Consider the following 72089-nt stretch of genomic DNA (forward strand, 5'->3'; position numbering starts at 1 on the left):
GCCTGCTTTACAAGGATGCTAAAGATGAGTTGCAGAAACTGTCTTAGTGGGCTCTGATTGCTTATGCCTTATCAGAGTCCATTTTCCTTCCTTTGGGAACTGAACCTTGATCTTCCTCTGAGGAACTAAGGATGTTCCAATATTCAAATTTCTAAGGTAATGCCATACATTTTCCCAAGGAGCGTAGGAAATGCAACCTAACCATGTGCCAAAGAAAAATAAGACTGAATATTTGTGAACATCCCTAAAAACCTCCACATTATAAGGAAAGGATTAAACAAAATACTCTATTGTTTTAATCAGGAACATGTATAATCTGTAATCCACAAACAGTCTAAATTTCTATTTTTTTAATGCCTATCTAGAAATATCAATTTGTAGCCACTTAGTCTGTGTTGTATTTAGAATACAATTTCTAAAACACTTAGAGTGGTGTCCTATGTAAAAGAGAAATGGCAGAAAGATTTCCCCTTATTTATTAAATATTATTAAGGTATATGGTCTTAAAAGTTGGTTTTGGGGTATTTGATTAATTTTTATTAGTCAGAAGAATACTTACAGAGATTTTTTCATCTACCATTATACCTATATTCATACCTACTTTATTTCAGAACTTTTTGAAGCAAATAATTAAAGAGGAGTTTAGAGGTTAGGAAAGGCAAGATAATGAAGAAATCTTAGCATTGTGCATGATATCACACAGTTGTTTCATTCCTAGAATATAGCCTGGGCTCAAAAATCTAGTCAAGTAGAAGAAAGTTCCCAATTTGGAAAATGGTAGTAAGATATATCTTAACACCTTCTTTGATTTCCTACAGCTCAAGAAATAGATGAATGTCCAGGACCTTGAGTCTTAAGTGGACCTGTGACCTCTGAATGGAAGATTCTGTCTGCAGGTGCTTTAGCCTATAAGAAATTCCTTAAAGTGAAAAGCTCAGAAAGACTACATGGTCAAAGAGATTTACCTGTATTCTATTGCACCCAATACGATTTATTACGTGGTTTGTAAATGTTGATATGCAGATGCCAAGTATTTCTCTGGGGCGTAATTTCCTGAGGTCATGAGCTAAATTAAAGCAATGATAATGATGTATTCTTTTCATCAGTTCTACTTACAGATTCCTTAGAATTGCATCTGGCACACGAAGCAGGAGGAAAAAAAAGTGCATTCCCTGAGGCACACAGCAAACTGTGGTCAATGACTTCTTCCCAAATGGTCCCTTGGTCTCCCAGGCTGATGCAATGCCTTAATTATTCAGAATGTTTGGTGCCAAAACTGTCTCCACACTAACAGGCACTGTTACTTATCAACTCCCCAGTGATAACTTCTAGCAGCAATGCTTTCTTAGCAAGAACTTTGGAGCTGAATCCTGCTATTGAGCTACTGAAAATGATTCCTACTAGCGGTTTCCAGTTATCCAACATAGTAAAATTTCTCTGAAGACTTTACGTCAGCTGCCGTGTGTGATGTTTCTATATCCAGTGACCTGACCAGTCAAGAATTGTGATTCAGGCCACCCACCGGCCTTTCTTCCCATCTCTGAGTTCATGCCAACTCTTCGCCTTCACACATAGCATCTTCCTGAGATCACTCTTCTCCCCTTTCTGTCATCCAGAGCGTGGGCAGAGCTCAACCTCACACTCAAGACTAGTGATTCCCTTTGAAATTTTCATTGTATACGTGTGTGTGTATATATATATATATATATATGGCTTCAGGGAATGTTTTAAATTTGTAGACAATTGTTTATCAAACTTGAGTTCCTTGTAGAAATTTCTAATATAAATGCTCTAAAGTTCAGCTTCAGTCTTGGTATTCAGTCAACATCATTTATCACCTTAGACTTCCGCGTTTGAAAGATCAAAGAGTTGAATGCCTACTTCAGTGTCATTTCAGACATCCCTGACCTTCAGAGATACGACTGCATAGGTTACAATGGTATCCAATCTACATAATGATAAAACCCATTAAAAAAAAAAGCCATTGCCGTCAAGTTGATTCCGACTCATAGCAACCCTATAGGACAGAGTAGAACTGCCCCATAGAGTTTCCAAGGAGCACCTGGCGGATTTGAACTGCCGACCTCTTGGTTAGCAGCCGTAGCGCTTAACCACTGTGCCACCACGGTTTCCACATAATGATAACATCACAAATTAGTCATGGCCTTCTGATTTATTGTCACTATATGAATATTCATTTTCAAATATTGGTGATGATTCTAGATGTAACTAGAATATCCCCTTAAATGTTTTATTTTATTTCACTTTGGTTTTATTTCTAATATCAAACATTAACCAGATTGATATTCCCATAATATCCGTAATTATAATACTAACGTTTTCTCCAAAATCAGAATATAAACGTGGAAGTCATAAGTACGGCTGACAGAAAATCAATTCAGGGGCCAGCAAAATGAAATTGCAAATACTTTCCTTCCTTCATTTTTCCTTTTTAACTGGCACCTCATTGCTAACAAATGAAATCCTTTTATTTTTTTTTTCTATTTCTTCTTGTTTCTGATCAGTTAATACATTACCTGATAGGGCTAACATTGCTCTGTAACATTTAACTGTGCATATATATGGGTACACGAACACGAACATGCACAAAACACCCTTAAGGTATGTGAAATATATTATTTAATAATATTTTTACTTTTTGTCTGATTTCTGTTATGGATTGAATTGTACCCCCCAAAATATGCATTAGGACCCTAACCCCTGTACCTGCAGATGTAACCTAATAAAATAAAATCACAGTACATGTAATGTAATGTAATCACTTTCCTTAATGTAATCACCATTCAAAATAGAAACCAGTATGATGTAATCAAATAACCATCTGAGGTCATACCAGTGTAGGGTGGATCCGAAACCTAATCACTTCCGAGTTATATAAAGAGCGGCACAGACACAGAGATACATACCGACACAGGGGGAAGACAGAAGCTATTGGACAACGGAGGCAGTTGAATCTACAAGCCCAGGAACTAAAAGGATTGCTAGCTACTGGAGGTTGAAATTGAGATATAAGGACCTTGCCTTAGAGCCATAACCTGAGTTCAGACTTCTAGCCTCCTAAACTGTAAGAAAATAAATTCTTGTTCTTTAAAGCCACCCACTTGTACTATTTCTGTTAGAACTGCTGTAAGAAACTGAGACAATTTGGATGCTTGTAGAGGATGATGACCATTGGAAGGGGTCTGGATGAACTCTTCCCTTGAGAAATCGAAGAAAGTTTTCCAGGATAAAGTACAAAGAAGGAAGAGGAGGGGGAAAAAAAAGTTAGGAAGCAGATACTGAGTCAAGTTGAAAATGCACAGTATTTGGAGGGAAGAAAAATAAGCTCTTCATGGAGCCATTTGGGGATGGTGGATCCTTTAGATACCGTTCTGGTAACCGCTAAAACGATATCCGAAATTGTCTCCTTGGATTACTTCCCATCAGGGCATGCTACAATAGAAACTGACCGAGGGTTTCCAGCCACTGTAATGAGACTGAAGAACTAGCAATGGCCAAGATTTCTATTCTTGCTCTCTGGCATCAGAAGGAAGGTGCTAGCACACTGGACTGCTGTCATGTCAGTGGTATGTGATTAAGTGAACCCATCATGGGTGATATTTAGAATCAGTTTTGTGGGGTACACCATGTACAGAACCACACTTCCAGGCACATGAAGATAAGTGCTTCTCCCACTAGGTCATGGGAATCCTCAATGAAATGTGTTCCCAGTTTAGAGTGGACTTGGTGGAATTTGAAGTCACCATTAGTCTGTTCTTGGTCATTTTGATATTGGCTTTGGAAACTCTAAGCTCAGAGTCTATTGGTTTGAGGAATGGAAGCAAATGCCACTGAATATATATTTGGCCACTTCTACTTGTGCCTCAGCTGTCGAAGGTAACAAAACCAACTGGCTGTCTTAATATAAACTTAATTTATGATTTTAATTAACTTATTTCCATGTACCATTTACTAAAAACATATATTTAAATGTCCACTCAATGGTATATTCCCAACTCCTCCTTCTACATGTTCTGGAAGTTACGTGCCCTGGCCCCATAAACTAGCCCCAGGCCAGGCTGAGTTTATTTTAATTTTAAAAGCCTCAAAGGCTATGAGAAATATCAGAAATTTATCAATAAACATCCTTATCTTTAGGGAAAAAAAAAAACAGTTGATTATAAGGAATAAATCTATACTGTAATAGTTCTGCTTTGAATATATGTCTATCAGCTTGGGTGCCTGTCCTGGCCTCTGAGATTAGAAATCATCCTTCAAAGAGCAGAGGCTAAGGAGCCAGCCCCATGGTCCTGGAACTGTCACATGCCCTAGGTGAACACTGAAACTGTTTAAGAAGAGTGATTTAACGTTCTGTCCCATAAAAACTGATTGGAACCACATTTACAATTATAGGTACAATAAAGTGCAGGAAGCCTGTTAATCATAGGAAGAGTGTGAAACAAATATTTGAGATAAAATCAGGAATAGATGATGCTCTGGAGACCTGCTCCTGAAGCAGAAGCAACAGCCTTGGCATCTGCCTTGCTACCAGGTTCAAATGGTTTGTAATTTATTTGAAAAGGGCGACATTAATAGACCATGAACAGAACTTGGAGCTGAAGCATACTTCCAGATCTTTTAGATAAAAATAAAGTGACAGAGACTCTAAACCTGAAAGGAAAAGCCAAGAACTTGTTACAATAGGAGTTGATAATACATTTTAAAACAAGATGATTGGAAATTTGGCACTTCTATGGATGAAAATGAAGCCAGTGCTGTAGTAAGTGTGCAGGAACAAAGTCCTCGTGGTCTGTTTATGCAATCAGCCAGTGAAAACTCTATGGATCACCTCTGTCTGGCCCAAAACTGATCAGGGGAATGGCACGTGACCTGGCAGTATTTTGTTCTGTTATGCATGGGGTCACCATGAGTGAAGCGTCAACTCGATAGCAGCTAAAAAAACAACAGTAATAAACAGAGAAAAATCAATACTCAGAACCATTTCCTAAACAGGTACAGGAACAAACTACCCACCCTAATCCCTGCTCAGATTAGGACAACCCGGTTTATGGTAATCTCTAACCAACCTAATCTTTATACTCTCTTCCCACAAGGTGGCGATCAAGTCAAATATTAGGCCAAAATGCTGCTGCTTCAAAATGTAATCTAGAACTAGAGGATTTTGCAGATTTCCCTGTTTCTTCAGAAAATGTTAATGGATTGTGAGAATTTTTAACCAAGCTGTGATACAACTTGTGAGTGTCATTTTAAACTCATGACCGTGAAGGCCTAATGGGCCCTTGATGCTACCAATATATCATACTACATGCCATCAGTCCATTTATTCTCCCTCTGGCCTAAAAGATTATTTCACACCTTTTCCTCTCTTCAAACCCCCAGTACATCCTTCCTTTTCTTCAGTCTCAACCAATGATTATATTTTCTATTTCACAGAGGAAACTTAAAACAGAGAATTTCTACAAACTCACACCATTCTCTTTGCCCACTGTCCAGCATCTGTAACCACATACTTTTCCTCCCTGCCTGTTACCACAGAACTCTGCTCTTCTGTAAACTATCCTTGCTACTATCTGAAGTCAAAACCTCCACTCGTGCACATTTCTCCTTGTCTACTCAACAGTAATTGTCCGATAGTTCTCCCTACCACCTCCTTAGCAGCTGTCGTTCTCTACTCCATCATACCATCACCATAAAGCCATCTCGTTATTTCCCCCATCTTAAAAGTTCCATTCTCTTAACCTTGCTTCTCTGCCAACAACTTTTCCATTTATTTCTTCTTCTTAGTGAAATGCATTGAACTGGTTTTCTTATTTTCTGTTACAAATTCCTTTCTATTCAGTCCATCTTAAACCAACTCCAGGAAGACCTTCCCCACGGCTCCACCTTAACAAAGCTTTCTTGTCAATATTGCCAAGGACCTCCACTTTGCTAAATCCCATGTTCAGGTCTTGACCATCATTTTACTAGATCTATCAGCAATATTGGAAATAGCAGATTACTTTTACTTCCTTGATATACTTTATTCACTCGGTTTCCGATATCACACATTTTCTTGGTTTTCCTTCTGCTTCACATGTCACTCCTCATTCTGCTTTGTGAATTCTGACTTTTTTACTTCACTATTTAAGGCTGTAGAGTACACAAGGGCTCAGTCATTGATCCTAAATTTTTCCTCTGTCAATACATACTGCTTCAGTAAATGCATCCAATCCCATAGTCTTAAAGGTTATTCAAATGCTGAACACTCAAAAATTTATATCTGTATTCCAGACCATGCTCCCTACCTCCACACTTACATACATCTAACTGTGTGTTCAAATCTCCCCTTAGATATCTAAGAATATTATGTTCCCTAATTGAACTACTGGAAGCAGCAGTCAAGACACCAAAACACGCATTGCCTTAGCCAAATCAGCTGCAGGAGATCTCTATAAAGTGTTACAAAGCAAAGATGTCACCTTGAGGACTAAGGTGCCCCTGATGTGAATGCTGGACTATGAATAACGAAGACTGAAGAATTGATGCCTTTGAATTGTGGTGTTGGTGAAGAATATTGAACATACCATGGATTGCCAAAAGAATGAACAAATCTGTCTTGGAAGAAGTACAACTAGAATGTTCTTTAGAAGCAAGGATGGCAAGATTACATCTCACATACTATCAACATGTTATCGGGATGAATCGGTCCCTGGAGAAGGACATCATTTTTGGTAAAGCAGAGGGTCAGGAAAAAAGAGGAAGACCCTCAACCGGATGGATTGACACAATGGCTGCAACAATTGGCTCAAAAATAGCAATAATTGTGACCATGGCACAGGACTGGGCAGTGTTTCATTCTGTTGTGCATAGGGTTGCTATGAGTTGGAACTGACTCGACAGCACCTAACAACAACAGCAACTGAACTACAAAATGACAAAAGTTCCAATTATTACTGACAATTAGAAGTTGTAGCAGATAAAGATTAAGAGCTTAGGGGCCTCTTTTAATCTTCGGATGACATATCCTGCCTAGCAACTTGGAATATTGACAAGGGCAAGTCAAGTACTTATAATATATCACGTTTAATCCAGGGCATAAAAGAGAATTAAAAGAACATCTAAAGAACAATATCAAAGCTAATAAATAGGAATCTGAGTGAAAGACACCAAGAGCTCGGTAAAGAGGTGCTAAAACAATTACGAGTGAGACACAAGAAAATAAACCGGCAACAGCAAATCTGGAAAGGACAAGACTCTAGGAGACAATGTAAGTCAGTCTGACAGCCTCAGGAGGAAAATCTTGATAGCTTGGGAATGCTTTTAAGGAACCACGTTTCCCTTTCTACTTACATTGTGGGACTACTCATGGGTAACAACTGCGTCAGATAACTTCTTGTGCTTTATAAAGAAATTATTCCAAAGGGGAGGGGAAAAAAAAAGAAAGACAGTATATGCCTCCCTTACTTGACAGTATGGGTTAAGCTTCATATTTAATTAAGAAATGCCATTTTGGCGTCATTTAAATGAGGGGATTAACTAAATTTTGTTGAACATTAACTATGAACCAGACAGTTTGGAAGAAATTTTACAAACGTTAGCTAGTAATTCTTACATCATGATGTAATTACTAACCCCATCTTAAAAAAAAAAAAAAAAACCAAACCAAACCAGTTGCTGTCGAGTCCATTCCAGCCCACGTGTGTCCGAGTAGAACGGTGCTCCACAGCAGCTCCGAATCGCTATGACCTTTCAGAAGTAGACTCTCAGGCCTTTCTTCTGAGGCTGCTCTGAGTGGACTCAAACCACCAATCTTTCAGCCAAACACTTAATTGTTTGCTCCACCCAGGCCGTTTAACTTCATTTGGCTTATGAGCAAAATGAGCCCATTTGAGGTTAACTGGATTGCCAAGTCTTTTGGGCAGTGTCTGGACTCTTTCCACAATGCTATTTTGATCCTTTACATGATTCTAAAATGACAAAATGCAGGGATGACCATGGACCATATTATAAAAGTAACCTTTGGTTCTTCCTGTATCATATCTGGGAATTTTTCTTTCCATTAAACTCTCAGTTGACTCTAATCTTTGCAGGTAACCCATCTTCACTTATTTCCTCTTGTCAAAGGGAAAAAAACATTTAATGATTTTATTCCCACCAAAGTAAATATATTACTTATTTTTAGAAAAGAAGTGCAATTGATAGGATAGCAATCAACTCAAAAGAATAAATAGTGAATGGTAAAATTTGAGATGATATGGCACACAGGTCAATAGAAAACTTTAAGACTCAAGTCACGCCAAGTGGTTGGCTAAGTATATCCTCTGTCCGGTATGAGCTGGAATCAACTCAAAGGCAACGGGTTATGGTATGAGAATAGCTTCCTTGAATAAATACCAGTTCTTCACAGTAACTTGTCCCATATTAGCTGCTCTGGAATATTAATCACGTTATTAAGAAAAAGGACTGTTTGATCAAATAGGTTGAAGACCAAAGAAGAATTGACAACATTGAATTACGGTATTGGCGAAGAATACTGAATATACCACGGACTTCCAAAAGAATGAAAAAATCTGTCTTGGAAGAAGTACAGCCAGAATGTTTCTTAGAAGCAAGGATGAAGACTCTTCGTCTCACTTTCTTTGGACATGTTATCAGGAGGGATCAGTCCCTGGAGAAGGACATCATTCTTGGTAAAGTAGAGTGTCAGCAAAAAAGAGGAAGAGCCTCAACAAAATGGACTGACGCAGTGGCTACAACAATGGGCTCAAGCATAGCAATGATTGTGAGGGTGGTGCAGGCACAGGCAGTGTTTCACTTTGTTGTACATGGTGTCACGGTGAGTTGGAACCAACTCAACGGCACCTATCAACAAAAACAGCATGTGCATTTACTTTTTTTTAACAAACGTCTATTATCTTTCAAGTTCTACATACTGTACCACTCCTGTTGTTGTTAGTTGTCGTCAAGTCAGTTTCAACTCATGTTGACCCAGTATATACAGAGTAAAACTGTTCCATACAGTTTTCAAGGCTGTGACCTTTCAGAAGCAGATCACTGGATCTGTCTTCTGAGGAGCCTCTTGGACGGGTTCAAACAGTCAACCTTTTGACTAGTAGTCTAGCACTTAACCATTTGTACATCCCAGGGATTCATTCTGAAAATCAGAAATACAGAAAGGTCAATTTTTTTTACTAGTTATACTCTAAAAAAAAAAGGTGCAAATAAATAAAAAGCAAATAAAAGCTAAATGAAAGATATAATTTCACATTATGACAAATGTGATAAAGGAAATAAAACAGAATAGCATCATGGAGCTTGAAAATGAATAAGGAAGACCAAAGAGGAAATGATGCCTTTAAATTATCATGTTGGTGAAGAATATTAAAAACACCATGGGCTTCCAGAAGAACAAACAAATCTGTCTTGGAAGAAGTGTAGCCAGAATGCTCCTTAGAAGTGAGATCGTGAGACTTTGTCTTATGTACTTAGGACATGTTATCAGGAGGGACCAGTCACCGGAGAAGAACACCATACTTGGTAAAGCAGAGGGTCAGCAAAAAAGAGAAAGACTTTCAGTAAGTCAGACTGACACAGTGGCTGCAACAGTGGGCTCAAATATAGAAACCACTTTGAGAATGATACAGGACCGACCAGTGTTTCTTTCTGTTCACTGTGAGGCAGAACCGAGTCAACAGTGCCTAACAATAACAGTGCAATAGAGAGTAGATGCAAATTTGAATAGCCACTGATGTAACAACTGAGTTAGAATTTGTAAGAATTGACTATAGACACTCATATTACTCTCTCCCCATCTTTCCCCACCAAGAGAAGTTGATTCTAACCTATATTTAAATGGCTCTCACGACCATAGGGTAACTTCAGACCCCATGTCTGATGAGTTAATATCAGACAATTAGTAAAAATGATTTGAGAGCAAAAATAAGCCTGTGGATAATCTGAGGATTAGATTCTGAAAATTGAAAAAAATCATCCTAACTCTGATTACCTGAGAGGGTGTTGAAGATAAAAAAAAGTTAATGCAAATAAAATCATTTTATAGAGTGGAGAAAGAATGAAAATTATAACCCATTTCTCCAAAAATGGTAAAACAGTATTAATTGAAAATGCCATTTCTTAATAAATTTGAAAATAAATAAATAAATAAATCTGGATACAAATTGACCATAAAAGTGACCTCCCAGGGACAGATATCACTTCTGTGTGGGAGATGGAACCCAGAGGTGGGATATGACTCCGTTTCCTTCCTGTTGCTATATTCTGACTATTTAAAGCTATGGCTGTTCTGTAATTGAGGTACACATCATAGTGCATGAACAAATGACTAAATGGTTAATACTGTGATCTAGGTTTCTGCATGTTGGCCTGGCCTTAGTGATATTCTTCCCCTGAGCACACCCTATTATTAAAGTGGGTGAATGGGAATTCACTGCATTAGGGATTAGCCTCTCTGTCGGTGGAGAACGAGCCCCAGAAGGCTACAACTGAGTGATGTAAGTCTGTGCCTTGTCACAGTTGTTCAGATAGGCCCTTTAGCCTCTTATAACCCAAAGGAAAACATTGTATCCATGATGTACCTTCTGAGAAACTGAACAAAGACAATTTCTACTTTGATCTCAACATAAAATCCACTGGAATTCAAAAAGGGGCCTGAATGATTCAGTAAATTCTCTGCTTGGCTACCTCTTCAGCAAACCTTAATTGGAGAGGATATAAATAAGTCCCTTGGTAAAACAGAATGTATACTTCTTCATTAGGCTCTTAGATACCTACAACTTCTGCTTTAAATCTCTCTTCAAAAGCAATAGAAATCCTAGTTTGACAGATTTGACCAGCGTTTAATGACTGGATGATGTTTTTCCGCTTATATCTTGGGCAGCTTACTTCCACAGTATGAAAATATACTCTGGAATCATTTCACCTGGTTCTTAGGCTCTCTGGAGAAGTTGCTTTATGTGAATGAATCTCAGGTGGGATAAGATCTTGGGTTAGACTTGAAATGATTAGAGTCTTTATTTGTATAACTTTCCACTTTTGACCAATTGTAAAAACTAAATTCTAAGGGTCAACTTTATCTTTTGATTGAGTACTTAATACTTAGGTTTTAATTGTTGCATAGAATTATGGCATAGAAATCACTTTCAAATTATGACAAATTTTAATTGAATTAATTAATTACATATTAATATGTATATATCTTTTGCTTTTAAAGTATGTCAGTAATTCACACTCAAAATCTGTGTGCTTTTTCTGTTAGCAATGTTTATTCTCTGGAATTTGAGTCATGAACTTCAGTTCATACTTAAGGTCTAGCTAGAGTGAGATCAAATTATTTTGCTTGATCTACTTTTTACTCTGAGAAGAAAAATTAAGTGTGTCAATTGGCCTCCATCTTAGAAATGAAAATTTGTAAATAAAATAATATGTGTAGGTTTCCAAAAAAGGAGTAAAGTATCTGGAAATAGTTACTAGGAGATTGTCTGATTTTTTTTTTCCAATTTCTTTTCAATCTTTTTCTCTTGCTGTGTTCTCTCTCTCCCCCTCTCTCTCCTATTTAGCTCTAGCTCTCCCCTGTGAGTGTGTATGTGTGTTTCCTACTCTTTCCATTTATTTTCTTCTTCTATCTCTTTTTTTCTTAGTTCTCAAGGCCATTTCTCTCTTTCCTTCCCTACATATTATTCTTTCTCATCTTAGATTAAGGGTAAAAAAAAAAAAAGTATTAATGTATTCTTTTTCTTAAAAAATTGTGATATTTAGAGAGTAATACTTAAATTTTAGATTGAAGATCTTCATTTAGGAATAAGCTGAATTTTTATATTTCTTTATCAGTAAAACAGAACAACTACTAAATTTTATTATAAGTAGATCTACCCATCGGCACAACAGTGGGAGTGGTGATGGCGATGAAGAAGATGGCAGTGGAGGCAGTAGTAACGATGGCGGTGGTGGCAGTGCTGGTGATGGTACTGGTGTTGGTGATAATGGCAGTAGTTGTGGCAGTGTTGGTGACGACAGTGATGATCACAGTGGTGGTGGTGGTAGCAGGAACAGCTGTGGTAATGCTGGTGGTTTGGTGATAGCGAGGATAGAGGTAATTTAGGAGCATCCTATGGAAACACTGATAAGTTATTATAGATTGCAATATTAAAAATTAAAACATTATTGTCACTTCCATTCTACAAAATTCTACTGCAGTCAATTGCAAACCCACTAATTTGCCATTGGGTTTATGAAAAGAGAAAAAAAAAAAACTGGGGTGATATATGTACTAAAGAGGCTACTTTAAAGTCCTTTAGGGATAAGAGAAAAATCTAGTTTGATACTCAGAAAGCTTTAGAGATACAAGTCCACCGACTACATAAAACTGACAATCCAACTGCAATCCCTAGAACCATCTAGGTACGTAGGTTTTCAATGGAAATGTTATATAGCCCAGATAGAAATCAGAAAGAACTATCAGCTCCAGACTCCGGCTTCCTGGATTCAAAAACAGACTATATTACTCACTAACTTCATGACCTCAAGGAAGTGAACAAGTCAATATGCTTAATAAATGCTAATTATTATTACGGTTGTTATTTGGGATGAGTAGATCGATTATTGACAAATCTACTTAGACAAAGAATAATTGTTCTTTATCTATGAAATGAGTTTAAATGTTTACTTACTAAAAATTCTTCTGAATTATATTCTGATATACAATGATGCCTCTATAATAACAAAAATAATACAACTGAAAAGTAAGAAATTGACGTAAGGAAGAAAGACAAAAATAAGAGAAAAAAAGGATAGAAAGAAATATATTATTGTTATGGATGACCATTTTGTAAGGAGAATTTACCAATACCTATTCCAAGTGGATCCCTGATGGCACAGTGGATAAGAGCAATGGCTGCTAATCAAAAGGTTAGTAGTTCAAATCCACCAGCTGCCCCTTGGAAGCACTTTGGGGCCATTCTACTCTGTCCTATAGGGTTTCTGAGCCGGAATCAACTCGACGCCAGTGGGTTTGTTTTGGTTGTCCAAGTGTAAGATCTTCATTTCCTGTGATTCTGCAATTCTATTACAAAAACTTATTCTACAGAACTACTTAAATCTATTGCTATATATCTTGATCTGCATCTATATTGTTATAACCTGGCTCACTTGCTGTCTAGTTGATTCCGACTAACAGCAACACTAAAGGACATAGTAGAACTGCCCCACAGGGCTTCCAAGGAGCATCTGATGGATTCGAACTGCCTACCTTTATGGTTAGCAGCCATAGGTCTTAACCACTATGCCACCAGGTTTTCCCTGATATAGTCAGAGATACACACATCAACACAAAACATTCACCATAGCATTGTACTAGCAGAAAATTGGGAATATGATAAATCTCCATATACTGACATGGAATGTTGTCAATAATAAGTCGTTGATTAAAAATTTAATGTACAGTATATTTGCATACATGATGCAATCTATGTATAAATTTATATTATTAAAATGCATTTATAAATACACAAATGCAATATTTCTACATAAAAATGCAGATCTGGAAGGATAAATGACTTTTAGCTAATTACACAGCTAAAAAGTGTTCCAGAAGTCAAAATTAGAACCTGCTCTATGTTAACTCTAAGACCTTAGCTCTCTGTTCTGCCCTGAACCATGTCTCTTATCCCCAGCTCTGGGCCTTTGCTCATGCTTTCCTCTCTGCAGGGAATAGCCTTTGTCTAGCTTTAAAACTTCAATACTTTGTTTTTCTTTCATTTCTTCCATTCTCAATGATTTATTTGTCATTATTTTAAATTTACTAGGCCTGCCCCTTATTTAAGGAAAAGAGCCACATCTGATGCTTCTTTTTATTGCTCAACTTTGCAGCATCTCCTGAGTTTTTAAAATATTTGATGTCTGCTTAAATAATTATGGGATAAGAGGGAACTGGACTGACAAAGAAAAAGAAAAATGTTAACTAAGATTGCCCCTTTCTTATTTGACCAGTCCTTTAAAAAATGTTCCTCACTGAGCCATTGTGGAAAGAGAAAAGGAATATCACAAAAGCAACTGATGGTTGTAAGTCAGCGCTGAGCTGGAAGTTTGGGGTATGGTTTGGTCCTTGGTTATGGCTGAAGCAAGTCTAGAAATACAAATGTTTACAGACTATACCCGATAACTGTCATCACTGAGTCTGATTGACAGAGGAATAGTAGCCAGTCTCTGATATCAACTCCACTCTCAAGCCTGGAGAAAGGGCTGACACCAGTATTCTCTATTCAGTTCACACTTCCTTGCAGTTTCCTTTTGTTCTATGAAATATCATGAATTGTATTGGTGCTCACTGCATCCTTAGTAATTTATTAGGAACTTTGAGAAATGTGAAGTCCCAGGTGATACAAACAGTTAACGACCTCGGCTGCAAACCCAAAGGTTATAGGTTTGAATCTACCCAGAGGCACCTTGAAAGAAAGGCCTGGCAATCTACTTCTGAAAAATCAACCATAGAAAACCCTACTGCTCACAGTTCTACTCTGACATACGTGGGGTCACCATGAGTCGGAATCTACTCCATGGCATCTGGTCTAGACTGTTTGGCAAGTAACTGTCATTATGCTGAGAACATTATGAATTTCCCCTGAAAATTATTCCGTAAGAGATATGTGAGAAATAAAATTGCCCAACTTCCACTAGAATCCAGAGGTATCTTTTAAAAATATAAGCCTGATTTATAATTTAGGGTATTTACAATGAAGAAATTATAATAGTCTTGCTTTATACTCTCCCTTGGTTTCCCATTGCCCTTAGAAATTCCTTGCCTTGTCCTAGAATTCTCTGGTTTACCCGGTTACTGCCTCTAACTCTCCATACACATCTTGAGCCAAATAATTGAAGACAAATAGTCACTAATTATAAATGCTGTGCTCCTTTTTTAGATTTTCCGACTCTCAGCCAGAGCTCATATCGGTACCTGGTAAATGGGAAACCAAAACAACGTGACTGAATTCATTCTTTTGGGTCTTAGGAAAAACCCAGAGCTGCGGAAAATATTTTCTACTGTATTTGTAATCACATGTATGTGACCACCGTGTTGGGAAACCTACTCATTGTGGTAACTATGACTGCAAGTAAGAGTCTGAGTTCACCTTTGTATTTTTTCCTTATTTACTTGTCCCTAACGGATGCCATCTTTTCTTCCGTCATCACCCCCAAGATGATTGTGGATTCCTTCTCTTAGAGTACTACCATCTCCCTTGAAGGCTGCGTGACCCAGCTCTTTGCAGTACATTTCTTTGGTGGGGTGTCGATCATCCTTCTCATTGTGATGGCCTATGACCGCAATGTGGCCATCTGTAAGCCCCTGCACTACATGACTACCACGAGTCCTCGGGTGTGCTGCCTGCTGCTGGGAGGGGTCTGGGTGGGAGGATTTTTGCATGCAATTACACAGCTCCTCTTCATGTACCAAATACCTTTCTGTGGTCCCAATGTCATTGATCACTTTATGTGTGATTTGTTTCAACTGCTGACACTGGCCTGCATGGACAGCCGCATCCTGGGTTCTTGGTCATCCTCAATAGTGGGGTGATGTATGTGACCATCTTTCTTATCCTCATTGTCTCCTACATGATCATCCTCTGCTCCTTGAAGTCTTGTAGCTCTGAAGGGCAACACAAAGCCCTGTGTACCTGTGGCTCCCACCTCACAGTGATCGTCTTGTTCTTTGTGCCATGCATTTTCTTCTAGTAAAGCCTGTGGCCACTTATCCCATAGACAAGGCAATGGCTGTGTCGAATATCATCACACCCATGTTAAATCCCTTAATCTACACCCTGAGGAATGCAGAGGTGAAAAATGTCATGAAGAAACTTTGGATTCAACGAGAGACTTTAGTTGGCAAGTAACTGTCATCATGCCGATAGCATTATGAGTTTCCCAATAAAGAGCGTCATTTTCTCCAAGATGTGTGAGAAATAAAACTGCCCATGTTCCAGAATAATCCAGAGATATCTTTTAAAAATATAAGTCTGATTTATTATTTAGGGTATTTACAATATAGAGATTATGATACTCTTTTCTTTTATACACTTCCTCAGCTTCCTGCTGCCTTTGGAAATTCCTTTCCTTGTTCTAGAATTTCCTGGTTAATTTGATGACTGCCTCTATCTTCCCAAGCACATTAAGAGCTCCCCATCTCCTCTCCTCAGCCATGTTGGGTTTTTTCACCTGTAGCTAGGCCTATCTAAGCCCTTTCTCACCACAGTGACTTTGCATTTGCTGGGCTCTCTACCTGGAAACAAGCAGTCATATTCTGTCTTACATTGGTATCACTTTCTCTGAGAAGCCTTCCCCAACGACTCTATTAAAAGAATCTTTCACTCCTGCCATTATTTTCTAACTCAACATCTGCTTAATTTCCTTACAGCTATGATCAAAAGTGTAACTACTTTTGTATAGTTATCATTTGACTTCTGTGACTTTCCATCTTCCTCTCTAGATTGAAAGCCTCTGAGGGAAGGATTTTTGTTTTATTGATGCCTGGAACAAAGTTATTTTCAATACCTGTCTGTTGAATGATTATAGAAGATAAACACCTTTCCTTTTCAAAAGAACCAAATTCTGATGATTAGGGAGGCAGTTAATAAGCAATTAAAAATAAACAAAAAAACCCAAAGTGTGATCAGTACAACAGAGTTAATGGGAATGGAGTGCTTTGATTATTTCTGGAAGAGTACATCATAGTGGGTAATCAGAGAAGGATTCTATGAGTAAGTGACATTTCCAGTTGATTTTGAATTTTGTTGAGGTTTCCTTATAAAAAGTGATTAAATGTATTAATTAATAAGATTAATAATAATGACAAGCACCAATAATTGTCAAAAGGAATCATTAGGGGCGGGGGCCAAGATGGCGGACTAGGTGGACGCTACCGCGGATCCCTCTTGCAACAAAGACTCGGAAAAACAAGGGAATCGATCACATACATAACAATCTACGAACTCTGAACAACAAGCACAGACTTAGAGACGGAAAACGAACAAATACGGGCAGACAGCGACTGTTTTCAGAACTAGGAGCCAGCGCACCAGGCAGGTGACCTTTGGAGCTCGATCGGGGGCAGAGCCCAGGGGGGCAGACGGCACAGAAAGGGGGCCCACCCCTTCCCCCCCGAACCCATCCCGGGAGGAAGCCTAGCAGGTTGGCGCGGGCGGCGTAGGGGCGCAGCCGGAGGGAGAAGCACCCGGGAGGCAGTGACTGATCTGGGAGGGGGGACAACAGCGTCCCAGCTGGGGTGCCGTCCCGCCGGGAGTTAGGCGAGAAGCCGACGGGGCGCGAGCGGGTGGGTGGTCAACTATATTTCCCTAAAGTGACCCCAGGGCGGGGCCCACACGTTCGTGCGGGAGGACGCACACCCAGTCCTCGCGTGTGGCACGGCACACCAGAGGGAGAAATCCCCGGAAGTGTCTGGTCTCAAAACAGGGAAAGCAGCATCCCAGACGGGCAGCCATTCCGCTGGGATCTGGGCACGCGCGCGCGCGCGCGGGCAGGGCATGAGCGCGGGGTCCATTTTTATTACCCTGAATTGACCCAGGGGGCGGGACCACCTGGTCGTGCGAGTGACACCCTCTCAGTTTGCGCGAGAGGTGTGGCACACCGGAAGGAGAAGTCCCCGGGAGGAACTGATTGGTCCCGAAGCGCAGAAAGTAGCGTCCCAGACAGGGTGCCGTCTTGCCGGGGCTTGGGCGCGCGCACGAGCGGGGCGTGAGCGCGGAGTCCATTTTTATTGCCCTGAATTGACCCAGGGGGCGGGCCCACCGGGCCGTGTGGAGGAACTGATTGGTCCCGAAGCGCAGAAAGTAGCGTCCCAGACGGGGTGCCGTCCTGCCGGGGCTTGGGCGAGCGCACGAGCGGGGCGTGAGCACGGAGTCCATTTTTATTGCCCTGAATTGACCCAGGGGGCGGGCCCACCTGGCCGTGCAGGTGACCCCAAACCAGTTCGCGCGAGAGGTGTGGCGCTCTGGAAGGAGAAGTCCCGGGGAGGAAGTGACTGGTTCCCGAACAGGGAAAGCAGCGTCTTAACCCGGAAGTCATCCCGCTGGGATTTGGGCGCGCGCACAGGCGGGGCGTGACCGTGGGACCTAATTATAATCGCCTGAATAGACCCTGGGGGCGGGCCCACCCGTTCGTGCGGGAAACGCCCACCCAGTGCCCACGAGCGGTGCCGCGCACCGGAGGAAGTCCCCAGGAGGAATTGACTGGTTTCCGAGCAAGGAAAGCAGTGTCCTAGCCAGGGACTCGTCCAGCCCGGATTTTGGCGAACGGGGGCGGAGCGTGAACGTGGTGTTCAGCTCTATATTCTGTGGTGCTACACTCCTAGCTCTCAGATCCCTCCCCCACCCTCCCCAGGCGACCCCATTAACATCCGAATACCCGGAGCCAGAGACAGAATTCAGATAGGGATCTGACTGCATTTTTTTTTAGCTGACTACTTGCAAAATCTAGTTTCCCAGTGATGGCTCGGAGACAGCAGTCCATATCAAACCACATAAAGAAACAGACCATGACAGCTTCTCCAACCCCCCAAACAAAAGAATCAAAATCTTTCCCAAATGAAGATACAATCCTGGAATTATCAGATACAGAATATAAAAAACTAATTTACAGAATGCTTAAAGATATCACAAATGAAATTAGGATAAATGCAGAAAAAGCCAAGGAACACACTGATAAAACTGTTGAAGAACTCAAAAAGATTATTCAAGAACATAGTGGAAAAATCAACAAGTTGCAAGAATCCATAGAGAGACAGCATGTAGAAATCCAAAAGATTAACAATAAAATTACAGAATTAGACAACGCAATAGAAAGTCAGAGGAGCAGACTCGAGCAATTAGAATGTAGACTGGGAGTTCTGGAGGACCAGGGAAACAACACCAACATAGCTGAAAAAAAATCAGATAAAAGAATTAAAAAAAATGAAGAAACCCTAAGAATCATGTGGGACTCTATCAAGAAGGATAACTTGCGAGTAATTGGAGTCCCAGAACAGGGAGGGGGGACAGAAAACACAGAGAAAATAGTTGAAGAACTCCTGACACAAAACTTCCCTGACATCATGAAAGAAGAAAGGATATCTATCCAAGATGCTCATCGAACCCCATTTAAGATTGATCCAAAAAGAAAAACACCAAGACATATCATCATCAAACTTGCCAAAACCAAAGACAAACAGAAAATTTTAAAAGCAGCCAGGGAGAAAAGAAAGGTTTCCTTCAAGGGAGAATCAATAAGAATAAGTTCAGACTACTCAGCAGAAACCATGCAGGCAAGAAGGGAATGGGACGACATATACAGAGCACTAAACGAGAAAAACTGCCAACCAAGGATCATATATCCAGCAAAACTCTCTCTGAAATATGAAGGCGAAATTAAGATATTTACAGATAAACACAAGTTTAGAGAATTTGCAAAAACTAAATCAAGACTGCAAGAAATGCTAAAGGAGATTGTTTGGCCGGATGACCAATAATATCAGGTACCAGCACAATACAAGGTCACAAAACAGAACGTCCTGATATCAACGCAACTCAAACAGGGAAAGCACAAAAACAAACAAATTAAGACTAATTCTAAAAAATAAATAAATAAACAAAATAATACACACAACAGGAAATCATGGAAATCAATAGATAAACGATCAAAATAATCAAAAAGAGGGACTAAATATAGGAGGCATTGAACTGCCAGATGGAGAGTGATACAAGGCGAAATAGAAGGATACAAGTTAGGTTTTTACTTAGAAAAATAGGGGTAAATAAAAAGGTAACCACAAAAAGGAATATCAATTCCATAACTCAAGAAAAAAGCCAAGAAAAACGTAACGACTCAATAAACACAAAGTTAAACATTATGAAAATGAGGATCTCACAAGCTACTAAGAAAAACGTCTCAGCACAAAAAAGCATGTGGAAAAATGAAATGGCCAACAACACACATGAAAAGGCATCAAAATGACAGCACTAAAAACTTACTTATCTATAATTACGCTGAATGTAAATGGACTAAATGCACCAATAAAGAGACAGAGAGTCACGGACTGGATAAAAAAACACGATCCATCTATATGCTGCCTACAAGAGACACACCTTAGACTTAGAGACACAAACAAACTAAAACTCAAAGGATGGAAAAAAATATATCAAGCAAACAATAAGCAAAAAAGAAGAGGAGTAGCAATATTAATTTCTGACAAAATAGACTTTAGACTTAAATCCGCCACAAAGGATAAAGAAGGACACTATATAATGATAAAAGGGACAATTGATCAGGAAGACATAACCATATTAAATATTTACGCACCTAATGACAGGGCTGCAAGATACATAAATCAAATTTTAACAGAATTGAAAAGTGAGATAGACACCTCCACATATATAGTTGGAGACTTCAACACACCACTTTCGGAGAAGGACAGAACATCCAGTAAGAAGCTCAATAGAGACACGGAAGACCTACTTACAACAATCAACCAACTTGACCTCATTGACTTATACAGAACTCTCCACCCAACTGCTGCAAAATATACTTTTTTTTCTAGCGCACATGGAACATTCTCTAGAATAGACCACATATTAGGGCATAAAACAAATCTTTCCAGAATCCAAAACATCGAAATATTACAAAGCATCTTCTCAGACCACAAGGCAATGAAGCTAGAAATCAATAACAGAAAAACTAGGGAAAAGAAATCAAATACTTGGAAAATGAACAATACCCTCCTGAAAAAAGACTGGGTTATAGAAGACATCAAGGAGGGAATAAGGAAATTCTTAGAAAGCAACGAGAATGAAAATACTTCCTATCAAAACCTCTGGGACACAGCAAAAGCAGTGCTCAGAGGCCAATTTATATCGATAAATGCACACATACAAAAAGAAGAAAGAGACAAAATCAGAGAACTGTCCCGACAACTTGAGCAAATAGAAAGTGAGCAACAAAAGAATCCATCAGGCACCCGAAGAAAACAAATAATAAAAATTAGAGCTGAACTAAATGAATTAGAGAACAGAAAAACAATTGAAAGAATTAACAAAGCCAAAAGCTGGTTCTTTGAAAAAATTAACAAAATTGATAAACCATTGGCTAGACTGACTAAAGAAAAACAGGAAAGGAAACAAATAACCCGAATAAGAAACGAGAAGGACCACATCACAACAGAACCAAACGAAATCAAAAGAATCATATCAGATTACTACATAAAATTGTACTCTAACAAATTTGAAAACCTAGAAGAAATGGATAAATTCTTGGAACAATACTACTTACCTAAACTAACACATTCAGAAGTAGAACAACTAAATAGACCCATAACAAAAAAAGAGATTGAAACAGTAATCAAAAAACTCCCAACAAAAAAAAGTCCTGGCCCAGATGGCTTCACTGCAGAGTTCTACCAAACCTTCAGGGATGACTTAACACCATTACTATTGAAGGTATTTCAAAGTACAGAAAAAGACGGAATACTACCCAACTCATTCTATGAAGCTACCATCTCCCTGATACCAAAACCAGGTAAAGACATTACAAAAAAAGAAAATTTTAGACCTATATCCCTCATGAACATAGATGCAAAAATCCTTAATAAAATTCTAGCCAATAGAATCCAACAACACATCAAAAAAATAATTCACCCTGATCAAGTGGGATTTATACCAGGTATGCAAGGCTGGTTTAATATCAGAAAAACCATTAATGTAATCCATCACATAAATAAAACAAAAGACAAAAACCACATGATCTTATCAATTGATGCAGAAAAGGCATTTGACAAAGTCCAACACCCATTTATGATAAAAACTCTCACCAAAATAGGAATTGAAGGAAAATTCCTCAACATAATAAAGGGCATATATGCAAAGCCGACGGCCAATATCACTCTAAATGGAGAGAACCTGAAAGCATTTCCCTTGAGAACGGGAACCAGACAAGGATGCCCTTTATCACCACTCTTATTCAACATCATACTTGAAGTCCTAGCCAGAGCAATTAGGCTAGACAAAGAAATAAAGGGTATCCAGATTGGTAAGGAGGAAGTAAAGCTATCACTATTTGCAGATGACATGATCGTATACATGGAAAACCCTAAGAAATCCTCCAGAAAACTACTGAAACTAATAGAAGAGTTTGGAAGAGTCTCAGGATATAAAATAAACATACAAAAATCACTTGGATTCCTCTACATCAACAAAAAGAACACCGAAGAGGAAATAACCAAATCAATACCATTCACAGTAGCCCCCAAGAAGATAAAATACTTAGGAATAAATCTTACCAAGGATGTAAAAGACTTATACAAAGAAAACTATAAAACTCTGCTACAAGAAATTCAAAAGGACACACTTAAATGGAAAAACATACCCTGCTCATGGATAGGAAGACTTAACATAGTAAAAATGTCTATTCTACCAAAAGCCATCTATACATACAACGCACTTCCAATCCAAATACCAATGTCATACTTTAAGGGAATAGAGAAACAAATCACTAATTTCATATGGAAAGGAAAGAACCCCCGGATAAGCAAAACATTACTGAAAAAGAAGAAGAAAGTGGGAGGCCTCACCCTACCTGATTTCAGAACCTATTATATAGCTACAGTAGTCAAAACAGCCTGGTACTGGTACAACAACAGGCACATAGACCAATGGAACAGAATTGAGAATCCAGATATAAATCCATCCATTTATGAGCAGCTGATATTTGACAAAGGACCAGTGTCAGTCAATTGGGGAAATAATAGTCTTTTTAACAAATGGTGCTGGCATACCTGGATATCCATTTGCAAAAGAATGAAACAGGACCCATACCTCACACCATGCACAAAAACTAACTCCAAGTGGATCAAAGACCTAAACATAAAGACTAAAACGATAAAAATCATGGAAGAAAAAATAGGATCTACCCTAGGAGCCCTAATACAGGGCATAAACAGAATACAAAACATTGCCAAAAATGATGAAGAGAAACCAGATAACTGGGAGCTCCTAAAAATCAAACACCTATGCTCATCTAAAGACTTCACCAAAAGAGTAAAAAGACCACCTACAGACTGGGAAAGAATATTCAGCTATGACATCTCAGACCAGCGCCTGATCTCTAAAATCTACATGATTCTGTCAAAACTCAACCACAAAAAGACAAACAACCCAATCAAGAAGTGGGCAAAGGATATGAACACACATTTCACTAAGGAAGATATTCAGGCAGCCAACAGATACATGAGAAAATGCTCTCGATCATTAGTCATTAGAGAAATGCAAATTAAAACTACGATGAGATTCCATCTGACACCAACTAGACTGGCATTAATTCAAAAAACACAAAATAATAAATGTTGGAGAGGCTGCTGAGAGACTGGAACTCTCATACACTGCTGGTGGGGTTGTAAAATGGTACAACCACTTTGGAAATCCATCTGGCGTTATCTTAAACAGTTAGAAATAGAACTACCATACAACCCAGAAATCCCACTCCTCGGAATATACCCTAAAAATACAAGACCCTTCGCACAAACAGATATATGCACACCCATGTTTATTGCAGCTCTGTTTACAATAGCAAAAAGCTGGAAGCAACCAAGATGTCCATCAACGGACGAATGGGTAAATAAATTGTGGTATATTCACACAATGGAATACTACGCATCGATAAAGAACAGTGACGAATCTCTGAAACACTTCATAACATGGAGGAATCTGGAAGGCATTATGCTGAGCGAAATGAGTCAGTTGCAAAAGGACAAATATTGTATAAGACCACTATTATAAGATCTTGAGAAATAGAAAAAACGGAAAAGAACACATACTTTTGTGGTTACAAAGGGGGGAGGGAGGGAGGGAGGGAGGGAGAGGGCTTTTTATTGATCAATCTGTAGATGGGAACTGCTTTGGGTGAAGGGAAAGACAACACTCAAAACATGGAAGGTCAGCCTAACTGGACAGGATTAAAAGTAAAGAGGTTTCCGAGATAAAATGAAAGCTTCAAAGGATAGCGAAGCAGGGGCTGGGGTCTGGGGAACTTGGTTTGAGAGGACTTCTAAATCAATGGGCAAAACAATTCTATTATGAAAACACTCTGCATCCCACTTTGAATTGTGGCACCTGGGGTCCTAAATGCCAACAAGCAGCCATCTAAAATACATTAATTGGTCTCAACCCACCGGGAGCAAAGGCAAAGGAAGAACACCAAGGTCACACGACAACTAAGAACCCAAGAGACAGAAAGGGCCACTTGAACCAGAGACCTACAATATCCTGAGACCAGAAGAACTAGTTGGTGCCCGGCCACAATCGATGTCTGCCCTGTCAGGGAACACAACAGACAACTCCTGAGGGAGCAGGAGACCAATGGGATGCAGACCCCAAATTCTCATTAAAAGACCACACCTAATGGTATGATTGCGACTAGAGGAATCCCAGAGACAATGCTCCCCAGAACTTCTGATGGCACAGGACAGGAACCATCCCTGAAGACAAATCATCAGGCATGAAAAGGACTGGTCAGTGGGAGGGAGAGAGATACTGATGAAGAGTGAGCTAATTAAATCAGGTGGACACTGGAGAGTGTGTTGGCAACTCTTGACTGGAGGGGGGATGGGAAGATAGAGAGAGAGGGAAGAAGGTAAAATTGGCACGAAACGAGAGACTGTAAGGGCTGACTCAATAGGGGGAGAGCAAGTGGGAGAAGGGAGTAAGATGTATGTAAACCTACATGTGACAGACTGATTGGAATGGTAAATGTTCACTTGAAGCTTAATAAAAATTAAAAAAAAAAAAGGAATCATTAGGAAATATCCCTGTGAGTTGTACTAGGATAGATTCTACGGAGAGAAAATACATAGAACAACTCTAAGGTAGGCATTTTCGAGGAACTATAAAAGAGTAAAGTGGCTGGAACATAGTTATTAAAGTAAAGAGCAGCAAGAAATGTAGCCAGAAATGTAGGCAGGGGTCAGATTGTGTAGTGCTAATATATCTAAGTCCTGGCCTTCTCTGAAGCCCCAAAGAGCAAGAATTTTATTATTACCTGTTCAAAATGACTCAAAGCCAAAAATTCTTTTAGAATCTCATATTAACTCTAACTTTTTTTTAAAATTGTGGTTTAGATGAAGGTTTACAGAGCAGATTAGTTCCTCATTAAACAATTAATACACGTATTGTTTTGTGACGTGATTGCCAACCACACTACATGTCAACCCTCTCCCTTTCTTGACCTTGAATTTCACATTACCAGGTTTCCTGTTCCCTCTTGTCTTCTCATTCTTGTCCCTGGGCTGGTGTACCCATTTAGTCTTGTTTTGTTTTATGGGCCTGTCTAATCTTTGGCTAGAGGGTGAACCCCAGGAGTGACTTCAGTACTGAGTTAAAAGGGTGTCTAGGGGCCATACTCTTGGGGTTTCTCCAGTCTCTGTCAGACTAAGTTGGCTTTTTTTTTTTTTTTTTGAGTTTGAATTTTATTCTGTGTTTTTCTCTTACTCTGTCTGGGACTCTACTGTGATCCCTGTCAGAGCAGTTGGTGGTGGTAGCAGGGCACCATCTGGTTGTGTTGGATTCACTCTGGTGGAGGCTGTGGTGGTTGTAGTCCATTAGTCCTTTGGACCAATCTTTCCCTTGTGTCTTTGGTTTTCTCCATTCTCCCTTGCTCCAGATGGGGTGGGACAAGTGGAGTATTTTAGATGGCTGCTCACAAGCTTTTATGACTTCAGACTCTACTCACCAAAGTAGGGTGTAGAATATTTTCTTTATAAACTATGTTATGGCAATTGAGCTAGATGTCCCCCAAGACCAAGGTTCCTAGTCTTCAGCCCAGTAATTTGGTCCCTCAGGGAGTTTGAATGCATCTATGAAGCTTCCATGACCCTGCCTTGGGCAAGTTGTCCTGGCTCCCCAGTATTGTGTACTGTCTTAATCTTTCACTAAAGTTACCACTATTCTATTGTCTGGCTAGTGTTTTTTCCTCCCCTCTCCTCCCCTCTGTCATAACCATCAAAGATGGTTTCTTTCTGTGTATAAACCTTTTCATGAGTTTTTATAATAGAGGTTTCATACAGTATTTGTCCTTTTGTGATTGGCTTATTTCACTCAGCATAATGTCCTCCAGATTTATTCATGTTGGGAAATGTTTCACAGATTCATCATTGTTCTTTATTATTATGTAGTATTTCATTTTGTGTGTATACAATAGTTTGTTTATCCATTCATCTATTTGATCCTAACTTATGTGCTATAGTTATTGAGCAATATGATGTGAAAAGCTTTTGTAGTTACCTTTTATTTTGTCCTTTAATTTTTAATTGTAGAATAAACTTCACAATACTTTCTTAAAATATTTCAAAGTACCCACATTGACTTTAGGTTTATTCATTTTTCAACTTACCATCAATATAGAAGAGAAATGCCACCATAGTATGGTTATTTGGGCCTTTGTAAAAACCTTCCAGAAAAACCAAACCCATTGCTGTCGAATCGATTCCAACACATAATTGACCCTATAGGACAGGGTAGAACTGCTGTATATGGTTCCCATGGAGTACCTGTTGGATTTGAACTGCTGAACTTTTGGTTAGCAGCCATAAACATTATGCAACCAGGGTATCCTGTAAAAACCTTAAGAGAGTCTGTATTATAATCATATTATGTGAATACTGAGAGGGATTTAGCTTGTGGTCCTAAACTTCATATATGTATAATATGTGAGGTTTAATAATGCTAGATTTAATTCCATGTTTGTAATTGTTTGGAGCCCTGGTGGCACAGTGGTTCAGGTTCGGCTGCTAACCAAAATGTTGGCAGTTCAAACCTACCAGCTGCTCCCTGACTACGTCTTATTATAATATAGGTTCACCTGCCAGTTATTCGATATATTTTCAATAAGTAATTAAAATTGTTGTTGTCGTTAGGTGCCATCAAGTTGGTTCCACCACATAGCCATTCTATGTTCAACAGAACAAAACACTGCCCAGCCCTATGCCGTCTTCATAATTGTTATGTTTGAGCCCATTGCTGCAGCCACTGTGTCAGTCCAGCTCCTTAAGCGTCTTCCTTTTTTTTTCTCTGACCCTCTACCAAGCATGATGTCCTTCTTCAAGGACAGGTCCCTCCTGATAACATGTCCAAAGCATGTGAGAGGAAGCCTCGCCATCCTTGCTTCTAAGAAGCATTCTGGCTGTACTTCTTCCAAGACAGATTTGTTCCTTCTTGTGGCAGTATATTCAATATTTTTTGCCAAAACCGTAGTTAAAAAGCATCAATTCTTCTTTGGTCTTCCATATTCTTTGTCCAGCTTTCACATGCGTATGAGGCAACTGAAAATGCCACGGCTTGGATCAGGTGCACCTTAGTTCCCAAAGTGACATCTTTAATGAAGATTAGTTCTCATCTCATTAAATGGGGTGCTTGTCTTTCTCATTAAATACATTTTAGTAGGTAAGGACTAGCAATTACAAATATATATATATGTGTATACGTATATAAATATATATACATGAGTCCAAATCGACTCGACAGCACTGGCTATGTGTGTGTGTGTGTATATATATATATATATATATATATGGAAGCCCTGGTGGAGTAGTGGTTAAGTACTTCGGCTGCTAACCAAAAGGTCAGCAGTTCAAATCCACCAGGCTCTCCTTGGAAACTCTATGGGGCAGTTCTACTCTGCCCTGTAGGGTCACTATGAGTCAGAATCGACTCGATGGCAGCAGGTTTTATATATATATAGTAAAATCATTTCCAAGATGCCAAAGTGGGATTTGGTAGATCTTAGTCTGGATTATGATCAAAACACAGCAAACTAAAAGTAAAATTGAAATTCTTTAACTTGATGAAAGGGTTTCTTCCATAAAACTAAAAAAAAAATGTCAAATTTAGCTGTGAAAGAGGTTCATTAAATTCAGTAACAAGACAAAGCAATCTTTTATTAGTGCGGTCAAACAGTTAAGTGCTTGACTGATAACTGAGAGGGCGATGGTTTGAATCTAACCAGAGGTACTTTGGAAGAAAGTCCTGACAACCTACTTTCTAAAGGTCATTGCCACTGAAAATCCTATGAAGCAAGTTCTACTCTGACACACAGGGCCTTTGTGAGTTGGAATCAACTCGATGGAAACTTTTTTTTCTTTCAATTATTATTACTATACATTGTACTGAGGGCCCTAATGCAGAGATCCTAACCTCAAAACCTACAGCGTCCAGTTGAATAAATAAACGAGCAACACCAGCTTCTGTGGAGACTTTTAAGGGGTCATAGAAATATGGCTTTAGAGATGGAGTGAATTTTATCCTCCTTAAGGGTCGTCCATTACTAGCTCTGATCCATTGTTGCCTTATGGGAGTGTATGTACAATTTGCCAAACACTCAGATTTTCAGGAGAAGTATGGTATCCATATTTTTATGTGCATTTTATTGATTTGAATATGTTGATAACCAATTAAGTTTCTTTAAAACGCTCTGCTGAGCAACAATCTTTGGATCAAATAAATTCTTTCAGGGGAATTCTGTCCATGGGCTATCACTTTGGAAACTCTGTGTTAACCAACAAAATAATGGCAAAAAGAAATAAGGTAATCAAAACTGAAAATGAAGAGGCACAGTTCATTATTTGTTAACATGTTCATCTTTTTAGAAAAACTGAGAGGGCCAATGACAAGTTTTAAGGTTTATTAAAAGTGTAGCTGAAAATCAACATAACATTTTCAAATAAAATTGCAATAAATATTTAGAAAATAAAATAAGTCACAATACAACTAAAAACTATATAAAGAACATAAAAATGTGTGAAACCATCATCAAGTATACTAAACATCTTCCTAAAGGAAAGCTGAATAAAGTGAGATATAGAAATTTAATTTTCTTAAATATAGTACTTAATCCTTTCAGACAGAGCAGAGAAACTGGACTTCCCTATTTCTTTACTAAAACTGGAAAAAAAAAATGAAACAATTGTTTCCAAAATTGGAAAAAAAGCAGTATAGAACTAGAGTCCCTTAGGGAAGGGAAACAAAACAGGTGAGCCCTAGGATAGATGCAAAAGTCCTGGATGGTACAAACAATTTGTGCTAAACTACGAACCTAAAGGCTGGTAGTCCAAACCCACCCAACAGTGCTATGGAAGAAAGGACTGGCCATCTACTTCTGTAGAGATTAAAACCAAAAAAAAAAAAAAAAAACAAACCCAGTGCGGTCGAGTCAATTCTGACTCATAGCGACCCTATGGGACAGAGTAGAACCGCCCCATAGAGTTTCCAAGGAGAGCCTGGTGGATTCGAACTGCTGACCCTTTGGTTAGCAGCCTTAGCACTTACCCGCTACGACAACAGGGTTTCCCTCTAGAGATTACAGTCAAGAAAATCCTATGAAGCAATTCTACTCTGTAACACGTGGGTTTGTCATGGGTCAAAAGTGATTCCATGGCAGCAGGTTTAAGTGTTGTTTTGTTTTGTTTTAAGATAACTGCAGGCTTCTGGTAGAAGCTCTTTCTGATCTACATTTCTCATTGGGATGAGGAAACAGAGGTCGGAGTTCAGAGTGGCTGAAGAGGCTGCAATCTGAGCGGCCGAACCCTGGAGAGGAAGGAGCTATGCAGAGAACAAAGATCCAAAAATCTGCACAAGGGGCCTGAGCAATCTGAGCCTGTTGCTGAATGCTAATACTAAACTGTGCGTGTATGTGGTGAAACTTCACAAGACAGTGTGAATCTTGTACCTGGATACACAAAAAATGGACATTTAAGTGATATCAAAATCTGCCATATTGGTTATATGCAAATGCCAGATCTTAACTTGTTTAAGAATGAGTAAAATAATATATATATATATATATACACATGTATAAAAAAATATATATATAATATTCCTTGGACTATGGAATTCTGCATTATAAAACAAATGGAAAACGTTTTAAAGAATAGATAAATCAACAGCATGGATATGAAAAAGACTTTCTTGGTGAAATAGAAATATGGGACTCCGTATGCCTTGTATACTCAAATTTAAAAGACATGTACTTTTAATGAAATAAATAAAGAATGAAAAATTAACATACAGGATGGCGGAAACTGAAAATGGCTTCCCTCACCATATAAATAACCACAAGGGATTTTCTAATAGCTGTCTTGGATCTTTTATGAGGTCACCTGTGATTTCTATACATATATATATATATAAATTTTTTTTTTTATCTGTGCCTGGGGTCTTGCCCAATCTGAGACTGATTTCCAAGGCTTCTTTTCTTCCCCTTAATCTTATGCTTGTGATGGTTACCCTTTCCCCTTTAGCCTTCCTCAAGTCAGTCCTTTTCCCTCACTACTGGAGCTCCGTAATCAGATCTAAGAGCTATAATTCATTTTGTAGTTTTTCCTGTTTACAGGTAAATTTTAACTACACAAACCTTTGTCCATAAAGCGTACCTTTCACAAGTGTGCGCACAAATTGTTTCTCAAATTCAAGTAACGTACAAGCCCTTCCTAAGGGGAAATCAGTTCTTTTGAATTCCAGCAATGATACAAATCATGATTTCACATTTCTAATGTAACAAGGTGGTGAGGCTGACATTTTGGCTAGACACAATGCATGAAATTACAAAGTGTGTTCCAGACCACACCATGCCTGTTTCCATAGTGAAGGCAATGAATGACAAAGATCAGAATCCTCACAACTAGATAAAGGGTATGGAACCTGGTCAGTGTAAAGTGGGCGAGTGGTTGGTGAGAACTGCTTTGGAGCATTCCCTGTAGAGAATCCTCTTGCCCCATTATGGGAGTAGAGAGAGGTATGCCAGCCTCTCACATCGGTACCCATTTTTCTGATGTTTCTGTGGAGGGACTTGTTTCGAGTTGCCTACTCTGCTGTTTGGCTGACAGCACCTCCTACTTTAATTTTTAATTGTCTCTCATCCAGAGGTCATAGCTAACTGTTCCAGTCAAGTACCTTAAAATTTGTGTGTGTATTTGTGTGTGTGTGTGTGTGTGTGCATTTGCACATACGTGTGTACATGCGTGCTGGAAGGGTGCTTCTAGAGAGTGTTATTCTGACAAGCTAGCATATGGTCCTCCACATTGGTGGCTGCAGGGACTGAGATCAGAAAAATCTGGCAGAAAGAGAGACTTAGTGGTATCAGTGTAGGATTGCCCAGTGAGGAAGGCTCAGCTACAGATGTCCAAGGTATCATCTTCTAGGAACATCCTATCAAATGCTCATACTGGCAAAATGACAACCTGGATTCTGCAAGTTTCTTACGTACTGGCTCATGTTGACCAAATTCATATGGTACTAGAAAAAAAATTATAAAAGGAATTTGGTTGACACACAGTGCATTTCTCTCAGGAGAAAAATTTCTACAAGAAATTACCAAGTAAAAATGGTCAGATGTTGATAGAATTCAAGTATGGATCATTATATGTTGTTCACAGTGGTTGTGAGCTTTTAAGTACTCATAGTGTAATACAATCCTCTCAGAATATTAACTGTGTGCACAATGAATCAATAACACGTTGATGTATGTTGATTGTTGTTTCCCGTTAGGATTGTTTTCCTGTTAGATGTATTTCACCTTTCTTGTCCAAAAACTAAGATGTTGAGGAATTGTAAATTAAATACACCATATTTATCAACTGAAGTCATAATTTGCTACACCATAACTTTTTCATGGCATTTTTCACTTCTGCATTTTTTTTTTTTTATTTATCAACTGAAGTCATAATTTGCTACACCATAACTTTTTCATGGCATTTTTCACTTCTGCATTCCTCAGTGTATAGATCAGAGGGTTGAGCAAGGGTGTCCCAATTGTATAAAACACAGCCACCATCTTGTCCACTGGAAATGTAGTTGGTGGGCATGTGTCTATGAATGTACATGGACCAAAAAATATGACAACCACAATGAAATGGGAGGTACAGGTAGAAAGAGCTTTTTGCCTTCCTTCTGCACTGTGGTTTCTCAGAGAGTATAAAATGACAACATAGGATATAAGCAAAAGCATGAAACTCACCATGCATATGGCCCCACTATTGGAAACAACTAGCAAATTTATCACATAAGTGTCCATGCAGGCAAGTTTCAACAAGGGCTGCAAGTCACAGAAATAGTGATCAATCACATTGGGGCCACAGAAGGGCAATTTCAAAGCCAAGAAAATCTGTGCTGAAGAATGGATACAAGATCCCACCCAGGCCAGAATCACCAGCATGACACAGACACGCCTGCTCATGATGGTTGTGTATCGCAGAGGTTTACAAATGGCCGCATAGCGATCAAAAGCCATGAGGATGAGCACAAATATCTCCATACACCCAAAGAAATGGACTGCAAAGACCTGAGTCATGCACTCATGGTAGGAAATAGTCTTCTCCTGAAACAGAGCATCCATAATCAATTTGGTTGCCGTAGTTGTAGAAAAGCAGGCATCAGCAAAGGACAGGTAGAATAGGAAGAAGTACATGGGACTCACCACAATGAGAGAGTTCCCCAGCAGAGTCAAAAGGTAAGGAATCAAGAAGATCCCAGATATTGCTTTCTGCTGTTCAGCATCCTGCGTCAACCCAAACAGAATGAATTCAGTCACACTGTTATTCATCGCCATGTCAGTGGCTGTATGTGTGATGAAGCTGACAAAGGTTTAATCTGCAGAGAGAAGAAAAAAGTGATATTTTGGGAAGATCATTTGGCTAAACTCTGAATTTGTTTGTTCTGTTCCATGTTTTGTTATCTTCAATTGCCTTTGGTGTGCACCAAAATTCCCCAGGAATCTGTGTAAATCTACAGATGCACAGGCCTCTCCCAGATTTATCTATTGATTCTGAAACTGACTGATTTGCCCAACACTTTTGTATTTTGCAAATAAAGTAAAATACATGTATGTATATATATATCCTTCAGAAACTTTGATTTTTACCAAGATTGAGAACTGCAGAACTTGTTTTGTCTTTCCCTGGACAAGTGACTTAACTGCTTTGAAACTTGGTCTTCTTGTGAAAAATGAAGTACCAATATCTGCCCTACCTTATTCTGAGTTATCATGAGAATTTGAAGAAGGGTCTACACTCACACATATACAAGTATATACGTTTCATACATTACGCATCTTATCTACGTGCTTTGAAAAATACATTCAAATATAACTGAGCAATAATATTGCTGAAGAATTTCTTTTAAAGAACATATTTTCCGTTCTGTTGGCTCATTTTTGTGTCTACTATCCCTGGCCATTTAGAATCTTGAGTGGAATATGCTTTAAAACGGATCTATTTTGACAACCTATCATCTATGCCTCTCATGGTCAAGATGCGAGCTTCACTGATGTTCATGACATAACAAATGGCTGGATAATGCATGTCTTAGTTATCTAGTGCTGCTATGACAGAGTTACCAGAAATGGGTGTCTTTAACAAACAGAAATGGATTTTATCACAGTTTAGGGGGCTAGAAGTCTGAATTCAAGGTGCTGGCCCTAGAAGAAGGTTTTCTCTCTCAGTCAGCTCAGAGGAAGGTCCTTGTCTCTTTGCACTTCTGCTCCTGAGTGATCATGTGGCTTGGCATCTTTCTTCCCCTATCTCTGCTTCTAGCTTTCTTGTTTAATCTCGTTTATTTATATTTCAAAAAAGATTGACTCAAGACACAACCAACACTAATTCTGTCTCATTAACACAACAAAGACAACTCATGCGCAAATGGGATTATAACCACAGGAATAGAAGCTAGGATTTACAACACATATTTACAATCCACAGCTATGCTTTTGGTTGGCATAATGGAGGGAAACTACTCTTTATCTTTCTTTTGAACTTATCCCCTTAACTTAGCTTCAACATAGAATATTGCACTTCTCTACCTATGAATTTGACTTGCATATAACTTCTAATATTCCAATAACTTAAGTATTGTTTTTACTCATATATATCCTTCTTTATCCTGAATTCCCCAGAATACTTCTTCTAAAAACTTTATTTGGCGACCACTAATAAAGTAAGGCACTATGCAACACATATTAGAAGAGAAGAAACCATATACAGAGAGAAAAGCACAGATTTTTTTCAAGGATAGATTGAGCAGTGAAGAACTCAAAATTATGTAAGAAGTAAGCTATAACTTTAAGTGGAGAGATCCATATTCCAAACCATGTTCTATCAGATGCAAACATTCAAAGCTTAGAACTGAGAGATATGTCAGCACAGTGATCAATACATAGAGTCTGAAGCCACGTTGCCTAGTTTCAAACCTTGCCTCACTCTTCATCAGAGGTGTGACACTTAACAAGTTCCTTGATATCTCTGTGATTTACTTTCTTCATCTGTAAAACACAAATAATAAAATAATATACTCTTAAACGTTGCTATGAAGATTAAAAAATTTGATGCTTAACTATTAGATGCGAGTACGCAGTACCCAAGATAAGAGCGGTTATTTTCATTATGATTATCACTATTGGATTTAAAAGAGATATTCTTAATTTTTCAAAAACATTAATTAAAATTTTTTATCTACCCATAATAAAGCTGTACCACTGTATTAAAATATTAAGTTCCTTTGATGAGCGGCTGAAATCATATCAGCACTCTGGATGACAGTAGTTTTCTTATAATGATCAGAACCTAGGATTGTGAGTTCTAAATATCTTTAATAAATAAGAAGAGAAAAATGAATCAAAATTATGTAATAGCATCAATACAATGGACCCATAATGAGAGGAAAGTAAAAACAAAATAGGGGCCTTGGTAGTGAAAAGTTGGGGATAAAAATCAAAGGAAGGAGGGCATTTAGATAAGAAAAAATGAAACAAAAGGTTTCATGGTGATGATAAGGCACATGCTATATCAGGAAAATATATCAATATGAACCCTCTAGTCAGACTCAAAAGTTGTGCTACAAAAGTTGGAAAAGTAAGTTGCCATCATAGCTGAAGGCCATAAAAGCCAGGTTATAAAGTTCTGATATTTTCTATTGGCAAAGTAGAAAATCTGAAGGCATAAAAAATGTAGCAAAAGCTTCTATTAATATTTACTAGGCACCTAATAACAAAAAGGACTCCGAGTTGTTTAATGGAATTTAGCTATTTTTTTATTAACTTTTATTAAGCTTCAAGTGAACATTTACAAATCCAGTCTGTCACATATAAGTTTACATATATCTTACTCTGTACTCCCACTTGCTCTCCCCCTATTGAGTCAGCCCTTTCAGTCTCTCCTTTCGTGACAATTTTGCCAGCTTCCCTCTCTCTCTATCCTCCAATCCCCCCTCCAGACAAGAGTTGCCAACACAATCTCAAGTGACCACCTGATATAATTAGCTCACTCTTCATCAGCATCTCTCTCCCACCCGCTGACCAGTCCCTTTCATGTCTGATGAGTTGTCTTTGGGGATGGTTCCCGTCCTGTGCCAACAGAAGGTCTGGGGAGCATGGCCGCTGGGATTCCTCTAGTCTCAGTCAGACCATTAAGTATGATCTTTTTATGAGAATTTGGGGTCTGCATCCCACTGATCTCCTGTTCCCTCAGGAGTTCTCTGTTGTGCTCCCTGTCAGGGCAGTCATCGATTGTGGCCGGGCACCAACTAGTTCTTCTGGTCTCAGGATGATGTAGGTCTCTGGTTCATGTGTCCCTTTCTGTCTCTTGGGCTCTTAGTTGTCGTGTGACCTTGGTGTTCTTCATTTTCCTTTGCTCCAGGTGGGTTGAGACCAATTGCTGCATCTTAGATGGCCGCTTGTTAGCATTTAAGACCCCAGACGCCACATTTCAAAGTGGGATGCAGAATGTTTTCATAATAGAATTATTTTGCCAATTGACTTAGAAGTACCCTCAAACCATGGTCCCCAGACCCCCGCCTCTGCTCCGCTGACCTTTGAAGCATTCATTTTATCCCGGAAACTTCTTTGCTTTTGGTCCAGTCCAATTGAGCTGACCTTCCATGTATTGAGTGTTGTCTTTCCCTTCACCTAAAACAGTTCTTATCTACTGATTAATCAATAAAAAACCCTCTCCCTCCCTCCCTCCCTCCCCCCTTCGTAACCACAAAAGTATGTGTTCTTCTCAGTTTATACTATTTCTCAAGATCTTATACTAGTGGTCTTATACAACATTTGTCCTTTTGCCTCTGACTCATTTCGCTCAGCATAATGCCTTCCAGGTTCCTCCATGTTATGAAATGTTTCATAGATTCGACACTGTTCTTTATCGATGCGTAGTATTCCATTGTGTGAATATACCACAATTTATTTACCCATTCATCCGTTGATGGACACCTTGGTTGCTTCCAGCTTTTTGCTATTGTAAACAGAGCTGCCATAAACATGGGTGTGCATATATCTGTTTGTGTGAAGGCTCTTGTATCTCTAGGATATATTCCCAGGAGTGGGATTTCTGGATTGTATGGTAGTTCTATTTCTAACTGTTTAAGATAATGCCAGATAGATTTCCAAAGTGGTTTTACCATTTTACATTCCCACCAGCAGTGTATAAGAGTTCCAATCTCTCCGCAGCCTCTCCAACATTTATTATTTTGTGTTTTTTGGATTAATGCCAGCCTTGTTGGTGTGAGATGGAATCTCATCGTAGTTTTAATTTGCATTTCTCTAATGGCTAATGATCGGGAGCATTTTCTCATGTATCTGTTGGCTGCCTGAATATCTTCTTTGGTGAAATGTGTGTCCATATCCTTTGGCCACTTTTTGATTGGGTTGTTTGATTGTGGTTGAGTTTTGACAGAATCATATAGATTTTAGAGATCAGGCGCTGGTCGGAGATGTCATAGTTGAAAATTCTTTCCCAGTCTGTAGGTGGTCTTTTTACTCTTTTGGTGAAGTCTTTAGATGAGCATAGGTGTTTGATTTTTAGGTGCTCCCAGTTATCGGGTTTCTCTTCATCATGTTTGGTAATGTTTTGTATTCTGTTTATGCCTTGAATTAGGGCTCCTAGGGTTGTCCCTATTTTTTCTTCCATAATCTTTATCGTTTTAGTCTTTATGTTTAGGTCTTTGATCCACTTGGAGTTAGTTTTTGTGCTTGGTGTGAGGTATGGGTCCTGTTTCATTCTTTTGCAAATGGATATCCAGTTATGCCAGCACCATTTGTTAAAAAGACTATCTTTTCCCCAATTAACTGACACTGGTCCTTTGTCAAATATCAGCTGGTCATACGTGGATGGATTTATATCTGAGTTCTCAATTCTGTTCCATTGGTCTGTGTGCCTGTTCTTGTACCAGTACCAGGCTGTTTTGACTACTGTGGCTGTATAATAGGTTCTGAAATCAGGTAGAGTGAGGCCTCCCACTTTCTTCTTCTTTTTCAGTAATGCTTTGCTTATCCAGGGCTTCTTTCCCTTCCATATGAAATTGGTGATTTGTTTCTCTATCCCCTTAAAATATGACATTGGAATTTGGATCGGAAGTGTGTTATATGTATAGATGGCTTTTGGTAGAATAGACATTTTTACTATGTTAAGTCTTCCTATCCATGAGCAAGGTATGTTTTTCCACTTAAGTATGTCCTTTTGAATTTCTTGTAGTAGAGCTTTGTAGTTTTCTTTGTATGGGTCTTTTACATCCTTGGTAAGATTTATTCGTAAGTATTTTATCTTCTTGGGGGCTACTGTGAATGGTATTGATTTGGTGATTTCCTCTTCGGTGTTCTTTTTGTTGATGTAGAGGAATCCAAGTGATTTTTGTATGTTTATTTTATAACCTGAGACTCTGCCAAACTCTTCTATTAGTTTCAATAGTTTTCTGGAGGATTCCTTAGGGTTTTCTGTGTATAAGATCATGTCATCTGCAAATAGTGATAACTTTACTTCCTCCTTGCCAATCCGGATACCTTTTATTTCCTTGTCTAGCCTAATTGCCCTGGCTAGGACTTCCAACACGATGTTGAATAAGAGCGGTGATAAAGGGCATCCTTGTCTGGTTCCTGTTCTCAAGGGAAATGCTTTCAGGTTCTCTCCATTTAGAGTGATATTGGCTGTTGACTTTGCATAGATGCCCTTTATTATGTTGAGGAATTTTCCTTCAATTCCTATTTTGGTAACAGTTTTTATCATGAATTGGTGTTGGACTTTGTCAAATGCCTTTTCTGCATCAATTGATAAGATCATGTGGTTTTTATCTTTTGTTTTATTTATGTGATGGATTACATTAATGGTTTTTCTGATATTAAACCAGCCTTGCATACCTGGTATAAATCCCACTTGATCAGGGTGAATTATTTTTTTGGTGTGCTGTTGGATTCTATTGGCTAGAATTTTGTTGAGGATTTTTGCATCTATGTTCATGAGGGATATAGGTCTATAATTTTCTTTTTTTGTAATGTCTTTACCTGGTTTTGGTATCAGGGAGATGGTGGCTTCATAGAATGAGTTGGGTAGTATTCCGTCATTTTCTATGCTTTAAAATACCTTCAATAGTAGTGGTGTTAACTCTTCTCTGAAAGTTTGGTAGAACTCTGCAGTGAAGCCGTCCGGGCCACGGCTTTTTTTTTGTTGGAAGTTTTTTGATTACCGTTTCAATCTCTTTTTTTGTTATGGGTCTGTTTAGTTGTTCTACTTCTGATTGTGTTAGTTTAGGTAGGTAGTGTTTTTCCAAGAATTCATCCATTTCTTCTAGGTTTGCAAATTTGTTAGAGTACAATTTTTCGTAATAATCTGAAATGATTCTTTTAATTTCAGTTGGGTCTGTTGTGATGTGGCCCTTCTCGTTTCTTATTCGGGTTATTTTTTTCCTTTCCTGTATTTCTTTAGTCAGTCTAGCCAATGGTTTATCAATTTTGTTAATTTTTTCAAAGAACCAGCTTTTGGCTTTGTTAATTCTTTCAATTGTTTTTCTGTTCTCTAATTCATTTAGTTCAGCTCTAATTTTTATTATTTGTTTTCTTCTGGTGCCTGATGGACTCTTTTGTTGCTCACTTTCTACTTGTTCAAGTTGTAGGGACAGTTTTCTGCTTTTGGCTCTTTCTTCTTTTTGTATGTGTGCATTTGTCGATATAAATTGGCCTGTGAGCACTGCTTTTGCTTTGTCCCAGAGGTTTTGATAGGAAGTATTTTCATTCTCGTTGCATTCTATGAATTTCCTTATTCCCTCCTTGATGTCTTCTATAACCCAGTCTTTTTTCAGGAGGGTATTGTTCATTTTCCAAGTATTTGATTTCTTTTCCCTAGTTTTTCTGTTACTGATTTCCACTTTAATGGCATTGTGGTCTGAGAAGATGGTTTGGAATATTTCGATGTTTTGGACTCTGCTAAGGTTTGTTATATGACCTAATATGTGGTCTATTCTAGAGAATGTTCCATGTGAGCTGGAAAAAAAAGTATACTTTGCAGCAGTTGGGTGGAGAGTTCTGTATAAGTCAATGAAGTCAAGTTGGTTGATTGTGGTAAGTAGGTCTTCCGTGTCTCTATTGAGCTTCTTACTGGATGTCCTGTCCTTCTCCGAAAGTGGTGTGTTGAAGTCTCCTAGTATAATTGTGGAGGTGTCTATCTCACTTTTCAATTCTGTTAAAATTTGATTTATGTATCTTGCAGCCCTGTCATAGAGTGCGTAAATATTAATATGGTTATGTCTTCCTGATCAATTGTCCCTTTTATCATTATATAGTGTCCTTCTTTATCCTTTGTGGTGGATTTAAGTCTAAAGTCTATTTTGTCAGAAATTAATATTGCTACTCCTCTTCTTTTTTGCTTATTGTTTGCTTGGTATGTTTTTTTCCATCCTTTGAGTTTTAGTTTGTTTGTGTCTCTAAGTCTAAGGTGTGTCTCTTGTAGGCAGCATATAGATGGATCGTGTTTCTTTATCCAGTCTGTGACTCTCTGTCTCTTTATTGGTGCATTTAGTCCATTTACGTTCAGCGTAATTAAAGATAAATAAGTTTTTAGTGCTGTCATTTTGATGCCTTTTCACGTGTGTTGTTGGCCATTTCGTTTTTCCACATACTTTTTTGTGCTGAGACGTTTTTCTTAGTAAATTGTGAGATCCTCATTTTCATAGTGTTTGACTTTATGTTAGTTGAGTCGTTACGTTTTTCTTGGCTTTTATCTTGAGTTATGGAGTTGTTATACCTTTTTGTGGTTACCTTATTATTTACCCCTATTTTTCTAAGTAAAAACCTAACTTGTATTGTTCTATATCACCTTGTATCACTCTCCATATGGCAGTTCAATGCCTCCTGTATTTAGTTCCTCTTTTTGATTATTGTGATCTTTTACCTATTGACTTCCATGATTCTCTGTTATATGTATTATTATTATTTTTTAATTAATCTTTGTTTTTATGATTTCCCTATTTGACTTGATATCAGGACGTTCTGTTTTGTGACCTTGTGTTGTGCTGGTATCTGATGTTATTGGTTTTCTGACCAAACAGTATCCTTTAGTATTTCTTGTAGCTTTGGTTTGGTTTTTGCAAATTCTCTAAACTTGTGTTTATCTGTAAATATCTTAATTTCGCCTTCATATTTCAGAGAGAGTTTTTCTGGATATATGATCCTTGGCTGGCAGTTTTTCTCCTTCAGTGCTCTGTATATGTCGTCCCATTCTCTTCTTGCCTGCATGGTTTCTGCTGAGTAGTCTGAACTTATTCTTATTGATTCTCCCTTGAAGGAAACCTTTCTTTTCTCCCTGGCTGCTTTTAAAATTTTCTGTTTATCTTTGGTTTTGGCGAGTTTGATGATAATATGTCTTAGTGTTTTTCTTTTTGGATCAATCTTAAATGGGGTTCGATGAGCATCTTGGATAGATATCCTTTCGTCTTTCATGATGTCAGGGAAGTTTTGTGTCAGGAGATCTTCAACTATTTTCTCTGTGTTTTCTGTCCCCCCTCCCTGTTCCGGGACTCCAATCACTCACAAGTTATCCTTCTTGATAGAGTCCCACATGATTCTTAGGGTTTCTTCATTTTTTTTAATTCTTTTATCTGATTTTTTTCAGCTATGTTGGTGTTGATTCCCTGGTCCTCCAGATGTCCCAGTCTGCATTCCAATTGCTCGAGTCTGCTCCTCTGACTTCCTATTGCATTGTTTAATTCTGTAATTTTATTGTTAATCTTTTGGATTTCTGAATGCTGTCTCTGTATGGATTCTTGCAACTTATTAATTTTTCCACTATGTTCTTGAATAATCTTTTTGAGTTCTTCAACTGTTTTATCACTATGTTCCTTGGCTTTTTCTGCAGATTGCCTTATTTCATTTCTGAGGTCATCCGTGATGTCTTGAAGCATTCTGTAAATTTAGTTTTTATATTCTGTATCTGATAATTCCAGGATTGTATCTTCATTTGGGAAAGATTTTGATTCTTTAGTTTGGGGGGTTGTAGAAGCAGTCATGGTCTGCTTCTTTATGTGGTTTGATATCGACTGCTGTCTCCAAGCCATCACTAAGATATTGTACTGATTTATTCTATATTTGCTCACGTAGTATTATCTTTTTTTGTTTTCTTTCAATATACTTGGATGGGCTACTAGATTGTGCTGTCTTGATTTTTGTAGCCGTTGTTTTTTTTTTAATCTTTGACTTACTTATGACCTATTACCAGCTGGTTTGGGCTGTTACCAGATTTATATGCCTGAGTTCATTCACTATTCTTGAGTAGAATCCGATTTGGGGTGATCAAGTGTGTGATGCAGCCTATCACCTATCCACCTTGAGAAGTAGTGGTTATAGTTGTGTTCACCAGATTCTAGTAGCAGCTGGGGTTCACACTCCAGGGGGGGCAGGATGCTGACAGTCTTCCCCCAAGTGTCAGTGAGGTAGGTGTGTCTCTATTCCAAAAGCACCTTGGTGGGTGGGCTCTGCAGCTGTACCTTAGGCCCCCAATGCAAGTACCTCTACAGATTGGTAGGTGTCACCCTCCTTAGACACCTAAGGCAGGAGGCTAGGTGGTCTGGGGGGAGCTTCAGCCCTCAGTTCCCTGTTGTGGGTCAGTGAGGGCTCTGTTGAATACGCAGAGATATCAGACCTGGGAAAATTGTCTTTCCAGTAAATCCGCTAAAAAAAATGCAGTCAGATCATTATCAGGAATGCCTTTGCATTATAATAGCCACCTTCTTCCCTGTAGGGATGAAAGTCGGAGACTGTGGATTACATATGTTTGGCTGGAGCTGATTCTGTGTTTTTAGTCCAATTAGGGAAGGATTTTTGGTCCCTGGGTTTTTGTGGTTGCTTCTCTCAGGCCGGAAGAATGGGTTAGGAAAAGACCAAAAAAAAAAGGGGGGGGGGAGAAAAACCGGGGAGCAGTTCTTCCTCTGGCTCAGGAAATTCCAATGTTAATGAAGCCGCCTGGGAAGGGGAGGGGAGGGTTCAGAAAAACAGGAGGCAGTAGCACCCCGGAATATAGACAAAGTTACTTATCTTGCTTGGGATGACTATTTTATCTGAGATTTCCAAGGGGCGTGTCGCCTATGTGTGCTGGCTGGGTAGAGACTGCCCCCGAGGGTCAGACCCGCAGAAGCCGTGGTCAGTTCCTGTGCTGTCAGTCCAAAGCCCCGTGCCAAGGTTCCCCGGGTGGGATGCTGCACTTCCGGCTCCAAAACCAGTCACTGCTTCCCAGCGACTTCTCCTCCTGCCAGTCGTGTCGCCACGCTGCCCGCGCTGACCAGCTGGGCCCCCTCCCAAGGTCATTTCAGGGGGGTAGGGTTGCACTCCGTATTTGCGCCAACACAGGGTGCTGTGTTCAGCTCCCTTGCGCCCAGTCCTAAGCCCAGCGCCAAGGTTACCTGACTGGGACGCTGGCTCCAGGCTCCGAAAACAGTCTCTGCTTCCCCGTAGTTGTTCGTTCTCCATCTCTGTCACTCAGGTCAACTCTTTAAATCTGTGTTTGTTGGTCAGGGTTCGTAGATTGTCATGTATGTGATCGATTCACTTGTTTTTCCGAGTCTTTGTTGCAAGAGGGATCTGAGGTAGCCTCTGCCTAGTCAGCCATCTTGGCCCCCATCCATTAGTTTTTTAAATACCTTTAAATTTGAGCTCTTTCCCTTTTTTCATATTTATGTCCATCAGTCATCAATCTGGAGAGTTGTGTCTTTATCCTGTCTTATATTATTTCTATAATTTTTAATATTAATGTCAAAGGATCTAGAAATTTTTTAGAATGAATTTTGAGGTACTCTTCCTTTTTCTGATTAATCATCTATTCATCAATGAATCAATAGCACCTTCAACTCAGCCATCATATGTACTAAGAACCTAATCAGGTCTCTGGTAGCTATAGCAGCACATAGATATGTGTCTTCAAGCTCTTTATGATCACATTGGAGGGATAACATAATTCTGAATAAGATAATTATCTGCAAAAAGTTACACAGGACTGTATATGATAATACCTAATGAACTGTGGTTCCAAAAGTAGAGAGAACCCTAGAGAACAAATTGAGGGTCAGTGAAGGTTCAAAAATGAGAAATGAATGGATTTACTGATTTCAATGTATGAAACTGAAGTTTCTCACTAAATTTTCTGGAACTAAAGTATTGAAAAGCTTATACTGAATTTTACCATGTAGAATTAATGTTTCAAATTAGTAAGTCAAATTGTTCCTCTTATAAAGCTGTACAAAAAGAAATAAAATTTTGTTTATTTATTTATTTATTTATTTTCTGTGATCCAGCTCAAATATTAACTCAGTGTGATAATACCGGTTATAAAAACAAAAAGCTTTGACTGGCAGTTTCAGTTATCTCTGACAAATATAAAGAGCAAGTGAATTAATTATTACTTTATTTTGAAACACTAAGTTCCTGACAGGGACTAAAGACAAAAGCCTGTCATTTGCTGTGAGGAGAGGAGCAGTTAGGTTAGCGAGTGAGTAAAAGATGATAAGGAGGGGGAGAAGCATGAACTGATTCAGGTAAGCATTGTAAAAAACTATACTCATTAAAACAAGAAGTTGTAAGAGGTAAGTTTGGGGGCTGCTGATGGACAGCATTGAAAGCCAGGTGATGCAATTCTATTTGATTTTGCTTTAAATGAGCAAAGAAGATTTGAAACCTGAAGATAGGCAAGCAGCACTTCACAAAGATGTATGCATTAGCTAAGGTCAGCAGTCCCTTAGAGTTCTGTCACTGAGCTCAGCCATTGTTTCCTAATACTCCTGAACAGTCCTACCTCCCTGATACTGGAGGACACCACGGTAGGGGAACTTGCTATTAGCTGTATCTATCTATCTATTAGTATCTTTAATTTTTACTTTACCTGTTGAAATGTTAATAGTCCAAATTATAGCTCCTCCCAAATCTGTATCTCTGGCCCCAAAAATCTTCCCTTTTCTTCCCAGACAAATAGGCATCTACCTCTATCCCCTATACTCTTATATTAGTATGTACTTTATTAGGTATGTATCGAATTGAATGAGGTAATATTAGATTATATATTATTTTTGCATGACCTTAAATAGGTTTTCACTTTCATTGTTTGACCTGTGTGCTTTTTCACGAGGTAAGTTAGCCATTTTTCTTGTTTTCCTTATGTACAAAGATTCACCTGTAACAGAGTTTTGCCAAGTTTAACCAGGCTATAAAAAGGTTTCGATGCTACTAGATAGCCTCTCTCTCTAGTGTCTAACAACAATCATGTAAATCATAAAATCTCAACCATCCATGTAGACTGCATCCTAGAAAGGAGAAGTCCCAAACCAGCAGAGAATGATGTCAAATGACACCTTAAGTTTCTTTCCTGTCTCCAAAACCAACCACTGTAAACTTCATGGTGGGACAAATACCAAACTAGGTGCATAACAAATAATAGTGAAGGGAGGGAAGGGACAGAGACTGGCCGAAGTTAAAGTAGGGGAGAGGAGAGTGACAGTCAGTGAATTCCAGGGAAGGAAGAAGAGCAAGAGAAGGGGATGCAGAAAGACAAATGGGAGGAGACAAACAAAGAATGTTATTGATGGCTGTGTGACCCAAGATTTCATCACAGAGTTCAACTTTTTTCTCCCTGACTAACTACACTACCACTTGGACCTCAACCTGAGAGCAGGTGCCATTGTAGGTCGTGATCAAGTGTTGCCATGGGTCTTGAAAATCCTGTCTCATAATCATCACCACTGAACTTCAAATCTTTAAAAGAGGATCCCGAAGATTAGAAATTTCTGCTCAGGCTGGCTTCAATGCCATAGTGTAGTTTATTTCCTCTTGTGTAAGCAGGAAGGACTTTGATAGATAGTGTACTTGCTCTGAGGCCAGCAAAGATTTAGGAATCCTTGTCCACCTTCACCTTTCATTGGGGGGTAAAGACCAAGTATAGATTCCATCAGAGCATAGATTCCACAAGATCACTTATAAGGAGGTATTGGGAAGAAAATGTTTTTAACAGACTTGAAAAACTTACCTCTTTTCTTATGAGCAGATATATGACTTCCAATTAAGTATATTTTTCATATCTTCAGCATTAATTTGCTTAGAAGATGAATCATATGAATCCCAGTTGAAACATGGAAACAGTACTTCATTGACATTTCTCAATGCTTTCTATCACAGGAGGTTATGGAGAGTGGGGAGTTTATGGAGAGAAGAAACCCTGCAAATGCAGACTTTACATTGTTGCTCCCTAGAAGCAGTACCTTAGAAAAAACAAGTGGGTCGATGACACTGGGCAGTGTGGTTTAAAAAAATATATCAAATGTTCATCAATCTTGTTCTTGAAAAGGTCTTTATGGAATAAGCTATTTCCGTACACAGAGGGAGAAATAACTCTGAGGTCAGTACCCTTCCCACAGGTACTTTTGAGTTAAGGTTTCTCTTTTTACTGTGTTGGATATTTATTGTAATTCACACAAAATCTACAAAAGCCTATGGTAGGCTTTCAGCCTCAGGAGCTCCAAAAAAACCATTACTCCCAGCCAAGTCCCTAAGGATGTTCCAATGTGCTACCCAGGTCAGACAGTTCAAGAGCAAAAGCAAACCTTGGGGCCAATAAGTTAAACTCCATTCTCACTTTGAATGCGTTTGAGGAAACCTCAATCCCTTCTCCATAGGATTGCTTAAACCCATCTCTTCTAGAAGGATTAAAGTCTTGAAGCCAGTTAAAGGCTCAGATGAGTGAAATATGCGTGGTAGACATGAATTCAGGCAAGTTTCTTAACCCATTAATTTCAGTTTCCTCATTTGTAAGAGATATCTGGTAATAATTATTACTTATTACTTTTAACATTATTAATATTACATTCTCCTGTTTCTAACCCCATCTATGTTTTAAAATAGTTCATAAAGAAGGGAGACAGAAGGAAAAGAGAAAGGAAATATGGAATACTTGTCTTACGTGTTTTCTTTTTCTTTTTAAAGATATGATTTTCCACTCACAGGAAAGAAACCTGGATTTTTGTTTTTTTAATGTGGTTGCAAGTAATTAAAGATAGGACAGATTACATTGCAATATTGCTTTCTTATTTGGGAGACCATGCTCCTACCCAGAATTCTGACATCAGAATGTTCTTCCTGCTAGGTGTATCAGTGCCTGCTAGGTATCCCCGATGAGGATGAAATGAGAAGTCCAAGGAGGGGCTGAGACGGAGAGATGGGAGGCAGAAAAGGAGGCATGATTTGCATTTTTATCGAAGGGCCTAGTGGCAAAAAGCAGACCCAAACTTCTTGGAGAAAATCAGGCCCAACATCTGGAATTTTTTGTTATAAACAGAGGAGTATACTCTTGAGGAAGCATTTTGGTGAGTCATTGAAAGTATATAAGCCTCAGATTTTCCAACAATTGAACGGGAACAAGAAGACCTAACTTTAAAAAGCTTCTGTAAAAACTGAAAGATATAATACATAGAAAGAAAGCACCCCTGGTTCAGAAATGTGCAAAGAAGTACTTACGTGTTTTTATTAATCCTTCCTAAACTTGTGAACTACATGAAGAAGGTGGCATCAGGATTGGAGGAAGTCTCATTAACAACCTGCAATATGCAGATAACACAATGTACCTTGCTCAAAGTGAAGAGGACTGGAAACACTTACTGATGAAGATCAAAGACAACAACCTTCAGAATGGATTACACGTCAACATAAAGAAAACTGGACCAATAAGAACATCATGATAAATGGTGAAAGACTGAAGTTGTCAAGGATTATGTTTTACTTGGATCCACAATCAATGCCCGTGGAAGCAGTAGTCAATAAATCAAACAACACATTATACTGGGTTAATCTACCACAAAAGACCTCTTTAAAGTATTAAAAAGCAAATATGCCCCTTTGAGGACTGAGGTGCACCTGACCCAAGCTATGGTGTTTTCAGTTGTCTCATACACATGTGAAAGCGGTACAATGAATAAGGAAAACCAAAGAAGAGCAGATGCCTTGTAATTATGGCACTGGTATGGACTGTCAGAGGACTGAACAAATCTTTCTTGGAAGAAGTACAGCCAGAATGCTCATTTGAAGAAAGGATGACTCAACTACGTCTCATACTTTACACATGTTATTAGGAGAGACCAGTCCCTGGAGAAGGACATCAGTCTTGGTAAAGTACAGGGTCAATGAAAGAGAGGAAGACCATCAACAAGATGGATTGGCACAATGGCTGCAACAATGGGCTCAAGTATAACAATGATTGTTAAGGGTGGCACAGGACCTGGCAGTGTTTCGTTGTGTTAGACATAGGGTTGCTATGAGTCCAAACTGACTCAATGGCACCTAACAACAATAAACTTGCACATTTCAGGACCAGAGAAGGGAAATAATTCACCTAAGGTCACACAGTTAGTTAGTAACAGAATTGAGCATAAGATAAAATCTTTAATTACAAGTCTAAAGCTCTTTTCTTTTGATAAGGTATGTACAGTAAAGTCATAAATGTTCTTGGCCTGGAAAATAACAACAGCCAAAAGTGGAGTCCATGGGTGGCATAAATGGTTAAGTGCTTCTCTACTAATTGAAAGGCTGGTGGTTTGAACTCACCCAGAAGCCTGGGAAGAAAGGCCTGTCAAAATGCTTCCAAAAGGCACCAGCCTTCAAAATCCTATGGAGTGCAATTCTACTCTGCACACATGGGGTCACCATGAGTCAGAATCAACTCAAAGACAACTAAAAAAAAAGTTTCGAAGGAGATCATGGAACTGTCCAAGGGCAAGAAGTTACGAAAATGTTCCCTTGAGGTTCTTTCAAGATCTGAGGTGAACAGATCAGGAGTGCTCATTAACTATTCATTGTAGACTGAATGACTGGATTATTCAACTGGACTGCAGGTTAAATGTCAGGGTATTATTGAATGCAGTTGATCATGGAACATTCAGTTATGGGAACTGAGAACACACGACAACTGAGAAATATTTGGGTTTAGATCCACTTGTTTCTCACATGTAGTTTTAGGATGAATTAGTGTTCTACTTTAAACCCTGTTCACTTAACCCTATTTTAAACCCTATTCATTTGCATCTTATTGAGGTGACATTCCTAGTGAATAATTCAGAAACTATGGCAAGATTCAAACCCAATTAATAAAATGAAAAATTGAAGTAAGAGATTATTTTATTGGGATCCAAAATGCCTTCAGAATAAAATTCAAATCATTAATAACGCTTATTTTTGCAGGTGATAGGAGAGGGAATGGAGAATGAGAAAGAGTAAGTAGAGAGTAATACCTTTATTTGCTGTTTTAATTTTTTATATAGATTTGGGAAAATAACTAGAGTAGATAATTTATTTGTAATATTCTTCACTGTGTTGTGTTAAAGTGTTATCTACGGTTATTTTCAAGATCAAGGGACAAATCCCAGCAACAGCTACATTCACTTGCCAAACTCAACATTTTAGTAGATTAATAGTGTAAATACATTTAAATTTCAAAAAGGGAAGATAGCTCACTTATTTTCATTTACTCAACAGACACAGAGCTCTTGCAACAGGCGATTCTACATACTGATGATACATCAGTGAATCACATAGGAAAAAATCTCCTGCCTCACAGTTTATTCTATGAGAGGAGGCAGATAAGACACAAGAAAGAAATAAACTATATAGTAGGTTATAGAGTAGAAATTGTTATGGAAATATGCAGAGTAGATAGGAGAAGCTATAAAAGCCAGGTTGGGTATTGCTATTTAAAAAATATATAGGCAAGGTCAGATGTGTTTAATTTGATTTGAATTCTCTTTACTGACTAATGCTCAAATAGAATTATTTTCACTTGGATAAACTAAGTCAACAAAATTCAAATCAATGAGTAAATTGAATGCAATCCCCCTTTGAAATCTAAATTTTACTCTCAGATACCTCCGGCCTCTGTTTACCCTGTAGTCAGCTCACAACACCTGCAACTTTGATATTGGTTTTGCTAGGAAAATGATTTATCAAGAGTCCTCTTTGAGTGAACTCAAATTAAAGCTACTCATCAATGGTTCCCTTATGAAATCTACTTCCCTTCCTCTCCCTCAGATGATTGGCATGGGGTGGTCAACTGACCCAAAAGGACCTCAGCTATTGGCAGGAAATGGCCAATCAGGTGTTATCTTTCAAGAATTTTAACAAGTGTTGTTGCTATTGTTGTTAGGTGCCATCGAGCCAGTTCCAACTCATAGCAACCCCATGGATAGCAGAAGGGAACACTGCCCGGTCCTGTGCCGTTCTCACAATCCTTATTATTCTTGAGCTCATTGTTGCAGCCACTGTGTCAAATCCATCTTGTTGAAGGATTTCCTCTTTTTTGATGACCCTCTACTTTACCAAGCATAATGTCCTTCTCCAGGAACCAATCCCTCCTGATAATAAATCCAAAGTATGTGAGACACAGTCTCACAATCCTTGCTTCTAAGGAGCATTCTGGTTGTACTTCTTCTAAGACAGATTTGTTTGTTCTTTTGGCAGTCTTTGGTATATTTGATATTCTTCGCCAATACCACAATTCAAAGACATCAATTCTTCTTTGGTCTTCTTTATTCATTGTCTAGCTTTTGCGTGCATATGAGGCAACTGAAAACACCATGACTTAAGTCAGGCGCACCTTAGTCTTCAAGGTGATATCTTTACTTTTGAACACTTTAAAGAAGTCTTTTGTGGTAGATTTGCCCAATGCAGTGCATCTTCTGATATATTGACTGCCGCTTCCATGGGTGTTGATTGTGGATCCAAGTAAAATGAAATCCTTGACAACTTCAATCTTTTCTCCATTTATCATGATGTTGCTTATTGGTCCAACTATGAAGATTTTTGTTTTCTTTATGTTGAAGTGTAATCCATACTGAAGACTGTGGTTTTTGATCTTCATCAGTAAGTGCTTCCAGTCTTCCTCACTTTGACCAAGAAAGGTTGTGTCATCTGCATACTGTAGGTTGTTAATGAGTCTTCCACCAATCCTGTTGCAGATGTTAATGGACCCATGTTAAATGATGAAGTCATTTGTTCCAGGAACATCTATAGTTGAGTTTCTGAGAATGCCCTTGTCTCTGCCCTTCCTGGGTCCTGAATGCTTTTCTGTCAGATTGACTGGGATCACCTCCCACTGCCATCTAATCCATTTCAACTCATCACAAACCTATATGACAGAGCAGAGCTTCCTCATAGGGTTTCCAGGGTTGTGATCTTCATGGAAACAGAATCCTGCATCTTACTCCCCTGGAGCAGCTGGTAGGTTCAAACCAACCCACTTTTGGTTAATAGTTAAACACTTAACCACTTGGCCACCAGGGATCCTTAACTCTGATCAGTACCCTAAAAATAAAACTTCTTTTCAATTGAAAGAGTTACAGGAAGCTCCTGTTCTAATCTCTAAGATATTATTGTCCTCCTTCTATGAATATTTTTCGGAGCATGATGTGAATGGCAAGCAGTTTAATAGATAATCTGATTCCTCTCTTTTCCTAATTTCTTTTTGTTATTATATTTTAAATAAGCTTAAAATTCAAGTCTTTTTACATATGAGGACATTGAGCTGCCAACTCCGAAATGATGAGTGATCTGAAGGTAGAAAAAACATTTCCTGACCTTCATGTTAGTGTTTTTCTGTTGCATTATATTACCTTCTATCTTACAAGGTGCATCCCATAGAAAGTTTTTCTCTAAGCCTGTTTTGATTTCCTTCTTCTGGAAGTTTGCTTTTTTATAAGTTTCATGTTTTATTTTTATCAGAAACCACCACCAGTCTGGTCCACAACTTCCTCATGGCATTTTTTACTTCCTTATTCCTGAACTTTTTTTTTTATAAGAAATCATTTAATTCACCTTAAAGGCCCACTTGAGCTCTGATTTTAAATATTTAGGGAGTAGGCATGCCTTATCTACAAATAGAAGACAAGATAACATACAGTTTAACAGGCACGCAGAAATCATGCCTACTCCCACAGATATTTCTTTAAAAGTCTGACCTGAATTGGGCCTTTAGGATGAATTAATTCATTTCTTATAAAAAAAAAATAAAGGCCTATAAAATCACCTAGACATATGCTTAGCCAATAATATGTATATGTTAATTTTTTGGTTGCTTTTTTTAATTCATAATTTTAAAATGAAAACGGAAGCTGGTAAAAATAACACTACCTACTTCAGCATGCTATGCTAATGACTAAGTGAAATAATGCAAGGAAAGCAATTGCTCAGTGCCTTGTGTCTAGGATACAGTCCATGTTAGGACTTATTATCCCTATGTTACTGGTAACAAATATGTGCTTTAAGAGGTTTAGGTCAAAAAATTTTCAAAAAGTGGATCTCGGATTTTCCGTTTCCAGAGCCTAGGTCCATTCCACCTTATCAGTAAGGAAAAGGGTGAGAATATTTCTTTTCTAAGGAGAACTTCAGAGGAAGGATGGCTTTTCTACAGTCTCCACATACCTCTCAACGTTAAAAAACTTCTGATTCTCTTGCTCAAGTATAAATGAGACATGTCAGGGAAACTAACTGCAAATGATGTATAATCAGAAGGTAATGGCCCCACCGTATACATATTTATCATATACAATTTGACAAAAACCATATAGGTAAGGAATAGAAACAAGATGTTGAATATAAGCCAGTCTAAAGGCTTTATCAATATTAACCAATTACTTATACAATGTGGCTCAGTATGTTTAAGTGCAATCCCTTAAATACTTCAAAACAGAGTTTCAATATTGGAGAACGAAACATTCATATGTGCTGGAGATGACCAATAGCGTTTATCTTAGGTACCAACACTGATTAGTTGGTAGTGGCTACCTAGAGTGAATTGTCAAGGATTCTGAAGCACATCCAAGCTCTGAGGAAAGGAGGGCTGTAATGTGTTAGATATGTCTGCCATTGACATGGCATGGGAACCAGGATGACTTGCATGGGAAATCCATCTCTCATCTGGAAATTGCTCTTATCTACAAACAGAAGAAGAGATAGCATGCAGTTTAAGAGGCACTTGGAAATCACGCCTACTCCCTAAATATTTAAAATCAGAGCTCAAGTGGGCCTTTAAGGTGAATTAAATGATTTCTTATTAAAAAAAAAGATCCTATGGAAATGTGCTTATATTTGTGCTTAGTAAGTACTAGGTATACATTAAAGGTTGAGTTGCTTTTTATTATTCATCATTTTAGGAAGAAAAAGAGGCTGATAATAATGCCTACTTCAGTTTGTTGTGCTGATGACTAAGTGAAATCATGCAAGGAAAGCAATTTCTCAAGCGATAGTGTCTAGAATAAAGTCCATGTTAGGTTTTATAATCCCTATGTCCCTGGTAACAAACTCATGCTTTGAGAGGTTAAGGTAAAAAAAAATTACCAAAAGGTGGATCTGGATTTTCTGGCTCCAAATCCCAAGGGTAATCCACTGGATCAATAAGGAAATGGGTGAGAATGTTTCTTTTCTAGGGAAAACTTCAGAACACGGATAGCCTTCTAGAGCCTCCAACCAACTCTCAAAGTTAAAATGTTCTGATTCATTTGATCATGTACAAATGGGACACCTCAGAGAAAGAAACTCCAAAGGATTTTTGTTCAGAAGGTAATGGCCTCACCTTAAAACACATTATTAAAAAAAAAAAAAAAAAAGTTACCATGGAGTAGATTCTGACTCATAGCAACCCAGTAAGGGTCATACACATATATAAATTAATGACAACCATATTAGCAAGGAATAGAAACAGTATGTTAAATACAAACCAGTCTTAAGGCTTTACCAATTATTAACCAATCATTTATACAACGTGCCCCACAGGATCAAATACAATTCTTCAAGTTTTCAGGTTATAACTGTTTCAAAATTACATAGCTTCACTGTAAAATAGTTCATATGTAGCTTACCTGATCATCTGGCAGGGTTATGCTGATGGCCAATTTCAAAAATGTGAAAATGTTGCTTATGATATAGAACTGTTGTAAATTGTTGTTATTATTATCTCACTTAATAAGCCAGTTGCTTTACCCATTGAAAGCATTTCCATGAGTCTACCTGATAATTACTTCAACTTTTGACTTCCTTTTCCATAGGCAGACACAGTTTTGAAGACTGAGTGTGTTCTCACCTGTGCATATAGCAGAAATTTATCAGTCAAGTAGTTCACATGATTACATGTTTACTGAAGGGATGAATAAAAGAACAGTGGGGCTTATTGTGAGAATTATCAGTAAATTGATTTTGTTGAATGTCACTAGAATTAACAAATAAAATCAGCAAATATGCAGTTGTGTAAGTTAATACCTTCTGTTTCCTTGCTTAATAACAATCATTTCCTTATAGTCCCAAGGTCTAGGCAATCCTAAATTGTGCCGCCACTATTAACTCCATATCCAGCTACAAGCTGTCACCCTGAAAACAAGAGTATAATACAAACTCAATGAGGTCATTGTGTCTGTCAACAACCATTTATTAAAAATTAAAGAATATCAATATATGATCCAAGAGTGGTCAGTTTATCCTAGGACCAAAGCAAGAGAGACAACGAAGTTAAATGAATAACAACATCAACTCCAAACTCATATAGACCTGGGTTCAAATCCAATCTCTTCCTTTTGGTTATGGGTTATGGAATAAGTTATTTAAAAGCTCTGGTTTCCACTTTCGGAAAGTGAATATAATAAGAATGTCTGTTGATAGAATCAGATAACAGTATACACATAAAATCTTTCAATAAGAGATCAAGCCCCCAGACCACTGACACAGACAAGAATTGTCAACATTTTCATTTATGCTTAATTTTCACTTTACCATGAACAGGGATCTTAAGTGCTTTTACTGATAAGCCCTCTGACTCATCTTTCTATTACTTTAAATGTATAAATTATTTTAGTTGGTCACAGTGTAAATATACTTTTTTTCTTTTTTTTAAGCATTCTACTTTTAAATGATCTTTGTAATCGCTTAGTAGCTCTCAAACCCATGAGTCCACTTCTACTTCAGATAGCTTCTTTAGATAAAGGAAATCAAATTGGCTTTATATTAATCTATACTAACATGTTTTAATACTTAAATAATTCTTACTTTTCCACTTCCCCATTATGGGGGTTTTAAGAGTAATACAATTTTAGATCTACAATGCCCATTAGATATAAACAAAATAGCTCTCTATGTTTTCAGATGAAATCAATTTGCAAAATTAGCATGAAAATGTTGACAATGAAGCGTACAATGTCCTTATGGTTTATGATCACACGGTTTATGATTCTAAGTCATATAAAAGGTAATTTTCCTGGATTGGGTCCTAGAACAGAAAAAGGACAGTAGTGGAAGAACCAGTTAATGATGAATAAAGTCTGGAGTTTAATTAATTGTAATATTGAGATAGGAAGGAAAAAGGGACTGAGCTCCTAGGCAAGGAGCCCTGCAACACCTGCAACTTACTTACAATACTATATGCTTGTGCTTGGCAAATGCAAAATCTCTATCTTGGAGTATTCACTAAGGAAAGAACAATGTACTCCCTTATAAAATGTTTTTCAGAAGGACTGACCTATCTGTTCCCTGGAGCATGCGCAGACATCCACAAGGTGACTGACAGATGACCTCCACCTGATGCTAGTACCTGTGACAGGAATTGAACGGGCTCCCTCAGAGGGACTGCCCAGGCGTAACGCCCCCATAATAAGTTCTGCCACCCAGTCCCGGAAGCCTTTGCTACTGGTTCCATCTTGGATTCCAGATGCACGTGCAACCTAATTTAGTATGCACTGCCATTCTGAGAAATCCTCCCCCCCCGGAAAGAAACCTACTAAATGTTCGTTACCCTATTATCCTTGCCAAACCCATATAAGCCCCAGAAAAACCTTTGTTTGGGGCAACAGAGCCTAGCATTGCTTGGTCTCTCTCTGATTCTGCTCCTGAGCCTTCACTTTCTTTCTGCCACTAATAAACCTTTGTTCGTGTGGAAACTCTGAGCTTCTCCTGGTCATTCTTGGTTAGTAGAAGGCAAGAACCTAGGCAGGGCTTATTTCCAAGCTGGGAATCCTTGCCCTGCAACAATATCCCAATGTTTGTTTCACAGGTTTTACAAATGTACTCAGGGTTACATGAGATGTGAACATAGAGGGAGCTAGGTGAGGTGTATAAAAGAACTCCCTATGCGATCCGTGCAACTTCTCTGTAAATCTAAAATTAGTGACTATTAAAGCTTCACAAAAAAAAGATAATTGCTCTGTTTCTGCTATCACTAAATAGCCATGTGCCCTTGAAAAAACAATTAAGCCTCAGTGTACTCTCCTATAAAGTAGTGAGAATAACACTTGTGCAAGCTGCCTCACTTGCAAGAATCCAACAAGATACCAATTATGAAACTGATTGTCAAAGTATAAAGTTTTAAACACGTCAGAGAGTGATGTCAGCATTATTTTCAAGCAGTGACCACACACAAAAATTGAGCTAGAAAATTAAATCAGCTTAAGAATAAACTGTGTGTTTTTAAAATCAAGGTTTTTTTTGTTTGTTTGTTTTAATTAAGTTAATAGGGCATGATGCTGTGAATAAAATACTACTTAATAATATAAAGACATAGAAGGTGAAGTATTTTTACACGTTAAATGAGAAAAACAGAAGATAAGTTGTAATACCCCTGCACATTTGTATAGATATTTTAAAATAATTTTAAAAACTAAAACAGAACATATGAAAATGGTAGAGATTTTGTAATCTTTATATATTATATAAATATTTAAAACGTTTATGTTTCATCAAGGTTAAACCCACTAAACCATATTTTCCACTAGTTGAACAGCTCGAAAAAGGAGATGGGATTTGGGGATAATTTTATCATTTATCCAATATAATTTGTGTAGGTGGAATTATCACGCTGACATAATATAGATTAGGCTGTTATATTAAAAAGTAAAAATTATTGTAAACCTTCGATAAACAGCCATACCATCAGGTCCAGCCTTACCCAGCCCTTATGCTCACTCTGATATCAATCTTAAATTACGTCTCTGTCTCAGGAAGCACCTTATTCTGCCGATATTTCCCCTAGAAGATTCCATGGTCTTTCCTTTCCTGATAGCCAGAGGCTGCATCATAGATTGCTTAGGGTCCTCTGAAGGCCAGCTGTGAACTGTGGCCTCTGGGGCATCTCCTGGGGCTGTGACGCCGCAAGCTTGACTCCCCACTACCCTCATTGCCCACTATTTCTTTTCTATCAATTTTATCAGGAAACAGAAAAATTAATTCTAATGCCAATCTTTCTGAAAACAATAGAAGTTTCTGTTTCAACTTTGAAGTATATATAACATTCAAAAGTAAATGCAGATTTACTGGTAAGGTTATCATTGTAAGTAATGTTTTTGTAATTATGTTTCAAACAATAAAGATATAAATGTATATTTTAGAATCATTTATATATAGATATATTTGCATAGCAGTCATATCTACATATGAATATGACTTCCTAAATTAATACAGTTATTACAAATTAAAATAATAGATTAAATTCCATTCTTTCTCTGTTAATTTCCTTAGTCCACTGTGGTTTTGATCCAAGATATTATTACCATTTGTTTCAGCAATATATATCCCTTGTCTGTTTACTTAAGCATACCCCCTTCCCTGACAACCTGGGAAATCTCTTCGCTTCACACTGCAGATGCTTTTCCATTCTTCAGTGTTGTTCTGCTGATTTCTCTAAACATCTCCTCTTAAACTCTTATTTCTGGAATTGAAAAATAATAATAAGTTCTCTGTGTTCCTACCTGGGTCCTTTCTGATGGATGCCTGAGCCTTCTTTGTTCTCTCTTGGCAGTTTAGTTCATTTAAGGAGAGAGAAAAGGGGTCCAAATGTAGCAATACAGTAGTTCATAGCTTTAGTTGTTTAAACATTCTTGAACAATTCTGCGACAGAAACTGAATGCTAACTATGACATCAAAGGTACTTATTGAAAATTTCCTCAGAAGATTGTGCTCTGTGATTTGAACAAATAACTCTTTCTTATTCTTAATTCCCTGCCCTATGATATTTGTCGAGTCAATTCTGACTCATAGTGACCCTATAGGACAGAGTAGAACTGTCTCCATAGAGTTTCCAGGGAGGGCCTGGTGGATTCCAGCTGCCGAGCTTTTGGTTAACAGCCCTAGCTCTTAACCACTATGCCACCGAGATTTCTAAGTGTATATTATGTATAGGAATTCTGTAAATGATAAAGTAGTAGTCAAGGTTCCATGTTACTACATCAGTATTCTTTAGAGCCTCAGAAAATCCCACTTTTCCATCTACAACACCAGGAAGGGGAGAGTGTGAGGGGATAAATGTGGATATATTCCAAAAGAACAAATAAAATGCTACAGAGAGAGCTAGGATGAAATCCGCACTTGTTGCACTCCTAAGTTATTTGAACTTAATTTGAAGACGACAAGCTGAAGATAGATCTAATTTCATAAGACTTTAAATAACTGGTACTCCCAACCCAGAAAAAACTTTGGATTATATTAGCTGCTATTTATGGAGCATTTATTATGCATCACTTCATATATTTCCATAAGCCTTACTAATGCCATTATCACCTTTAAAGATGAGGCATCTGAAAACCAGAAGGGTGATGTCACTAGCCCAAGTGTTCACATCATTGATAGACTCATGCACTAAATTTGGTAGTTTGACCACAGCACTCACTACAACACACTTTAAAAACCCCCTCAGAAAATGCAAAAATGTGAATTATAAACCTCACCATCAATCAGTCCCTTGAAAATTCCGGTGCTGGAAATCTCCTATTCTTTATCAAGAAAAGTCCATTCAGTGGCTGGATAAAAAGTGAATGCCACCAGAAGAAAACAAATAATAAAAATTAGAGTTGAACTAAATGAACTACAGAACAGAAAAACAATTGAAAGAATTAACAAAGCCAAAAGCTGGTTCTTTGAAAAAATTAACAAAATCGATAAACCATTGGCTAGACTGACTAAAGAAATACAGGAAAGGAAAAAAATAACCCGAATAAGAAACGAGAAGGACCACATCACAAAAGAACCAAATGAAATTAAAAGAATCATTTCAGATTACTATGAAAAATTGTACTCTAAGAAATTTGCAAACCTAGAAGAAATGGATGAATTCCTGGAAAAACACTACCTACCTAAACTAACACATTCAGAAGTAGAACAACTAAATAGACCCATAACAAAAAAAGAGATTGAAACGGTAATCAAAAAAAACTTCCAACAAAAAAAGCCCTGGCCCGGATGGCTTCACTGCAGAGTTCTACCAAACTTTCAGAGAAGAGTTAACACCACTACTACTGAAGGTATTTCAAAGCATAGAAAATGACGGAATACTACCCAACTCATTCTATGAAGCCACCATCTCCCTGATACCAAAACCAGGTAAAGACATTACAAAAAAAGAAAATTTTAGACCTATATCCCCCATGAACATAGATGCAAAAATCTTCAACAAAATTCTAACCAATAGAATCCAACAACACATCAAAAAAATAATTCACCCTGATCAAGTGGGATTTATACCAGGTATGCAAGGCTGGTTTAATATCAGAAAAACCATTAATGTAATCCATCACATAAATAAAACAAAAGACAAAAACCACATGATCTTATCAATTGATGCAGAAAAGGCATTTGACAAAGTCCAACACCCATTTATGATAAAAACTGTTACCAAAATAGGAATTGAAGGAAAATTCCTCAACATACTAAAGGGCATCTATGCAAAGCCAACAGCCAATATCACTCTAAATGGAGAGAACCTGAAAGCATTTCGCTTGAGAACGGGAACCAGACAAGGATGCCCTTTATCACCGCTCTTATTCAACATCGTGCTTGAAGTCCTAGCCAGGGCAATTAGGCTAGACAAGGAAATAAAAGGTATCCGGATTGGCAAGGAGGAAGTAAAGTTATCACTATTTGCAGATGACATGATCTTATACACAGAAAACCCTAAGGAATCCTCCAGAAAACTATTGAAACTAATAGAAGAGTTTGGCAGAGTCTCAGGTTATAAAATAAACATACAAAAATCACTTGGATTCCTCTACATCAACAAAAAGAACACCGAAGAGGAAATCACCAAATCAATACCATTCACAGTAGCCCCCAAGAAGATAAAATACTTACGAATAAATCTTACCAAGGATGTAAAAGACCTATACAAAGAAAACTACAAAGCTCTACTACAAGAAATTCTGAAGGACATACTTAAGTGGAAAAACATACCTTGCTCATGGATAGGAAGACTTAACATAGTAAAAATGTCTATTCTACCAAAAGCCATCTATACATATAACGCACTTCCGATCCAAATTCCAATGTCATATTTTAAGGGGATAGAGAAACAAATCACCAATTTCATATGGAAGGGAAAGAAGCCCCGGATAAGCAAAGCATTACTGAAAAAGAAGAAGAAAGTGGGAGGCCTCACTCTACCTGATTTCAGAAGCTATTATACAGCCACAGTAGTCAAAACAGCCTGGTACTGGTACAAGAACAGGCACATAGACCAATGGAACAGAATTGAGAACCCAGATATAAATCCATCCACGTATGACCAGCTGATATTTGACAAAGGCCCAGTGTCAGTTAATTGGGGAAAAGATAGTCTTTTTAACAAATGGTGCTGGCATAACTGGATATCCATTTGCAAAAAAATGAAACAGGACCCATACCTCACACCAAGCACAAAAACTAACTCCAAGTGGATCAAAGACCTAAACATAAAGACTAAAACGATAAAGATCATGGAAGAAAAAATAGGGACAACCCTAGGAGCCCTAATACAAGGCAAAAACTGAGTACAAAACATTACCAAAAATGATGAAGAGAAACCAGATAACTGGGAGCTCCTAAAAATCAAACACCTATGCTCATCTAAAGACTTCACCAAAAGAGTAAAAAGACCACCTACAGACTGGGAAAGAATTTTCAGCTATGACATCTCCGACCAGCGCCTGATCTCTAAAATCTACATGATTCTGTCAAAACTCAACCACAAAAAGACAAACAACCCAATCAAGAAGTGGGCAAAGGATATGAACACACATTTCACTAAAGAAGATACTCAGGCAGCCAACAGATACATGAGAAAATGCTCTCGATGATTAGCCATTAAAAAAAAAAAATTTAGAGAAATGTAAATTAAAACTACTATGAGATTCCATCTCACACCAACAAGGCTGGCATTAATCCAAAAAAACAACAAAATAATAAATGTTGGAGAGGCTGCGGAGAGATTGGAACTCTCATACACTGCTGGTGGAAATGTAAAATGGTACAACCACTTTGGAAATCTATCTGGCATTATCTTAAACAGTTAGAAATAGAACTACCATACAACCCAGAAATCTCACTCCTCGGAATATACCCTAGAGATACAAGAGCCTTCACACAAACAGATATATGCACACCCATGTTTATTGCAGCTCTGTTTACAATAGCAAAAAGCTGGAAGCAACCAAGGTCTCCATCAACGGATGAAAGGGTAAATAAATTGTGGTATATTCACACAATGGAATACTACGCATCGATAAAGAACAGTGACGAATCTCTGAAACATTTCATAACATGGAGGAACCTGGAAGGCATTATGCTGAGTGAAATTAGTCAGAGGCAAAAGGACAAATATTGTATAAGACCACTATTATAAGATCTTGAGAAATAGTAAAAACTGAGAAGAACACATACTTTTGTGGTTACGAAGGGGGGAGGGAGGGAGGGAGGGAGAGGGTTTTTTATTGATTAATCAGTAGATAAGAACTGCTTTAGGTGAAGGGAAAGACAACACTCAATACATGGAAGGTCAGCTCAATTGGACTGGACCAAAAGCAAAGAAGCTTCCGGGATAAAATGAATGCTTCAAAGGTCAGCGGAGCAAGGACGGGGGTCTGGGGACCATGGTTTGAGGGTACTTCTAAGTCAATTGGCAAAATAATTCTATTATGAAAACATTCTGCATCCCACTGTGAAATGTGGCGTCTGGGGTCTTAAATGCTAACAAGCAGCCATCTAAGATGCAGCAATTGGTCTCAACCCACCTGGAGCAAAGGAAAATGACGAACACCAAGGTCACACGACAACTAAGAGCCCAAGAGACAGAAAGGGACACATGAACCAGAGACCTACATCATCCTGAGACCAGAAGAACTAGTTGGTGCCCGGCCACAATCGATGACTGCCCTGACAGGGAGCACAACAGAGAACTCCTGAGGGAACAGGAGATCAGTGGGATGCAGACCCCAAATTCTCATAAAAAGACCATACTTAATGGTCTGACTGAGACTAGAGGAATCCCGGCGGCCATGGTCCCCAGACCTTCTGTTGGCACAGGACAGGAACCATCCCCGAAGACAACTCATCAGACATGAAAGGGACTGGTCAGCAGGTGGGAGAGAGATGCTGATGAAGAGTGAGCTAATTATATCAGGTGGTCACTTGAGATTGTGTTGGCAGCTCTTGTCTGAAGGGGGGATGGGAGGATAGAGAGAGAGGGAAGTTGGCAAAATTGTCAGGAAAGGAGAGAATGAAAGGGCGGACTCAATAGGGGGAGAGTAGGTGGGAGTACGGAGTAATATGTATGTAAACTTATATGTGACAGACTGATTGGATTTGTAAATGTTCACTTGAAGCTTAATAAAAGTTAATAAAAAAAAAAAGGGAATGCCATTTCCAAGTCTTATTTCTACATCTAAGAGAGAGAGAAAGCCTCACAGGCACACAAGGTAGAGAATGTGCCCCACTGCTTCTCAAGTGCTGCCTTCAACATGTTCTTGGGAACAAAAAGAAACCAAAGTTTCCTCCTGTAGTTCCATTTAGAATTTAAAGAGTTTTCCCTGAGAGGACAGGAGCCTGTAGAACTGCCTCTCAGTTGCCCCCCAGGGTTTAAAAATTTCCCATCAGTATGACTCTCCAAGACATGATTTTATGTGGTTCGATTAGCTTTGGTATTGTGAATACTTTCATGTTCCTGACCAATTAGGTTTTTTTTTTTTTTTAAATCTGCTCCTGAGTATGAATTTGAAGATGACTTCATTTCCTTTTATGTTCAGGAGTAGAACACTGTGTATGCCAGGATGGAAATGCCTATGGTCTTGTAAATGCAGCTGAGTTCTGGGATAAGACCCAGTATCAATCCATGAGGGTAGCACGTGCTGTTCTTGGACAGGGTAGTAAAGAGTGCTTTTCAAAAAATAATATATCTTTTGCATCCTATTCTGACTCCTAGTTATTTCATGCATAAATACATAAAAATGCAGAGATTAATTCAAATGTTATTTTTTTCTCTCAATAATCTTGACATTCCATGGCTTTGAAACAAAAAGCATGATTTCTGTCCCTAGGTGGTGCAAATGGTTAACACACTCAGCTGCTAATCAAAAGAATGGAAATTGAAGTCCACCTCCAGACACTTCAGAAGAAAGGCCTAGCCATCTACTTTCAAAAAATCTGTCCCTGAAAACCTTATGGAGTATAATTCTACCCTGATACACACTTTTTTTTTTACACACAGGGTCTCCATCAGTCAAAATCAACTTGATATCAACTGCTTTTGTTTTAAAGAATTTTTCTCTTTTCATTTTATTGGAAAAGAATGAATGACAGATCTGTTGACTCTGATGATGGAATGTAGCATTATGATTGAAGTTTTAGGGAAAACTGGAGGTGGCCCATCAGGCCACTTCAGAAAGCGTACAAACCTAACAGTTTGTTGTTCCATACTATATTTAAACATTTTACTCTACCTTTTTTTTTTTTTTACAAAAGACGCAGAATTGAAGTGATTCATCAGAAAAGTCATGGCCAAGAACCTTCACATCAATCACCAATGGGATTAAAGAAAATGTGTTGCTTTCTTTTTATTAAAATTTTAAATATCTGTCTTCACCAAAAGAACTGGCTGACATGGACCACACTTGTCATGATCCATGGAAAGAATTCTCCAGAGAAGTGCCTGACACATGGCATGGAGCCTGTGGAAGCACTGGGTGGTCTCACTAGGTAACAAGAGGGAGACTCAGGGTAAAGGATATCTTCCCTCACTCTCAGCACCCTCAGCTAGTACATGGATGGATGAGAGCTGATAAGGGCCCACACCATGGCACAGGGCTAAGGTTCAGCAGGGCACCGTTTTTACCCTGAGCCCTGAACATGTGCTGTGTCACCAAACTCAGCATGTTAACATCACTCTGGGAACCCAGTGTAGTGCAATCCTGTGAAAAACATAAAGAACTAGCCTGCAGAAGCCATTTCCTTGCCAGATCACCTAACTGGAGCTAGTCATCTGGCCACAAAACAAGGGATTACTTGATTGGAGCTGAATAAGAGCTCCCGGAGGCTTCTGGTTGACCTTATGCATGGAACTGATTATGGAAGAATAACCTGAAAAGGAGAAATAGGGAGGGGCCCATGCAGTCAGATCCAACTTGGGATGCCCCACACAGAAGGAACTATAGACTTCCCAATCCTAGGCAATGGAGAATTTAGAAAATCTTGCCGAAGGCACTCCAAAGTGTTGAAGCAAGGACAAGGTCCTGCTTGCCCAGGTCTAAGTGTAGTGCTATCTAAAATATCAGTTCTTCAAATCCATGAACATAAAGTGAGAGTATAAGCCATTTAGAGAGACTGAGGGAAGCAAATGTGTTCTAGACAGAGGGAATAGCTGACGTATGTACATACTCTATGACAAGAGCATACCTGCTCAGTAAGAGGAACAGAAAGGGGTCACATGGACTGGAGGATCACTGTGGGGTCAGCCATGACAGAGGAGTTGAGAGAGGGGTGAGGGTGCCATGATTACTGCAGTATCCCATTGTTCTCTTCAAATATTTCCTCTTGGTCTATGTACAGGTTCTGGAATCCCCATTCTTCACAATGTAATCCATAATTTGTTACGATCCACACACTCGCGTGCCTTTGCATAGCCAGTAAATCACAGGTAAACATCTTTTTGGTATTCTCTGCTTTCAGCCAAGATCTATCTGACATCAGTAACGATAACCTTCATTCCACAAACTCTTCTGAATCCAGCTTGAATTTCCAGAAGTTCCCTGTAGATGTACTGCTGTGACCACTTTTGAATGATTTTCAGTAAAATTTTACTTCTCTGTGAAATTAATGATTTTGTTTGATAATTTCCACATTCTGTTGGATCACCTTTCTTTGGAATGGGCACAAATGTGGACCTCTTCCAGTCAGTAGGCCAGGTAGGTATCTTCTTAATTCCTTGGCATAGATGGGTGAGCACCTCCAGAGTTTCATCCGTTTGTTGAAACATCTCAGTTGGAATTCCATCAATTCCTGGAGCCTAAGTTTTCACCAGTATCTTCAGTGTCACTATAGGGTCGACATGAGCCAGAATCTAATCCAGGACAATTTTATTTATTTATTTATTTTTTAATGCAGCTTGGATGTCTTCCTTCAATACTATCAGTTCGTGATCATATACTACCTCCTTTTGAACATTGACCGGTTATTTGAGTACAGTGACTTTGTGTATTCTTTCAATCTCCTTCAATACTATCAGTTCATGATCATATGCTACCTCCTTTTGAACACTGACCAATTATTTGAGTACAGTGACTTTGTGTATTTTTTCAATCTTATTTTGGTGTTTCCTGCTTCATTGTGTATTATGCCCACAGAATCCTTCAAAATTGCAACTTGAGTCCTGAATTTTTTTTTTTTTTTTCAGTTTTTTCAGCTTGAGAGAAACTGGACGTGTTCTTCCCTTTTGGTTTTCTAACTCCAGGTCTGTACGCATTTCATTATAATACTTCGTCTTCTCAAGCCATTCAATGAAATTTTCTGTTCAACTCATTTACTTCATCATTTCTTCCAATCTCCTTAGGCACTCTACAGTCAAAGCTGAATTTAAGAGTCTCTTCTGACGTCCATTTTTGTCTTTTCTTTCTTTTCTGTCTTTTGAATGACCTTTTGTTTTTTCATGTATGATGTCTGTCTTACGCTGGATTCTCTAGAGAAGCACAACAAGTAAAGCTTATAGAGAGAGAGAGATTTATATCAAGGAAATGGCTCAGTGATCACAATGTCCTTGATATCATCCCACAACTAGTCAGATCTTCGGTTATTAGCTTTCAGTGTGTCAAATCTATTCTTGAGATGGTCTTCACATTCAGGTGTGATATACGTGAGGTCACATTTTGGCACTCACAGGCTTGTTTTAGTTTTCTTCTGCTTCAACTTGAGCTTCCGTTTGACCAGTTGATGTTCTGTTCCACAGTTGGCCCCTGGACTTCTTTTAACTGATATTGATCTTTTCCATTGTCTCTTTCCACATACGTAGTTGATTTGATTCCTCTGTTTGCATCCTGTGAGGTCCAAGTGTACAGCTGCCATTTGTGTTGTTGAAAGAAAGTATTTGCAATGAATAAGTCATTGATCTTGAAAAATTCTGTCATTTGATTTCTGGCATTATTTCTATCACCCAGTTCATATTTTCCAACTACCAATTATTCTTCATTTTCACTTTTCCCATTCCAGTCACCAGTAATTACCAATGCATCTTGATTGCATGTTTGATCAATTTCAGACTGTAGAAGTTGGTAACAATCTCCAATTTCCTCATCTTTGGCCTTAGTACTCTGTGTGTCAATTTGAAAAATAGTAGTATTAACTGGTGTTCCTTGTAGCCATGTGGATATTATCGCCTATCACTCATAGCATTTTACTTCAAGATAGATCTTAAAATGTTCTTTTTGATGATGACTGTGCCACCATTCCTTTTTAATTTATCATTCCCGGCAGCGTAGACCATATGATTGTCTGATTAAAAATGGCCAAAACAAGTCTATTTCAGCTAACTAATGCCAATGATATCAATCTTTATATGTTCTATTTCATTTTGGCTTCCAATTTTTCTAGATTCACATGTAATACATTCTACTTTCCAATTATTAATGGATATTTGAATCTGTTTCTTCTCATTTTGAGTCACGCCACATCATCAAATGAAGGTCCTGAAAGCTTTACCCCACCCATGTCATTAAGCTCTAATCAACTGTGAGGAGGGTGCTCTTCCCCAGTCATATTTTGAGTGCCTTCCAAACTGAGGGGCTCATCTTCTGGCACTGCATTGGACAATGTTCTGCTGCTATTTGTAAGGTTTCCTCTGGATAATTTTTTCAGAAATAGACTGCCAGCTTCTTCCTTTTAGTCTGTCTTAGTCTTGAAGCTCCACTGAAACCTATCTGTCATGGATGACCCTGATAGCTTTTGAAATACTGGTGGCATAGATTCCAGCATCACAACAACATGAAAGCCCCCACAGTACGACAAACTGATAGACACATTGTGATATGTAAGTGTGTGTGTACATGTATATATACACACACATACATATATACATATATAATCACCTGCTATGTATATGTATAGATGTATCAAGAACATCAAAATGCTTATTTTGATCTTTGGTCATTATTTTTCTCTCTAGGGAGGTAAGTCTCCTTAGGAAACCCAATTGCCATATGAGATTTGCTTGATAAAGCTAGGATTTGAACAAAGGACATTATTGATTATGGTCTAAAATAGCCATAGTCTGAAATATCCTTCTTCACAAAGAGCTGTACCAACCAGGCAGGCAGGCCGCTAATCAGTGAAACACATCCCCTACACTAGGACTGTGCCTGATACCTAATAAGAAGTTTTACCTCCTTGATATACTTCTACATATTCAAGCCGGGAGTCTTATTTCTGTGGACATCTTCTCTCTTTGGATGAATTATTACAACACTGGCTCTTTTTTTATATGTCAGTTGTTGTCTTACATTATTGCATATGATCTCATCAATGACATGCTATAGTATTACACGTGATCTTATCAATTACTTCGTTGCTATAATGTAACTCTTGCAATTTTATGAAATTGTCACTAATTCACCAACCAAAAGATTTAGGCAGGGTTCATTGACTTAAGTTACAAAATACATATATCTATACAAAACTAAATTTTATGAATGAATAATGGTTAACAAAACTATATTAAAGTCCACTGGAAGAGATTATTGCTCAATACAGTTGCTATTTATTATAACTAGAATTGTCCTTATTTGAATATAAGGTCATGAATTATCCCTCTGTGCGTGTCCAGGGGCAGCTGAAAGGTTTTTTGTTGTTGTTGCGTTGTTTTTTTGAAGGATGTTACAAAAAGAAACATAGTGTCAAAAAGGCGCTTAATTAGCTAATATTTATGGTCCTATGAGATCCTTGCGGTGACCACACCCCATTGACTGTTGAACAAGAAAAAAAGCAGATTCAGCAGTGCTAGAACTTATTGGTTAACAAAATAAATCAGTCAAAGATCAGGGATAAATTATTAAACATGGATGGAAAACAGAGAAAATAAGCTCAAACGTACAAAAGAGTGAGGTGAAGCTTTGCATACAAAAGGCTCTGGATTATGTACTGCAAAAGAAGAAGGGTAGCAACCCCAGAGAGCATAAGCGCGGAGTGGGCTTTTGCTCCCACAAATATTACTGTATTTGATGTTCTGTTACTTTATGGGACATTGGTTCAAAAAAAAGAAAACAGAGTCTGTGCTCACGCAACAATGTCCCCAAACATATTTCTGGGACAGAACCCTATTTTCTCTTCTCCGTCAATCCAATTTCATTTAAATTTTTAGAGAATTAGCAGTTGAAATCTTCTATTCTTTGCCATCTCCCCAGCACCTTGGTTGGGTTTGGCTTTAAGAAGAATTCATTTCTCCAACTTTTGACTCTTGATTTTACCTTCATTGTCAGTCAGGACACATGAGAGGTTTGAATAAATCATTGAGGCTAATATTATACAGCAAAATTTCTATGTATGTGGAATCATCCATTACTCACAGTAGATACATGGTATTGAGTTCCACATTCTGTGGATGCAACAAGATACACCACTTCTTATATTTCTAATGCCTGAATGATGTCTTTACTCAATATGGTTCTCCTATCAATATCTTCCAAAAGCTTTTGTTTTTTGTAAATTTTTGTTTCTCTTAAAATGTAATTTTAAAAAACATTTAATAATTTCACCATGTAGATATCTTCCCCATGTCCTACTTTATTTTTTGCTTATATACAAGTATATCTATAGGATTGCAATCATCCTATAATTTTTTAAACATTTTGATTTTCATTTTGGATTATTAAAAGCCTTTTCCCATGTAGAGAGAATCTAAAATGTACTTACTTATTTTAGCAGTTGTAAATTAACATATACAAATTCATAATACTTTTTTAATTTTTTTAATCATTTAATCTGTTTTCAAATTTTCACTGTCATAGACAACTTTTGACCAAACCTCATCTCATGTACAGTCTTTATATTTAGTCATTTTGGCAAGTACATTTTCAGGGGATTATTGAGGCAAAAGATATGATTATATTCATAAATATTGGTAATCATTGTCAGATAACCTTCTGATTTTGTTGTACCAGTATTACAAATATTTTATTTAAACAATAATTATATGTACATTATAGTATATCTAACATTTACAATAAATCACAGAGTAAAATATAAAATCTCCTTGTAAAATTCATGATTTCACAATCACACTTTACAGAGGTAACTAATAGTTCCTTACATATTCTTCCAGGTTTTTCAGAGTTATACACGTACATATATTGTTTAAATATCCCTTTTTATGTAAAAAACTGGATTTTTTCCATTTTTTCTAAAATCACAGGAATATGAAACATTCGTAATGAAAATCTAACTTGGAGCATTATCTCATTTGCTTGATAAGTATAATTAAAACTATGTTATACATTTCCTCAATTACTGGCAATAGTATTTTTGTATATTTTTTATTTCTTATATTTTGCTTTCCAAATTTTATACATATAGATATATATTTGTCAGTTAATTTTTTAATATCTTTAAAGTTTGAGCTCTTTTCTTTTTTTCATATTTATATAATTCAGTCTTTAATTTGGAGAGTTATGTCTTTATCCTGTCTTATATTATTTCTATAATTTTTAATACTAATCTCAAAAGATCTAGAATTTGTTTTAGGATGATTTTGAGATACTCTTCCTTTTTCTGATTAACCACCAATCCATCAGTGAGCCAATAACACCTTCAATCAGCCATCACATGTACTAAGAACCTACTCAGATCTGTGGTAGCTATAATGGGATATAGAAATATGTCTTTAGGCTCCTTACAGTCAAATTGGAAGGAAAACATACCTCTGAATAAGATAATGAGTTATGTAAGAATTATACATGACTGTATATGATAATTCCTAATGAATTACGGTTCCAAAAGTAGAGAGAATCCTACAGAATAAAGTGAGGGTCAGTGAAGGTTAAAAAATGAGATAGTAATGGAGTTACAGATTTCAATGTGTGAAAACGAAGTTTCCAGCTAGGTTCTCTGGAACTAAAGTACTGATTAAGCTTATACAGATTTTCCCTAAGCAGAACTAATATTTCAAAGTTAGTAACTCAATTTGTCCCTGTAGTATCCAACCCAGTGCCGTTGAGTCGATTCCGACTCATAGCGACCCTATCCCTGTAATAAAGCTGCATAATACAAATAAAACTTTAAGTTTCTTTGTAGTCCACCTGAAATAAAATTAACTCAATGTGATAACATTAGTTATGACAACTGGAAGCTCTGACTGGCAGTTCCAATTATCTCTGACAAATATAAAAGAAAAGGTGAATTAATTATTACTTAGTTTTGATACACTAGGTCCCTGATAGGATCTAAAGACAAAAAAAAGCCTGTCATTTTCTGAGAAGAGAGGAGCGGTTAGGTTAGAAAGTGAGTAAAAGATGGTAAGAAGATGCATTGCTTCAGGTCAACATGGAAATAGCCGTCATAAAAACTACACTCTCATTAAGTCAAAAAGTTTTAAGAGGTAAGCCTGTGGGCTAATAATGGACGGCCATGAAAGTGATGCAATTCTACTTGGTTTTGTTTTAAATGAGCAAAGAGAAGATTTGAAACCTGAAGACAGGCAAGCAGTAGGACTTTACTAAGATGCATGCATTACCACAGACCAACAGTGCCTCAGAGTTCTATCACTCAGTTCAGCCTTTATTTCCTAATACCCCTGAGCTATCCTACCCCCCTGATATTGAGGGACATCACAGTAGCAGAGTTTGCTCTTTGTTCTTTTTTAAAAACCTTGATTTTTACTTTACCTGTTGAAATGCTAACAATTCAAATTATATCTGGACCCAAAGCTCTCTCTCTCTATATATACTTTTTTTTAAGGAAAGCTCTATACCTGGGCCCAAAAGTCCTTCTTTTTCTTTGCAGAAAAATATATACATACCTCTATCCACTGTGGTATTATATTCCCATGTGCTTTGTTAGATAGGTATTGAATTGAATAAGGTAATCCTAGATTATATACTATTCTTGAGTGTCCTTAATTTAAACAGGTTTTCACTCTTGTTATTTCATTTGGCCTGCACACTTTTTGGCATGGTAACTGGCCATTTATATTGTTTTCTTTAAGTACAAATATTCATCTGTAATAGAGAGTTTTACCTAGTATAATCAAGCTATAAAATGGCTTGCATACTAATAGATAGCTTTCTTTCTAGCATTTTACCTGCAAGTCATACAAATCATCAAATCCCAACCATCCATCCTAGAAAAGAGAAGTCTCTATTCAGCAGAAAATGATGTGAACTGACACCTTAAGTTTCTGTCCTGACTCCAAAACCAACCACTGTAAACTTCATGATGGGACAAATATCAAAGCAGAAAACTAGGTACATAACAAAAAATAATGAAGGGAGGGAAACCTCAGAGACTTGATAAAGTTAAAGCAGGAGATCAAGGAGAGTGACAGTGAGCGAATTCCGGGAAGGAAGAAGAGCAAGAGTATATGGGATACAGAAAGACATATGGGGGAGGGGAGCAAAGAATGATATTGAGGGTAGTGAGACCCAAAATTTCATCACAGATTTCATTTTTTTTCTCCCTGACCCACTGTACTTGCCCCAAAATCTGACATGGTCTGCTGTTGTAGATTATGATCAAGGGTTGCCCTAGGTCTTGAAAATCTAGGACAAGAGTGTAGGAGTATAAAAAAATTATACCCAGTCCCAGAAACATCACCACTGAACATCAAACTCTTTAAATGAGAGGACCCCCAAGAATAGACATTTCTGCCAGGCTGGCTTCAATGCCACCGTGTAGATAATTTCCCCCTGTGTAAGCAGGAAGACCTTTGACAAATAGTATAGGTTTGCTCAGAGGACAGGGAAGCCTTAAGAATCCTGAACCACTGTAACCTTTCATTGGTGGAAATACACCCTAGGAGTTCCATCTTCTTCAGATTGCAGGCTGAGTATAGGTTCTATTAGGGTACAGATGTCAACAAGTCAATTTTGAGGAAGTATTGCAAAGAAAATATTTCAAATAGACTTTTGAAAAACTCACCTTTTTTCTTATGGACAGACATATAACTTCCAATAAAGAATATTGCTCATATTTCAGTTTTAATGTGCTTAGAAGATGAATTATATGAAGCCTCGCTGAAACATGGAAACAATTCTTCCTTGACATTTATGGATGCTTTCTCTCACAGAAGGTTATGGAGAGTGGGGAGTTTATGGGGACAGGGAACTCTGCATAGGGAGACTTTACCTGGTTTCTCCTCAGAAGCAGTAGCTTAGACAAAACAAGTGGGTCGATGATACATGTGGAGCGGTGCAGTTAAAAAAAAAATAGCAAAACTTTTTGACAACACTTTTATATATATATATAAAAACTATTTTGGC

At 38.1% G+C, this 72089-nt stretch overlaps 1 protein-coding gene and 1 pseudogene across 1 annotated transcript; one reads left to right on the top strand and one right to left on the bottom strand.

Annotated features, from left to right (window-relative positions):
- The first annotated feature begins 14116 nt into the window (after nt 1-14116).
- Nucleotides 14117-17252, top strand: LOC100655130 (olfactory receptor 4C6-like; annotated as a pseudogene).
- Nucleotides 17253-31053: 13801 nt separating this feature from the next.
- Nucleotides 31054-35422, bottom strand: LOC135229820 (olfactory receptor 4C11-like). The gene has a single exon (XM_064279097.1). The coding sequence runs from the start codon at nt 32638-32640 to the stop codon at nt 31753-31755; it is 888 nt and encodes a 295-aa protein (XP_064135167.1). The 5' UTR covers nt 32641-35422; the 3' UTR covers nt 31054-31752.
- Between the last annotated feature and the right edge of the window lie 36667 nt (nt 35423-72089).

Source organism: Loxodonta africana, unplaced genomic scaffold, assembly GCF_030014295.1.
Source record: "Loxodonta africana isolate mLoxAfr1 unplaced genomic scaffold, mLoxAfr1.hap2 scaffold_55, whole genome shotgun sequence".
Classification (NCBI taxonomy): domain Eukaryota; kingdom Metazoa; phylum Chordata; class Mammalia; order Proboscidea; family Elephantidae; genus Loxodonta; species Loxodonta africana.

Excerpts from the sequence above, each read along its gene's own strand:
- LOC135229820 (XM_064279097.1), bottom strand. The coding sequence starts at position 32,640 with ATGGCGATGAATAACAGTGTGACTGAATTCATTCTGTTTGGGTTGACG.